Source organism: Poecile atricapillus, chromosome W (assembly GCF_030490865.1).
Source record: "Poecile atricapillus isolate bPoeAtr1 chromosome W, bPoeAtr1.hap1, whole genome shotgun sequence".
Lineage (NCBI taxonomy): Eukaryota > Metazoa > Chordata > Aves > Passeriformes > Paridae > Poecile > Poecile atricapillus.
Window position 1 is genome coordinate 42,005,942 of NC_081288.1, and position 72,089 is coordinate 42,078,030.

Genomic DNA, 72,089 nt, shown 5'->3' on the forward strand with positions numbered 1-72,089 from the left:
AGCGTTCTTAAATAATCTTACCACTGTCAAATGGCAGAGGCTCATCACAGGGCAAAAGTGGAGCCAACAGCACAGAAAATGATACCAGTAATCTAAGCTGCTACAGTGGATAATAGCTCATTTTGTGCCAGAGTGAATGACCTTTGACAAGTATTATGAATTATGGCAGTTCACCACTAGAATGGCACAGTATGGCAACTGTGGCTTTGTGTACGTAACACAGTGATGTGTTCTATGTAACACAATGTTCTGCTTTAGCAGTTGAAACATTTGCCCATGTAACCCCAGTATCAAAAGTAGTTTTAAATCATCAGAGGATGGATACTGTCACTGCTAGCAGACCAATGTTTTGCATGAAGTGACCTGACAGCAGTTCAACCTGCCATACAGCTGTTTTACAGCCACTGCGTTTAACACTCACATGCTTTGCAATGATTAACATTTGCCAGATTTAGTCAAAGCAAGAAACCAGATTAAGAATTTCTATCATCAGTGGTTTAATGCCTCCTATGGAGAAAGCCCACAGCTCCAAACATTACTACACTGTTTGAGTCTGAAAATGTAATTTTAAGAGACTAAAATTGTTTTATGCATATACTTATTTTATTCCCTTTAGTTAACACACTTCATTGGGTCACTGTATTTTACAGAAAAATAAGGTTAGCTTAAAAAAAGAGTCTGCACTTTTCACTGGTTGTAAATGCTGCAAAAAGTCCAGATAAGGACAAGAGCTAGTATAAACTATTTCTAGATGCAGAAGCAATTACAGCACAGAATCTAGATGTAACTATCTTAGAATATCCGCCCTCCAAGTTTTAATGTCCCAAAATTTGAAAAGCCTGGCAATAAGGAGAATTGCAAAGAAATTATACAAGCTGAAATGAAGACAGACGAAAGTATTTTTTAATATAAAAATGGTCTTTATTTCTTCAATACAAGGTAAACTACTATTGCAGTTTAAGACCAACACAAAAGTTGGACAGCAAATTGCTTAACAGTCTCCTAAAGGCTGGAAAAAAAACCTATGAAAGCTAAAAGTTGTGCAATATTTCAAATGTAACATCTAAAAAAATGAAATTATCTCTAAACTTACAGATTATTTAAGTACCTCTGCTGAAAATGTATTGAAATCCACATTTGCTTGGATACCATCTTACCTTGTGGAGAAATATAGGTCTCAAAAAACTCCAGTATTCAACAGACTCTTTGGCCTGCCAGCATCAGGGAACTGTTTACTATGTATATGAAATCCTTTGGAGTCAGGCATTCTGACAGGCATCCATTTCCTTACATTTTGCATTTCAAGTCTGCATTCCAACTTCTACAGCCCCCCTCCTGTATTTCAAACCATTTCTTGAATATTTTACTCATATATCCTTGTGCAAAGCGGGAACCAGAAAATGGAATGGTACAGGAAGACAATACAGCCTTTTGTTTAGAAAGTCAGCAGTGCTGGTAATCATCATAAAAATGTTACAGTTTACCAAATAGGAATGTATTTCACCTTTAAAATACTCGGCTTTTTTTTTTCCTTTCATTATTATTTTAAAAAAGGACAACTGCAGTAGTAAGGAATATGAATTTGCAACCACTTATATTTATAAAAGCACACACATTCCTCATTTTCTTACATCTGAAGATCAAAGGAATGTCTGTTTCATAATGTGATAATAATATGCACAGTTTAAAATATTTTCTATTACAAAATACTGTGTACAAGAGGGTGAGGCTGAAGTCTGTTAGGTGAATATACTCTGAAGTGTTATTTCTGAAATAATGTAAAAATCACATTACATGATGTGAATAGATGAGAATTTTTACAACTTAAATGCTCCATTCTATCAGGATCAACGGTATACTGCTTACTATTTTCAAGAGACTTCTGTAAAATTAATGTATTTAGAAGATTTAAGCACAGGCATAGGCATCATCCCAGAACCCACTGCAATCACTGGGGCTACTGAAAGGGTTCAAGAATTAACAAACATATCATATACAAATGGAATAAGGAGCTTTATCATATTTTGTCCAACATGGGGGAAAACAAATCCCACAAGAACATAAATTCGATGAACTTCTATACCCCAAACAGCTCCTTAGTAAATTTATCCTCTAAAGCTAAATGGAAATGTAAAAATACATGGGATGTCAGACCTTAATGGGATATGGGGAGGAAAGGGGAGGAAGGTGAAGCAACTGCAAAACCAAAAAACACCCACCTCAACACCCCCATCTACCCCAAGCCAATCTGAAGTAATAATTGCAAGGCATCATAATTGCAAGAGACAGTTTTTCTGCATAAACATCATGATTCATCAGCATGCTGCAACCATTATGTTCAAGACCTGTGCAGTGAATTACCAAAATAATTTGAATCTCAACTGAATCCACATTGCTTCTTTTCTATGTTACAACTGTTATTCTGGAAAGAATTCAAATAAATTAATTTTTTAAAATGGACAGTAACCTCCACTTTCCTTCTCTAAAACCTTGAAGGGTTTATATTTCAATGCAGAAGCAATTTAGTGTATCAGATCTCCGAAGAATACCAGTCCTAAACACATATGTTTCAAATTTAAATCTATGTGACTGACAATATCTTAACGAGCACTGTGTTAGGAAATTTAAGGCTGTATCTCAGTTCACACAAGAACCAAAGACAATTTTAACAGGCTACGTATAAAATTCTGTAAGTAAAAATGGGAGCAGTGTCTGTTTAACCTGTACATAAAGAGCAAGTGGATAAGGAAAGAAAATCAGGAATTAAGTATTTCTACAAAGAATGCCATGTATTTTACTAGAAACACAGATGACAAGTATATACAACATTTAAATCTCCAATTATCCACATACAACTAGAAAAAAAAAACATTTACAAGGGTTTAGGTATGCAACTAAACAATCAGGTAAAAAAATACAGTTAGAAAAACTAAGCCTCACCAATTTCAAAGGAACAAAACCAGAACGTACTCAGTTCATAAAGAAAAAAGCTGATGTCTAAATTTAATAAAAATATCTTGTTTAACACAAAAAACAACAGCTATCCAAGCTTATAAGCTATACCGTAAATAAAAATTTGAAGTTCTGACAAACATTTTTCAAAATGTTATCAGAACAAAAATTATTGGCACAGAAAGCAAAAAGGGAATGAGGGAAAAAAAAGACTATATGGTTTCCAAAATGCTATGTTCTCCTTCTTAAGTACTTTGACCTGCCAAAACGTATAGTCCTGTAAAAAATTTACTTTTTAAAAAAACACCCTCTACTTCTAAAAAAACAAACCACTAAAACAAGTTCTGTTGGTAAAGCACCACCACCCCTAAGTCACTACTTGTAAGTTTTGTCTTTCAAGATAAAGGACATAGCCTTAAGATAATATTTTCAATGCTACCCATAAACTCATTATTTTAAAAGAAAATGAAGTATTTCCTCACAGATTATTTCATCCTTTCATCAACAAAAGGAAATGAAATACAACTGAATGAATATTAAACAGCAGTAGCCATCATGGCATCACCACCAATCAGCGAGTTTCCAAACTACCATTTCCTACATATGCACAGGAAATTGCAGGAACCTTTAGTAAACCAAGACTTGGTAAAAATTCTTCTACAAATCCAGTTATACATGATGTACATTAGGCATATTCCTTTTTTGGTGTCTATCAGGGTCTTTGGATTTTTTTCTATACATTTTTTGTTTTATAAAAAAATCTAACAAAGGAAGCTCACAACAAAGAAGGGAGTATTATCTAAATTGCAACACAGTACATTTACCAGTTAAAACTAAGAATTTGGAGAACAGGCAGAAATAATGGGCTTCATACAGGGATCTCATCTCTCAGATCACAATGGTCATTCAGTTTAACTTATGTTATTCACCCCCTGCTATTCTCTCCCTGCTATTTCCATTGCCAGCAATGGAAATACGTGAGAAATTACACTCTATGTAAAAAGAGCAACAATCTCAAATCTATTTCAATGTGGACTAAAATATGAGTTCCTACATTAAATGCTTGTAATGTTACTTTTTTTTATTTTAAAATTTAATATATCTACGCAATGGAGTATTACTTACCTGCTGCTTTTCCAGTATTAGATATTCCCCATTTAACTGCTACAGGCAGGTAATTTCTTCCTTAAACTTATTACACACAGTAGTAAACAATGTTTTTAAGTAAAGAAAAAAAAGTTACAACAGTACTGTTTGTAACCAATACCTATTCACAAAAAAAGCAGGAAATGATTCATGACTTGCTTGATACAACTTTCAGGTTTACAAAATTTTAAAAGGCAGTTTTCATTTTCAAACAGGATTAAACAAACACGTGAAATATCTTCTCAGTAGCAAATAGTTCAATAAACACCAGTGATCCCATGCTTGAGGAACTGAGGTACACAATATAAGGAAAAAAGAAAAAGGGGTAAATCTGAAGCTGTAGCCAAGTCCAACACCATCAACCTGGCTGCAGGAAACCTGGGTGAATAGGTGCCAAAAATATTAGAGCATTTCAGGCTTATGCAAAACTTTTGCAGTTGCATAAGCTACTGGTCCCAACTCAGTAAAGCATAAAAATCACTCATGTATGCAAATACAACACTTAAAGTATATGTTTACATTCCTTGAAATCTATGAAATGTAAACACATGTTTTAGATGCTCTGGAAAACCAAACAGATTTAAATGCTTTCCTGAACAGGGTAACATTTTAAGTCAGCTGTAAAATCTTCAAAATTGGTAAAAAAGAAATCAAGAGACTTCTAAGAGTTGCCTCTTAAAGCCATCTGAGGTCTTGAAACTTAACTTAAAACATTAAGTGCAGCTATTTGAACGAGTGACAACTCCAGGAGCATGTCTGTTACATAACGCTTTACAATAGACTAAAAGTGAGCCTTTGCGCAAGGCTGACGGGAATGAAGCTTTTGCAGCTTTAATGTAATTTCTCTTTTCTTGTGTTTCACACTTGATGAAATTTAAAACAAATTCTTTAATTTGACGCCTAGTTTCACTGAGTGCTCCGTTCATTTGTTTTTAGGTAAATTTACAAAACCTCATCTGACAAATGTAATCAGTGCCATTTTTTGCTAAGACATTTAAATATTGCCCACTGGTGAACAAGGACATACAAATGTACCTTCTCTTTTATATGCATGTGTGAATAAACCCCAAAGTATTAAAAAAATACCAAACCCATGGAGTCATAAAAATGGTAACATCTTATTTCTTCTGGCACATTTCTAATATACAACTATGTACAGACTGCTACGGCCTTGGGGGTGGAGAGGGAAGACACACAAGCACTATTACTATAAAACTGTAAGCAACTGCAGGATTTTGGGTGCTTTAAACCTAACCTTTCTACCCTTTATTATGGGCAGTTTAAGTTCATATGAACTGTTTATATTAACTGTAGTGTCAATCAGGATATCAAGGTTGTATGAGAGACAAAATTTTTAGTGTGCTAAAAATCACAGACCTGGGACTATCTCTCCTCAGAACAACTGACCACAGAGAGCTGCAGTTTTTACAGTTTTATAAGTCAATTAGCAAATTCACAAGCCACCTAGGTAAACACTGCTAAAAAGCAAAACAGAATTAAAGGTTTTTCGCAACCACCTATTTTTGTATCAAAATTGAGTGGGAGAGCGCAACATTAGTACGTTTAACTCGCTGAATGCAAGATTAAGTTGAGGCATATGCAAGAACTATTGCGATGTTTTTGAAGACAGCATCAACGTTTTCATTGTAACATTATCTTTAAATATTGCTCAACACATGACTTTCCCTGAGGTGTAAACATCAAATAACTTGAACAGCTTTACACATCAGCCCCATTAAACAGTTTATTACAACACTACATCTACTGTAATCAGTGGTGCTGTGTACAGACATTATATGAACAGTTTAACATGAACAAACTACTATAAAAAACAAGCATTTACTTGACTTTTTTCAATTGCTTGCACATTATAATTGCCAAATGTATATAACCAGTAATAAAGTTGCAAAAGCTATAAGGTTTAAATCACACAGGTTTCCCTCAAATAAAACAGTTAAGCAACATAAAAAAGTAAAAGAGCTACTGGTTACCATGTATGCAGATTTGCTTTATTCAGATCTATTCCTGTTCATATTATCCATGAATCCTTACAGGCTCAGTTCAATCACATGAAGCAAACTGCTGGACAAGCATCTTTCCTTGAAGAATGTATCTTGTCTTGCACGCTGTTCCTCTTCCTTCAGCTGTAATGTGTCAAAATTTGTGATGTAGATTTTGCTAGTCCCCAAAACACACAGAAAATTGTTGGCTTATCTATACATACACAACTCGTGCATCTACTTCACCATGATGTTAACTAACACAAAACACCCAGAAGCAGTAGCTATTTATTTGTACTCATTGTTTTATAATACAGCAATTAAAAATAAGATTAATGTTGTTGTACAACCAAGATGAAAGAATATAAACTTCACAGTTAAAGAACTGATGGTAAAAAAAGAAATAACTACTGCTTCTATGACTGACTGCAAAATTTATATAGAACACTTCCTAAAGTATGCATTCTGCAAGAGTAACTGAACAAGAATTTGAAGTAGTTTTACCACAATTAGATTTTTACATTTTTACCTGCCCACTTACATAAGTTTTAAGCTAGTTTGACATTTAAATAATTAATTGATAGTATAATGAAGTGGATGGCTCAGAGCTCAGTAACATTTAAAAGTACACAGAATCTGGCACCAGTACTTCAAAAGACTAGTGGCAAGCTGGATGGGGTTCACATCTAAAAAATACACACTTGCAGTTATGCACAAGAACCCACTTTTCAGTTAATACAATGTAGATTTGCAGGTTTCCTCACCTACTTGCCCTTGGAAAAACCCCCAAGCCCTACTTCCTATTCTCATCTATTTTGGCAAATCAGGGAACCACACATTTCAAAGTTAATTACTGTAAGAGTTCACAAAATGCTTGGGATGGTATAATTCCATACACTGGATTTCAGTTGAATTCCATTACAAAACAATTAGCTATCTTAATTTCATTAATAATTCACAATTTCAACATTCAATAATTTCAAAGTAGTTTCAATCAAATTATTTTTAAAACCCAACACATTAAATTATTCATTTGAAAACCAAGACATTTCGAGAAGCAATTTCACAAACGTGCAACAGTACACAGCTGTCAAATATTCTACTAGCACAAAAATTCAAAAGCTGGGAAAACTAAATACGCAATTTTTCTTCTTCATTTCCTCAAAATGACTGTCAACAAGAACTTAAAAAAAAAATCCCAAGTATAACCAAGTAGACCCTATACACTACAGTATGCATATGAACTAATCCAAATCAGGGAGTGGAATTTCTTCTCTTATTCACAGATTTTGTTCCCAGATCTCGAATGCATCCACAAGTAACTACTTTTGGCCTCTGGGGAAGGAGCTTCCCCAATGTTTCCATAGGAGTTATGTTACTTTTGAAATTAATTGGTAGCAAAGTGACTGACAAAGTGCTACTTCCACAAGAAAAATATTGTTTTAAAGTTGTGAGCTAAGTGAGCAAAAACAGACAGGAGAGAATCTCAGTTTTCTAGTGGAAAAAGTCAGTACCTGACAGCTGTGAGACTGCACATCAGAATTTGCTGCTCTCATCACACAATTGCTGCAGCCAGAATTATGGATCTCAATTATGTCTATAGCAACAGTTAACAGATCCAAAGCGCCCTATATAGATTTATAATACTACCATAAGAAAGCTTCAGTTCCTGGGAATAATTTATTATATTTGTAAAGGTACTTAAAGAACTACAGGAACTCTAAAGAATGCACAATAAAGTGAATTTAGGATTAATGCTTTTTGGTATAGGGCTCTTAAGATGGTCAGCACCACACTGAGCCTTCATTTTTAGAAACATGGCCAACTAAAATCCAAAGTGGCGTACATGCTGGTTCCAAATATTCTGCCACTGTATCTTGACAAAACTGGAAATCCTTGTGGTTCCAAAAATAAATAAATCTGTATGGATTATACCTGTGTGCTCAGCCCCTTTTCAGTATTCTACAAGCAAGTAGAATATTGAAGCAACAGAAAACTTTTAAAAAAATTAAATCTCTAGTCAGTATTTCTTGGCATCTTTCCATCTGCCTCAAGCTCATACAAAAGCTATCTGTCTCAAGCACGTGTTAGATTTGTACAATTTAACACCAGACACCAAGGAGTTTCTCAGCATTTCTACCAAAATTTATCAAATCTATCCAAATTTCAGACTTAGGTGTTGAATAGAAATTTTGTGGTTTAAAAGTTCAGGGTTTATGCCAGAACATTTCACGAATGAAATCTCAGTACTTGAGTGATCAAACATTTCTGTATTTATGCAAGAGATGCAACTTGAGCATTTTTTCCCCACAAAGACACACTCTTACAACAAAACCCCAATAGATTTCTTATATATATATATGTATCTCAAAAGCATCTTGCAATAGCACCTCTATTTTTTTCCCTTTAATTCCAATTATCCAAATATTCACATAAAAGCTTTAAACAGCCTTTAAAATTTTGAAAATTCTACAGCAATTTTAAAGCTGTATATACATATACCCATCAAGTTTTGTTATAGTAGTTTATTTTCAGAGATTGAATTTCAATCTCACATGTTCACATTTCAGTAAAATGCACAATATACATTTGTTATTATATCCTAGAAGCTGCTATGAATTACTTCATGTAATTCTCCTTTATTTTATTCTATACATGAAGAAAAACACACAAACCAAAAATCCCACAGAAAGTATCAGCTTAAAAGCCAAAAATTTCTTTTTAGTTTAACCTACATTCCAGAACATCACAAAATACCCCAAATAGTCTGATGCTTTAGCTATAACATAGTGAGAATGAAGGAATTTCAAGCTTAACTTTCTATTTGTTTTTCAGCATCAGAGATCAGCAGAGTTACACATGTGGTTCTGTTCTGTTTAGCATACACGTACAGACTATTTCATCAGCACTAACACCTTCTCACATTTGCTGCCTCTTCCCCCCTGCTATTATGAGTGTACTTACCTGCTGTCTTTGTTCAGTCTTAGTGCATAATTTAAGATCAACACACCAACAATTTCATGACTGTATAAATAATTTTACTTGGGGGAAAATCCTCCTAAACTAATTTCATTTGTCAGGTATCTTTCTTCTATTATCCCAGCCTGTCTATTCACCAAAACTAACTGATGAACAGAGAGGTGCAATCAGAAAATTCAATCTTGAGTTTACAAATTAAAAAGATACTAATTACTGGAAAGTATTCTTCACATTAATATATGAGGAAGAGACAAAAAGGCAGATTGAGCTCCCACAGGAAAACAAAAATGAAGATCTCTCACGTGTCTCCTTTTTTTTGTAAAAAGAAATACTAGTTCTCAAACCACAATGAGCAAAAGTAAAAAAGTGAATTTTGTTCATTCTTTGAAGAACATTGCATCAAACAAACATTTTCACTTCTGTGTTTCATACACCTATAAGTTTCTTGGGGAATTTTCACACAGATCAAATTTGTCAAAACTAATGAATTCACAAATAAAAAAGCCCAGGATATGAGGAAAAAAAAATATAAGTGTGTCTAAGGACACCTCAGAAGTCAATAAAATTACAGAAACATTCATGGGAAAAAGGTAATTAAAGTTATGCATTTGAAAATAAGTAGCAAAAGATATTCTGTTTATTTTTTAAATCCTTGTTTCACCCTCAGGAAAATCAGATTCATCTCTGAACATTAATAGACAAACTATGTTTCTGCAAAGCACCAGAGTAATGGTAGACTTTTTAAGAAGCACATAAACCAGTGGCACTGCTTGCCTCTATCATGATATGCTGGATTTCAAATAATGAGTCAGATGCACAAAGCATCTGGTGAATGCTAAATACAGAAGAATAGTGCCAGCCCCACATAAAGCATAGGGTTTTTTTAAAAAAAAAGAGAGATTAGGTAAACAATATTCATAATAGCTTAAGACTAATACCTAATATAATTCTAGACAGGTATATACCCAGGTCTTGAACAATGTTACCACATGATTTACTTATTAACTAGAAGCTTATTATTAAAATAGCCTATTAAAAATAGGCATTTGCCAATTTATTACAAGGTTTCTTAAAATGCTAATTTCATACCTCACTTGATGTTTAAGTGGTTATTAGCACAGTTACAGGACCGTTCCAACTTAGAAAAGCAAAATATAATGAATACTATGTAAGCCATCAGTACCATTTTCCCTCCTACTGACACAAAAAATTCCAACCATTGAATCACTTGAAAGCTGTAAGTAATTTCAGAGTGATCTGAGAGCAGCTTTTGAAGAATATGAGTCTCAGACTTCAAATTATTTTGCTTACAGTGGTTTGAGAGCAAAAAAAATCAGAGAATAAACATGGAATATGGAATACAAAGTCTACATACATATCAACTGTTACAATGTTGTGGTTTTGTCTTTGCAATTCAATCCAAATCCAGTTTAAATAGGAAATAATCAATTAACCCAGTAACAAAAACAGAAAATGAAAAGCTTAACATTCAGCAGCTATAGAAATTCAGACAGATTAAGATTGGGACAATGTATCAGCTAGAAATACATTATTGATTATCAGTTAAAAAATTTTGCCTAATAAGTCAGGATTCATGCTGATGAAGTTACATTACTATTCTGTTTGTACACATTAATTTTGCTGTTAATTCTTCTAAATGTCATTCATTTGGGTTCTCAGTTTTTTTGAGTAATACAGGTTAGACATTTGTCTTAAATCCATTGTTATCTTTTATATTTACAGGCTTTCTATCAGCAAAGGCAAGATGTTCCAAGGAAGCATTCCGTGAATAGTAATTCAAGAGAATAGACTGTCAATGTACATGAAGTCTTACTCAAGTGAAGGCACAAAAATCTTGCAACAGTTTAATTTTAAATTGTGAAGTGTACAAACAGAAGTGTAAACATCTGATATGGTACAACTAAACTTTTTAGAGTTTTACTGTTATAAACATATTTTGTAAGTTATTCCAATTTAACCCATCTCTATAAATATAATACAGTACAAACCGAATTTCACTGTTTACAAAAGTTTTCACAATGGACCCTTAGAATCCTTCTGAACTAGACGTGTAACACTTTGGAAAAAAGGCCAGTACAGTATCACAGTCATGACTATAGGTACACAATAAGGAGAAATATAGGTGCCATTCACAGGGTGTAGGCACAGAGGCAACTTCATGTTTTCTGGCAAAACACAGTAATATGGGGAATAACTCGTTTCAGCACTGTTGATATTTATTAAATGACTGAGTGTTAAATCAGTTTATGATTATTATTCAGTGTAAAAAATGAAACAAAAAATGTATGGGAACATACATCTTAGTGAAAATGAAACATACAAACCAGGAGATAACTACATTTCTTTTATGTGTGTGTGTATCAATATATAAAAAACGAAACTACAATAAAGCTCTTCTTCATTAAGACAGCAACAAGACACAATGTTTACAACTTAAAAAAATACCAAATGCTTTCATTTACATGTAGTATACTAAAATTTCCATTTAAATCAAGTTCTTAGGACTTATTTTCTTCACACAAGGGAATCTTACCAAGACACCCTTTTGAAAGAAAAGTCCCAGCACACAACAAAGCTGAAGGATCTTGCAAATATAAATCCCACCTGAACTGAGACTGAAATCACAGCCTCAGTGTAAATTGTGCATCAGAAATTATAAAATACAAGCTAATGCTGTTTGATATATGCTCTTGGGGTAAGAGAGTAGGAAATCTGTACTTGGCACAGTAAATCTGTATCTATGTGCACAACACTAAATACACAAAAATTAAAGCTAGATTAGTAAAACTATGTCAGGGTTAAAAAAATTATCTTTCAATCCAGGCTATTAACCATCTTTAGTGTGGTTTGCTCATCTCCACCAGAAGGAAATCACTCTGGAAATGCATCCATTACTCAGTTCAATGGTTACCTCTATTAGTAACAACTATTTGCAAATATCAGAAATATGCATTTATTATAAAAGGTAAAAACCAAGTTCAACAAAAGGAATTACATTTACTTTCATTATATATGTATTTTTATGTTCTCTTTTTTACAATTAAGAACCAGAGTTGATATTTTTACTAAATTCCAGAAATATTTCTTTCAATCCATTTTTAATGGCAAAAAGTGGCATTAACAGAAGTACACTGCCAACTTTATTTCAGCTGCCATGTTTTACTTTCCTATTTAAGCCTTTGACTCCCCTTCTCTAGGTCAGTTACTTCTTTTTGTGTCCCCTGCTGGTATAAGAACCTGAGACAACATCCCACTTAATTCACAACACACTAAAGCATGTACTATCATAATTTGCTCTTTCCCAGAGGTGTGTCAGTGACACAAAAAGCCTGGCTGAAAAACCGACATTTAACACAAACAGAACTGTATTTTCACTTAAGACTATACTACATTTTATTTGACTTCTACAGGTTTTACTCTGTAACATCTATAAATTAACTTCCATGAACAAAAAAACACATGCAAAATCTGGAAACTAAATCTGAGGTTAAATGTAAGAAATGGAAGCTGGGCAGACAGGCACATCTACAAGCTTCAATTTCAGTGTAGATGTAGTGGAAGTTCTTTCAAAAAGGGAAAAGACCACTATTAGGTAGGGTTGGTTTCTCTTCAGTTGTCAAATAAGGAATTATGGGCGGCTTTAATTCCCAACCCTCAAAATGCTACATGATATAATGTAAATATTTCTAGTATTTTAAAGCAGTACATGGAAAAGAATAATTGTTTAGCATGCTACTCTAGCTGTCTAGACATTTGATGCATAGAAGACTTCAGATACATGAAATAAAAGAGCATGTTAGATAGTGAACAACCAGAAAAGAATCAATACTAGTGTCATATATTTGTTTACTAGTCTTCAGAAAAAGACTTTACTACCAGAAGGGGGACAGACTGAAAAATCAGGGTGGTGGGCAACAACTGATAATAAATTTTACTGAAGGTTAATACCTGGATTTAGCTAGAAGGCAGAAGATACTGACAGGTCACATTTCATAAAAAAAAGAAAAAAATCTGGTTATATTTCCTGAATTTGACTAAAACGCACCAGGGGGAAAAAAAAAACCAAAAACCAACAAAACAAAAACAACACAAAACAAAACAACAAAACCCACAAATACCAAAACCCACAAAACCACCATCATACCTGTGCACGGACAATAAGTGTATGGACATTGAAATAATCCAAACACAATCTATGGAGGGCTAAATGCTGTAGTCCTTACAGAAGTATATTTTAAAATACAAAACTAGTATTTTTAAATACAATTAAGAAATAAAACCATAAAACTAATATAATCTTTTAAGATCAAAGAGAACAGTCTGACTTACTGCCTTTTTAAGAAGTGGTCCAATCACATTTCATAAAAACTGGAAACACTATTATCAGCCAAAACAAGAGGTGGCATGCAGAATGTAGAAGATAATTGTACAAATACTTGCGCCCTCCCAAGACCAGTGAATTACCTGTTGTTACTTACCTGTGTTCATGTCAGGTGCTGCAAGAAGAAAGTGATTCAGTACATACTGCAGGATCATTTAAATACAGATATGAATGGTATAAATAATCTCAAACCTAGAATGGTTACTTTTAGTAAGTCAGTAAAGTTGAAGAACATGAGAGAAATGCTCACCTTCTTTAACGGTGACGATATTCTCTCTCTCTGTCTCGTTCTCTGTCACGATCTCTGTCACGATCACGATGCCTCTCTCTCTCACGGCTTCTTTCCCGGTAATAGTCATCATGACGATCTCTACTACGTGATTTGTGGCGCCTACTTTTTTCTCGTGACCTACTGTGGTCCCTCTCTCTGGATCGCTCACGTCTTCTAAAAGAAATTACTTCATTAATTTTTTCTTCAAAATACTTGTCAACCCCATGCCAGTTTTGTAGTCTACTTATGAGTACAAATTTGACCAAAAACATATACGAGGGAACGATCTGTTCATTGTGATGCAGTTATATTTTTGTTTATAGCATTAAAGATACCCGGTACAAACAGTGGTGGCTAAGAACTCAGTTACAGGTAGTAAGGGACACCCACTTTATAATGTAGCAAGGAAAAGCTGAAGCACTCAGAATGAAGGATGTCTGAAATCAGCTGGGAGAAATGCACCACACGTCAAATGATCACTACAACATGGCTGCTATTCTGCATATGGGAAATGTGAGCCAAAACCACCAAATAAAACCAAGAGTTAAAGTGAAGCTAGTCAGATCAATTTTGAAAAGAAGGTTAATTAAAAGGCAGCTTTCCTAGGCTCAGGAAAGACTTAATATTTGGTTCCTTCACATATTTCTTGTGCAACTCAGCAAATCACTAACTTCTTACATGCCTTAGTTTCTTCTGTCTAAATTAGTCCTGCACTACACCTTCTCTTTTTTAAGTAAGAGCAGATGGAAGAGGAAAGTTTTACCTGGATCCAGAACCATAAGACTTGGACTCAATTCCATGAAGGCAGTCCTGAAGAGAGCTAATAAGTACTTTGCAGCGATCATCTGCAGATACTTTGGACTGTTTGATTAAGGAAATTGCAGTTACCAAGGTCTCTATAGCACTTCCATAGTCCCCTGAAAATGATGTAAGATCAGGATCAGAAAATTATGCAAATTAAAACATAGATTTTTATCTGTAACAGTATTACTGTTTTGAGTATCTTCTCTTAAACACCCATCTAGATAATTTACTGTAGCATCAAATATTAAAATACTGTCCAGATCAGTACTCAGAAAGTTTTCCTAGAAACTAACTGGTGCACAGTCCAAAATCAGTCATAAGTTGTACCTAAATTCAGCACCCTATCAGGAAAATGTGGCTTAAGGCCTTTCAGATTCCTAATTTAAAAAAAACAACTATAAATTCTTTTCAGATGGGTAGAATAGCAAACACATTAACTGAGTTTTACTAACCAGCACTGGCATCTGATACAGCTCTTGAAATTGCACTGCTTGAGATCGCTCTATTTCTATTCATGATTTCTTCAAATTCTGCTTCACTTAGAGGTGTCCTCGCAGCATCCATTTCTCTGCAAGCAATAAAACTAGTATTTAGAAGGTTAAGGAAAACCTCAGAAATTATCATTGCATTTTCAACAATCCAAGTTTGCAACTTTAAGCAGTGACAAACAGAAAAGAAAGCAGGATCTGGGTTTGGTTTTGTTAAGGACCATCGTTACAGTATAAAATCCTGAAAGCTTAAAAAAAAAACCACCAAACAGAAAATCCCAACAAACCAACCAAACAAAAAAATCCCAAAAAACCAATTAAGACATTGCTGTATAAGCAGACTTTTTTTTCATCCCATCTATTTCAAACATTCAGCAGCACTTAATATTGTGCTTGACAAATATTTACAATTTTTATAAAATCCTTGAAGGTACATAAATAGATATTCCCAGCTGAATGGATGTGGAAATTCACGTACATAGGCAATGCAGCTTTGAGCAAAATTAGAGAAAATTTTCATAACAGTACTGGAATCAGAACTATATGATCCTGTTTCCCATATCTTAACTAAGACCAGAATGCTGTAACTTTTGAAAAACAAATGTAGTTATCTTTAAAACACTCAATTTTCTGAATGATATGTCATCATTTTACAGCAATTTTGTTTGTTTTTTTTTTAATTTCTGGTCAAGTTCAAGGTACTCCAATTTAATCTCCCTACTAGTCACAGTAAGGAGGAAGCAATAAAGCAGAATCCTCATACTCATTACACTTCAATTATCAGCTACCTATAGAGGGTTTGCAAAGTAACAGAAGTAAACCTAAATTTTCCCAAAAGTTTTGCAGTGTCCTATTAGGCAGTCTCTGTGTCACATAGAAATTTTGGAGAAATGTGTTAAGAGAAAAATGCTGAGACTGTCAAACTGGCCCACTGCTTGATATTTCTAGAACAGTGTTAGTTCTTCTGGTAGAAAGAAAATGCAGAATAATAAGCAATGCTATCCTCTTAATTGCAAGAAGTGGAACAAGATCCTATAGCCAGTTTAGCATAAGAGGAAATGTCTAAAAATTCATACCTCCCTGAGTTTTGAGTATTATTTTTCGTGTGCCTCCCATAGAATGGAATATGTAATTTTTCTCTTATGGACATGTTATTTCCAGTGAAACGCCTATGATATATAATTAATGACAATTTAAATAGTTATGGATGATAGCTTCAACATTATTAATGAAAATACTGGACAGTAAGTTATACTGTCCTATTCCCACTCCTTCCCTCCCCAGACATTCTATAAACTGCAGACAATCTTGATTTTGTCCATCAAAAAACACCCAACATCTTATAGTCTTATATTTCAGGCAATTAAGCCAAATGCTTGAGTTTCTATAGTTATTTTCGTATGAACATCACATGTACAAATGCTTGGGGGCATTAAACTTTGTGGTAAAAAAAGAACCAAAGCACAGCATCTTTGCAGGAAACATTTTAAGCCAGGAAAGTGTGTCTTATGCTAGCAGTACAATTACTACTGAAAAAATTCAAATCTAACTATGTAAAACCGTCTCTCTTAGAATTTATGCCAAAATTTTTGACAAATACAAGTATGGTGAAAATCACGAAACAGCAGCAAGACAGGGATGCTTGAAATCACAGATGAAAAAGATGTTTCAAACAAGATGTGAAAAACTTGACAAGTCAAGTCAGGGACTTAAGAACTCTGTCGCAGAGAGGATTAACCACAGGAAAAGCCACTGCTACAAACACAGCAAGATTGCACCAAATGAGCAGAAACATCTTGATAGGAAAGGAACGTAAAAGTCTTGCAGTAAATTCACATCTGGCTTTTAAGACAAATACTAAGTTTTAATTAAATCCTGAAGAAAAAAGGGACAAGCAATGCTGCTGAAAGATGAATATGGTATGAGCTTGGTATGACCTCAACATATGCACATATTTGAAAAAGAAAACTCCAGAGCATTCTTAAAAGGCAGCCTGCAAAGCACGATGATACAGATAAAAGTCAGAATTTCAAGTTAAGACAGAAGCACAACCAGAAGCTGCTGCATAAGTGATATATAAGTTTACATGTAGAACACATGAAATGATGACACTGCCAAATACAGCAAAGACAAACAGTTCAGAGCTGAAAAGGGAAGTGAGATTACTGGTGTTGCATTTCAGGATTTTCTTCCTGCAGCAAATATGTTTCTCAGATTCATTCCCTTGGAGAAGTTAAAAGGGGCAAGCGACAAGATTGGTGGGATCCCTTCTGGCCCTACTTCTAATTTTTCCTAACATTTTCATTAAAAGGGAAAAATCAAACGCTTCCAACAAGAGGAGTAAAATCTGCTACCCAAACACATTAGACTAAAAGAACTCACCTTCCAGGTGGCCCATAGTCACCTCTGTCATATGGTGGAGGTCGGCCATATGGATCTGTCGGAGGTGGGCCACGGCTGTCTGAAGTGGGTATGCCACTATTGGCAGGTGGGGGGAAGAAAGCTGGATTCACATGTGGTGCTGGTGGTGGAGCACCTGGCGGTGGCCCAGGGAGATGTGGAGGAGGAGCAAGAGTCAGGGGAGGCCCAAGAGGGCCAGGCGGACGAGGGGGAAATGGACCCGGAGGTGGAGGTGGACCCTGCTGAGGTGGTGGTGGACCTGGTGGTGGCCCATAGCCTGGAACTGGTGGTGGAGGGCCTGGAGGAAGTGGCCCAAGTGGAGGCTGACCAAAAGGCTGTCCTGGAAACAGAACTGGTGGTGGTGGACGATCACCACGATTAGGAGGTCCAGCTAATGGAGGTGGGAGGACCTGACCAGGCGGTGGAGGGCCTGGTGGGCCTGGTGGGCCAGGAGGACCTAAGGGTGGACGTGGGGGAGTTTGTCCAGCTAAAATAAAAATAAAAAACAACAAAAACAAAAAAAAAAAAACAAAAAAACCAAAAGAAACAAAAAAAATAAATAAAATTGAGTGAATAAATACAAAGAAATAAAATTATTCAAAATTCTTCTTTTTTTTTTATCCTTAAAAACAATGACAAAAAAGAAACCAACCCTCCCTCCCTGAACACCGTGCAGCATGTACAAGACATGCGTGTTCCTGCTTTGGGTCCAGCAGCCTAGAAAATTTTTAACTTATCTGTATCTATTGACACTAGATATCTAGAGATATCTAAAAAGAGCAACATTATCTTTAACACTGACAACTCCCCTCCTCAAATCACTTAATCACCTGCTGCTGTTTCCAAAACCCACAAGAAGATTACAAAAACCAGAAAACATTGCATCTTACTGCAGCTACTTTTTCATAGGGGCTTAAGATAAAATACATATTAAAAATACGGGAGAAGCTGTATTAGAGAAAGTAATGTAGATGCTGTATTGAAACCTTCTTTTAGGTTCTCAGTACTGTTTTACCAATTTGACTAGGTCCCTTGGGCTGTTGGTAGACAATCTATTACTGAATGACATTTACTAAAAAATATGTCAGCTCTAAAAAGAACTTCACTGCAGTGCAAACCTGTTTAATAGATTTTTTCTATATCAGATACCTAACTAAACATGCAGACCTCCTCTTCAAATTTCTGCTGTTTTAAAGTGCCTACCAACTGACCTGTCAGTGGGCATGAATTAAAGCTGAATTTCTGATCACATGCAAACTTGTACAATAAGGAAATTAGTTACTTTATACTGCAACACAGGCATTCTCATCACATATAGCAAATCAGAAAATCTCAACTACACTAAAGTCAAATTTACCTGCTAACATGATGTATTTTTATTTTTTTCATACTTAAATATGCATTTTGACATAGTATAAGGAATGTATCTAAAAAAGCTCTTGTCTTGCTACCAAATTTACTTAGGTACAACTCCCTGTTGAATATCAACAAAGGAACAGTCAAATCCTACAGTCCAGCTGTGAACACTGATTATGGGTTATTACTGAATTGCCTTGATCTTTATCATTTCCCAAATAAGTATGCCACATTGAAACACAAGATTGGAACTCCATATATGCATAATTTTACCTGGGAAAGGCGGTGGTGGCCCTCCTGGCCCTGCCGGTCCAGGGAATCTGTCTCCACCTGGAATGGCACCTGGAAAACGGCCCCGACCTCTATTACTAGGTGGAAATGCTGCTCGTGAGCTTCCTCCTGGGGGACCAGCTTTACCTTCCCCAGACATCTGGCCAGACTGTGTGGCTGCAAGGGAAAATCAAAAGTGTCATTGCATAGATGAAAACAGGTTAAATTATTTCAACACTTGATCTGAAGTTTTATGCAGTGCTAAAGCATGACCTTATGAGCACCAACTTGCTCCTCTTACCCAAACACAATGCATTTGGGCAGGAAAACATTCTCTGCGAAAATATTATGCCCCATACTAAATTAGAGGATCTGAAGAGACTGCCAGTCCTTCATTCAATGAAGTCCAAGGCCACACTGGGAAATAAAAGACGTGCTAAAATGGAACCTCACAAATGGCTACAACATGGAACCTTCTCTTCCCCATTCTATCGTAAATACAGACCATCCACACATTAGAATTTAGTCCAGTTTGTTTACAAATGTTACATTTCTAAATGCTCTTGTGCTTTTTTTTTTTTAATTACATCCTCAAGAAATCGAGAAAGCATCTCCAACTTGTTAAGACAAGAACTGCATGAAGCTGCAACCTTCTTTCAGAATGCAGCAACTCTTCAGTGTATGAAGTGGTTTAATTAAACAAAGGTAACTTCATTCATCTGGACTCTAAGTGCTTTATGGCTGTTTCAGACTGTGTAGAAATTTTAAGACACTGCACTAAAAACTTGCCACTCTACTTTTTCTGCTTTTCCAAGACAGCATTTAAGTAAAGCTTACTTTTCCTTGACTGCATTTCAAATTGACTCAGAAACTGTTTATTACACGGAGTTACAACAGGATTCTGCCCATGCAATTCTCTTTTAGGCAACAAATCCATCAACTTTTTGGAGGATGCTTCCGATCCCACACCCACAAGGGCAAACCTGAGAGGAAACAAAAAAAGTTACACAATTTGTTCATTTTCTGACATCCTGATGCCTCATGAAAAAGATTACACACAGTATGCAAAAGGATACTTGACAAGCTAGACACAGAAAATGTCTCATAGGTTTTAGTCCAGTTTTCAGAACAGATAAAGTAACTTATCCTAGGATGCCACAAAAGGAAACAAAAGAGCAAGTACAAGACGCATCAAAATTTATCACAACAAAGGCAGCTTTTTGGTGAAGTATCGACAGACTACATAATGAATTCATATGACCAAGTTATTAAGCATACCCTGTATGCTCGTTGCTGCTAAAGAGACTTTCTACCACATTCATGCAGTGAAATTTAGGTTGTCACTGAAAAATGGGCTCAGGCACTTACTTTAAACAGCTAATGGACAATAAAGATATAAAGAAAGATTCACTAATGAAGGATGGGGGAACAGCATTTACACTGAAGAAAAACAAGCATCACCACCACACCAATTAAAAATCTAGGAACAGTCTTAAATGAAAATGACTAATAAGATTTAACTCACAAAATAATGAGACACACAATACCATCACAAAAACTTATATCTGAAATTAAAGTCATTAGTATTAAATTATATGCCAAATCATTTCTGGATCAATAAGCTAAGATGAGCAGTTCAAAGATTGACAATTATGAAAACTGAGAGTTCCTTCCCCTCCGAAACTTCAGTCCGCATATAGAAAAAAAAAAATTACAAGTTCTTACCCTTTAGACTGGCCATTAGCACGATTTTCAAAAAATTTTATCTCCAAAATGTCATTTACCCCCAATGAATGAACTGCTTCAGTTAAGTCTTCATCTGTTGTCCACTGAAAAATATTTTTAATATTCAACTATGAGAGCTTATCTAAAACACCAGGCAAAGGGCAACTAAATTTTCCATGGATTTTTAAGTGTGTGTGTGTGTGTGTGTGTGTGTGAGAAATTGATCCAGAGGAATACTTTACTCAGGTTGTCAATACATTCTGGCTTTTGGAGTAGTCGTTTTTATTTTACAATTCAACAATTAGTTCAGCTAATTCATGCACATTTTACTGATTCCATTCACGTACTTCAAAATGGGACAACTTAAGAGTCAGGTCCTTTACTTACCTATTAGCTCCTGAAATACTGTAATAACTAATAAAAAAAACCACCTACAGTAAATTATCAGAAATGAAAACTCATATTCTTATTTATATTTTAAAACAGAATTTTGCATATGTGGGCCCTGAAGGACTTGATTTCATATAAACAGATAAAAGCTCCATTTAATTCAGCTACTGACCAGCTTTTGCACTGTTTGTTTAGCTGCAATTTTAAAATGCTTTAATTCTATAAAGGCAATTGTCCTAAGGGCGACTGCAGTTCAGTGAGTTATCATAAACCTGTTCTTCTTGGATGGAGAAATAAGCCTCAAGACAAATACCTGAAAAGAGTTATGCTGAAAGAGTCACTGCCGATGGAAAAGGCCCTGGAAAAATGTGAGAAGTAATTTCAAGAAAATCCCAGAGAACCTTCAACCTCCTTTTAAACTAAAACCTTCAGCAAGAGTTGACTAAAAATTCCATTTGTAACCTTGAAGTATTTACAGGTATGAAGTATTTAATAATTTAAACTTGTTCTCCTTTCATTTGGTTCTCTGAAAACCTTAAGAACATAATAGCACAAATATTATTTCATAACACTTAAAACATGACAGAAACTCTAAAGTTTATATTTACTGAAGACTTCCTTGCTTTTTAAGACATCATGACAGGCTCTCCAAATTTCAGACAAAAAGAAAAACGACCCCACAATCACAAATAAAAATTAAAGAAAATCAAACCAACAACAAAAAACCACTAATTTTTATCAAAATCAATGGGTTTTGATACTCATAATACTTCATATAAAACATTTTAAAGCAAAAAAAATTTACAAATAATTAGGTTTATAATTAAAATTCCCTTCTACAACTGAACAGCAGTTAAGATACTTACCCAAGTGAGATTTCCAATGTACAAGGCAATTCTCTTTCCAGTATACGTATAGACAACATTTGGTGCAGCTCCTTTACCTACATCATCCCCAACAGATGGTGGAAGAGAATCCATGTAATCACGATCCTCTGGAGCATCTCCATTATTTGCAGATGGAGAAATTACATCATCATACAAATCAATCTGATCATGCCCACCATATTCAGCCTCCTAAAATAAGAAAGATATCTTGATTATAATTAATATTATGCTTAAAACTTATTGAAGCAAAAGTTGTGATAATTGCCATGTTCCACAGTAAGTCTGATCGACCACCTACACAACATCCTCCCTGAAAAGCTAAGTGCCAGTTTCATCTATATCAAAACATTGTAAAAGTCTTATGACTCCTATTATATTCTAAACTTAGGCGGAAAAAAATACTTCTGGCCACTGTTTTCCATTCCAATACTTTTGCCCTTGCAATATAAGAAGAAATCAAAAAAATCCACAAACCTTACTCCCAGAATTGAATACTTTAGAATGTAGAAGTATCATGGTTTAATCCCAGATTGCAACTAAGTACCACAAAGTTGCTCACTCACTTCTCCCTCCTCAACCACTCCATGGGATGTGTGAGAAAAATCAGAAAAAGTAAAACCTGTGGGATAAGTATAGTTAAAACACTGCAATCAACTGCCAGTCCCTGAGCAGTGATCAGCCCCTTCCATCCAACTTCCACAAGTTCATGTATTGGGCATGATGCTCTTCCATCTGATGCTTTCCTATAACACAGCAGGACCCATCAATAAACTAGGTATATTGCATCTCATTTTCTGGTAGTTTATTATACGAGGCCCCATTAGCATGTGTTATCTCCTCCTCTGGTGATATTCTGAAATCTCTGTGTTCCAGATAGTCCATGATCATTTCTAAGATTCTTGGGCAACCAGGACTTCCTGTTTGAGGTCACAGCAACCCACTTATTTCATGTAGCACCAGCTGCATGATGTGTAGAGAAGATCCTCCATTTGAACATCCAGCCTAGCACTGGCAGTCGCTAGGGAGCTGGAGGAGCTGTGCTTCAGCACCAATCCCTTCCAAAGCAGCTCAAGTCCCTTGATTAGACTCCATTATCTCTTTCAGCTGGAGTATAGGAGGCCTCAGATACTCTGTGTCCCCAGTTCCAAAAGAGAGGACCAGAGTCTCCCCTGATGCTTTGTGCCATGCACTGCATGTAGGGCTATTTGTCCTGGCTGTAGTATAGAGCATATTTTTACATCTCACCCTACCCAGACTGGCCTGGGGGCTGTTGCATGAACTAGGTTCCATTTAATTTGTTCAAAAGCTTGCTGTTGCTCAAGGCCTCATTTGAAATCATTCTTCTTCCAGGTCATTTGACAAAGAAAACTTTCAATTAGACTGCAATCTGGAATATGTGTGTTCTCCAAAAACCCACATCACCTAAGAAAGCTCATTAGTTGGTGGAGACATTGCTGCTGTTTTGTTGATCACATCCATTGGCATCTGACAACATCCATATTGCCATTTTACTCCTAAAAATTCAATCTCCCATGCAGGTCCCTGATCTCACTATGTTTTATGGCAAAATCAGCTTTTGGAATAATTAGAACTATTTTCTTCCCTTTCTCTAAGACTTCTGCTGCTGTATGGCCCCACACAATGTTATTATCAATGCATTGCAGGTGTTCCAGAGCTTCATCCCGTTCCAATGCAGTCTGGATCAGTCCATAGAATTGGTAGTGCTATGTTTTCAACCCTGGGGCACTGGATTCCAGATCTACTGGACATTCCTTTAAATGAAAGAAAATTATGGGCTGTCAAAGGTATTGAAACACATTAGCAATGTCAATTGTGGCCAACCACTTGGCAACTCTGGACTGCAGCTCATATCAATGAGTCCAGTACGGCCGCACTCAGCCACAGTGTAACTTCATTCAGGCCACCATAGTTCACTGTCAGACTCCACTCTCCATTATACTTCCACACTGGCCATATGATCCTGCTGATCGCTGCTTGACTCTCCAGTTGATAAATCAGCTTGTGAATGGGAACCATGGAGTCTCAGTGCAACACCATTGTAGCGACCAGCACCTGTTCTCTGACCTTCAGCAAGCCCAACAGAAGAGTCCTCTGAGAGAACAGGCAAGGCAGGCTTCCTCCGCCTCCAAGGCAGTGGTACTGAACTCCCACCAGTACCCTTTTGGGTCCTTGAAATACCTTCTCCTAAGATACTCTATGCCAGGGATGCACAGAGACTCTGGGCCAGACATGGGAGGTGTTTTTGCCACACTTTATCAGTCAGGCTCACTTCAGCCACCAGTTCAATCAGCTGCTGGGTTCCCCTTTTCTTTCTCCAGAAACAGAAATAGGTTCTGCTCCTGCAGAGCTGGATGGCACTGGGGTACCCTGAGCACCAGAGCCTTCCACTCCTGTGGGCCTGACGTGCCAGGCCACAGGATCCATACACTCCTGCAAACCCAGCACATGGAAATGGCATACTCTGGACAAGTTTCTGCCACAAGGATCACATGCACTAGAATTCTTCTGGGTCTGTGGGTGACTGTGCACTGTCTGGGTCATAACAAAGGCACTAGATACCTCTGTGGTGGCCCTGGGTGACATGGAAAATCTTCCTTGAAGGGATGTCTTTCCTTCACACTCCATAGGAGTCAGCTCCCAAAGGCTGAGGACTTGTGGCCCTTTGCCAATCGCCTTGTCACTGCCTCCTTCCTTAGAAGCTGATCCCAGCTGCTTGCTTTCCCTACCCCCTCATTTCAGGCTCACAGCCCTGTCACCCAGCATCTAAGCAGTCAGGTGATCACCTGGGTGATGGCTGAAATCTTTTTGCATATCCCACAGCTCTCTCAGGGATAGGGATTGAGTGGTTCCCTCTTGTTCTGCCTCTTCCTTCTATTCTTGTGATGGCCCTGCTTTGTTCTCCTTCACTAAGCAATCTCTTGTGTCCATTTCTTCTGGTGGAAAGGGGTGACTGACACTGGCAGGGGTTGGTACTCTGGTTCAGGTGCATCATCCATTCCAAGGGTCTGAGCAACTCCAGCACCTGCCACCAGGGTCTGAATAGCCACAGTGCCTGTCACAAGGTTTGAGTAGCTGCAAATAGTTGTCTAACCCTAAACAAGACTTGACATACAATCATGGTTCCTGGCAATAGGGTCATGCTTGCTTCAACATCCCAAGGATATAAAAAAATTTCAAGAGCTACTGTCATTAGCCAAGCAGAGAAGGCAAAGATGTGGGATCATGTCTCCTCCATAGGTTAACTCAGAGGATGAAAGGCAAAAGGTTTAATCATTGATAGTTTCCAGCAGATCACTTACAAAGTACAAAGACAAAAGCAGAGCTGAGTACAAGTAACAGATTACTTGCACAACCTGCAATTGTGTTGTTACACGCCAGTGCTCACAGGTTCATGGGTTGATGCACAGAATGCCTTGGGTTAGAAGAAACCTTAAAGTTCCAAGCCCTCTGCTGTGGGCAGGAATATCTTCCACTAGACCAGATTGCTTATGTTAAAACACAACACAATAACCTCAGTCCAGTTCCCACAGGTGATAAACAGCACAAGAGGGAGGACACACTGGAAGTAAGGAGTTAAATGACAGAGCTCTGAGAACATGGAGAACAACTGAGAGCATGAAAACAACATTGTGTCCAATGACTATTAACAAATAACAAATATGTATAACAAATGCTTGTAACAATTTTGTTCTAGCATGTTCTAGTCAGAGTTGTTGTTTTCTAGACCTATCAAGCCCCAGGATGGGTGACAAAAAAAGAGCTGTTGTGGCTTAACTCCAGCTGGTAACTAAGTACCACACAGGTATTTGCTCACTCCACCCCCCAAACCCTGTGGAACAGAGGAAGAGAATTGGTGAAAAGGTAAAACCTGTGGGTTGAGACTAGAACAGTTTAATAACTGAAACAGCGTAAAATATAAAAATAATAATGGTGATAATGAAAAAGAAGACAACAAAAAGAGATGAAATAATGCACAAGTGAGTCAAGTGATGCATAACCACTGATGCTCACCACCTGCTGACCAATGCCCAGTCCATCCACAAGCAGCAATCATCCCTCTGAGCCAACTTTCCCCACTTTACTGGACTCTCACACCCTGCTCCAGAACAGAAACTGCTTTGCCAGGTTTTGGTATCAGAGATATTTCAGCATCCACTATGAATCTGTATCCAGAAACTCACAGAAGCATCCCAGACAGAATAGTTCAAGGTACCATATATGGCAGCTAGAGAGAACCAAGCTGGACTCCACAAAACAGGCTGCAAAGCTGGCAGTGTTTACTGTTAACCCAAGATAGCCACAATCATGATCAAAAGATCCACTGTCTTGGAAATATAAAAATATTATCAACTACTGCTCATACAGCGAAAGTGTAACTAAAATAATTTTTAAAAAACCACAAAACAACAAACAGGTAAATGAGTTTTGGCATTGTCAATCAAGTACATTTAATCCCTAGTAAACTGAATTGTCACAAAAAAGTTCAATAGAAAAATCTCTCTCCAAAGGCAAGATTATCACAATTAAATTAAGGGTTTCATATTTCACCTCATCTACCCCGTTCTCAGTTTGATTCCTCCTATCACCATAGCTAATGAAACCAGGCACACAGAACTGCCCGAGACAGGCCTAAACATGAAATCTTACAGCTGGATTAAGGTTGATGCCACAAGACAATTAAGGAAGTCCTCTGCTAAATGTGCAGTAACTCTAGTCATCCGTGTATATGAATGATGACTTCAGGGAAGTAGAATTTAGTCTTGGTAGACAGATGCAAAAACACAGTCACCAAACTTACAGCAGATGTATGTACACTAACATATCTCTCTGAGGCCAGCATTGCCAAAACACCAGAGTGGGCAGCAGTCCACAGCTCTGCTGTGCTCCTGTAGCGACAAGAAACTCCTTTGAAATAGATCGTTTGTATCATACAGGCTTTCAGATCTCCATCAGTGGAGAGAATTATTAAGGCAGCAGAGTCTGCAAGTAATTGAGAGGGGGCAGGGCAGGCCCAATAGCATCAGTGTTTTAATTTAAATAAATAAAGATACAAGAGAAAACCTGATGTTGTTTACTAGAATTTCTTCTCCCATTGTGCTGGTTTTGCATCCAGCATGAAATTCATTCAGTTACCGATCTGTCAGCAAGGTGTGTGCTTAGATGATTAAGAATGATCTGAACCAGCAACTCCAAGTGTAGACAGAAGAGAGGTGTCCTGGTAGATGTTGCACAAGATCCAACAACCCTTTCTCCTTCATACGTGTTCTGTGGAAACTTACCTAAACACACCCTTCCTTCCTAGATGCAGAAGAGTAAAAAAAGTACAGGAACTATTACTTCTCTAGTCTCAGCTAGTTAAACAAATGCTCTGCTGGTATCAAGAACCAGCTTTGACCTCTTCCAGCTTCCTTAGTTACAGGAAGGACATCAAGCATGAAGAGAAATTTTTTCTTCTCAATTACTGTAACTCCCAATCTTCCAGATAAATGTGCTAAGCAATAAAGTGAGCGCTGCTGTTCTGGCCCCCTCCAAAACCAAATCAGACAGCAATGCATTTCCAAAGTCTACATTTTAACTAGACCTGAAAATACTGAATAAATGCTGATAAAGTCTGAAATATTTTTATCATAAAATCAGGACTGAAATTCCACATTCTGTGCTAAAAGGTGGAATTGGTTGAAACATTCCTATATGTAAGCTATGAACTTAAGGAACTTCATGTCCAGAAGGGACAAGCTTAACATGTTATTTCTTTTTTTCGAACTTAATGGACATACTCCTCTGAGCTGCAGAGAACCACTTACTTCCTTTACAAGTGCTGTTTTGAAAATGGCTTTTGTTGTTGTTAAGCAAAATTTCTTAAAGCTTTTCACATATCTGTTAGACTTGCTTTTTCTGCAAAACTTTGTCCAATTTAAGAGTTAAACACTAACTTAGACCTCCAAAAACACATTTTAAAAAATCAGTAAGGTAAATAAAGTTTCATGAAAAACATTTACTGTTGCTTCTGGGGGAAAAAAAAACAAAACAAAAAACTGAACTATCCAGCTTCCCTCTTAGTGTTTTTTTTTTCACTCAAGTTATCATATTTGTGGCCAAAAAACTCTAAGCACATTTTAGTATCCTCACTTAATAAATTTGTAGAATTGAAGAATAACAAACAAGAATCTTTCTGGTCTTGATTAACTGTCTGAACATACAAACATTAACAAAAAAGGCAGCCTTTGATACTTCTAAGATAGCAAACTGCCTATGGCAGAATTGGACAAGTTTCTTTGACCACAGGATTCACATTTACTCTACAGGCCCAAATGCTATTGGCACTACAACTGGCACAGTGCTAAAATTTAAGCAACATGATCCCTTGTAACTAAAAATTACAGAGTAATTACAGAGTTAGTAAAAAAATACAAACAAAAATAAACATACACAGTATCACTGTTCACATTAAAGAGAAGTGAGATAAGAAGGCCTGAAGTTTTTTCTGGAGTTTGATATTTACCAATATACACAAGTTATGTTTCCCCAGGACCCCTTGAAGCAGAACTGGCAAAATGCTGTCAGGTATTATGGACATATTTTATAATAGATGCAGGTTATGTTTCTTCTGACCAGGACAGCCCTACTGAGCAGAAATTTATTATACCACAATGTGTCCATCCCCTCCCATGATAAGACACGCGTCTTTTCAATATAAAGGCTGTTTTTAATAACTGGCCTTAAGTGGCCACCACTAAACGCTAGATTTTATTATTTATCACATACAAAAAAAAAAATTTCCTTTGTGTTACAGATCTGAAGTCAAGACAGTAACTAACACATTCCTAAGATACTGTAGTTTTCAGATAATTAGTCTCTTAACTGTTTTTTCCATCTAAATCAGCTTTATTATCCAGCTACAAAATGCAAAGTTAAAAGTCTTTCATCTCTAATTTGTTAGCATTTAAATACCAAAACAGAACACTACAGGCAAGTTTAGACATATCCACAATGCAACTATCCAAGTTTACTCATTAAGAGTATAAACAAAGCAAGCATCTTTTCCACAGCATTAAAATATGATATCCTTAAATTCTTTTGCATCCTCTTTCTGACCAGAAAAATTTTTATATGTATACATGTGTATAAGAAAAGTTTTTACTGTTTAACTACATGCATGAGCACATGTGGGAAAAAACTCCCAAGTCTGAAAAGGCAAAGCTGATCAGAGCATCAGGGAATTTGACAACACATAGTCAAATCTTCATGACCATAAAAAAGCAACCCAGTTTGCTGGCCCAACTGGCAGGAAGCCTCAAGTCAGACCCAAACTGGCCTCCTGCACAAGCTCCTCATTATCCCTGTAGCACATAACAATATTCTAGGGTTTTGTTTATAAAACCACACTTTACTATCTGCTAAAGCACTCCAGCCTTACTGAGGGTCTTCTGCCCTTGAGAGTATGCCATCCTCAGCTATTTTTACACAGGTAACAGCTCTAACAAGCACCACAAACTTCCCTCTCTTCAAGAGCAAGATATTTAACATGGAGGGAAATCCTCAACATAAAATATTCCATGCAATACCTATTTCTAATGGGGCACAAGCAATGCATGCAGGAAGTACTACATTTATGAGGCTATCATCTCAAAATGAGACTTTAAATAAAAAGACTGCTGGAAGTCTGCTTAGGAAAAAAAAAAACAAAACAACTCAACCAAGTCGTACAAGAGAAAAAAAAACAAAACCACAATTTAAACAAAATTGTTCAGAGCCAAATTGACTAAAGCTGTTAGCCCAAAGACAAAAAATACTATTATGAAGAACAATAAGTTAATAAAAGAGTAAGAGGCAACACTGACAGATGATGAGCTTTAGATGGAATAGGAAATATGCATTTTCACTCAAAAGATCTGTTATCAAGTTAGTCAGTTCATTGCAACCAACACTAAATACAGCCCAAGACAGTTTGTGGCTGTCATCCATCTTAGCCAGCTTGTAAACCCATGGCTGTGGTCTTTATTTCACCTTTATAACCTATGGTTCATTTAGCACTAATCAAGCAGAACATCCCTACCCTCCTCCTACTTGGAAAAAAAGCATTAAAAAACCCCCAATTACCCTCAAAGATGAGTACCTTGAGGTGCAGAACCAGACAAAACAACCAAGGGAAGTTTATCCAGTCACAAGGCCTAAATGAAGGGTTAACTCCAGATGCAAATAAAAGTTTTGGCCCAGATTGTGTACAAATAGAGTTATGTACTAAATCCAGAAGAACAGCAAGCTCCACAGTGTATTTTTCAGTCCCTGTTACTGCCAAAACCAGTGGAAAGGGTTTCCATAGTCAAATTCAAAAAATATTAGTATGTCACAAAAATGTAGAGCAACAAAACAAAAAAAAAGTTCAGTTAACAGATGAAGACAATTTATTTTTAAAATACAATATTCTGTAAAATGCTCTCTACATAAATAAATTAATAATGCCAACCACTTTCTTCCTAAAGCATTTTCTTAATTGTCATCTTCACACATCCAAATAACTATGTTCCATCTTATCTATTTAAGCTGTCAGCTTCAAATCAGGAACAGCAATTTATGAATAAAAGCTTCTAGACAAATTTTCTCAATTATGAGAAATTATGAGAATTAAGAGGTAGTAACTAATACAACTTGCCTTCTTTCATATGTGTCAGAAGGAAATGGGTAAGTACAGAGGCATCAATCTCTCACAGTAAAACTTTTATATTGTCTCAATACTTGCTCAGTTCAACAATATTACGTTAAATAGAAAGTCACAGAAATGAAATTTGGAAAAGAACAAACAGGAACTTTTTGGGATGTGTTACAGACAAAAACACAGAAGAAAACCCCCTAAAACAAACAAACCAAACCCCCAGATTCAAGCTCATGGAAAAAGGGCACTAGCCTCTTCTCACCTTTCTGCCCTATATTTTGCAAGATTTATGAACTGAAGCAACAGACTGCATAAATTCAGACTCAACAGAAAAGCAACTGGGGTGAATACAGTGAAAAAAGCAAAAGGGTTCCCTGCCTGCTGGATTAATCTGAACTAAATTATCACAAGACTCCCTTAATTTCTACCACCACAGTTATAGAGTATATCAACAGTAATGATGACCTGAGTAGACCAGGACCATGTGAGTGAAACAGATCACCCACATCACCTTTGTTCTGGCACTGTCTTTAAACTATATTTACAGCACATAACTATTCTACTCCGAGGGCTGCTGCAAACATGAATTTACACAAACACTACCTGACACAAGAAAGGGTTTTTTTTACCTGAAAAATCTGATTTATTATCAGTTATATCTTGAATTGATTAAACCAAATTCAAATTATCGTAGAATTTCAAAAAAAGTACTCTTCCACTGAATGGTGTCTGTCCTAGGGTTCTTTCCTGTTTAAGTCCAAATAGTGGGTCTTCAGCTGTAAGGAGGAAACCCTCACATGCAGACAAACTAAGAGCAAATCAGTGCTTTTCATCATCTCCTTTTAGGATGGCATTCTTTCATAGTATACCTTTATGAGATTATTAATACTTAGAATGACTGTATTAATCGATATCTGAAATAATAAGTCTTTTGAGAAAGCTACAAGTTGCTGAGAAAGTTACAAATTACTTGTGAATTCCAAAGCCATTACCTATTTCCCAGTTCTCTGCAGGGCAAGCTGGCATACAGCTGGGCCCCGTAAGTGCGTGAAAGTGAAGTTGTTCCCGGTTATTTATGCTCTAGGGCAGGAACAAAGCAATCTAGGGCAACTCAACCTGGAGAAGTGCAGGACTTGCTAACAGGGCAGATGGAATGCAAAACTGATACAACAATCGGAAAAAAAAAAAAAAAAAAAAAAAAAAAAAAAAAAAAAGGACTAGAAAAGTGGACTACTTCTAATCCATAGAAGTTGTTTATTTCATCCAAATTTCCTCAACAAAATATGAACTAGTCCTCTTAAAAACGCTTGCGCCACTTTTTAAAGTGGAAGATAAAAACAAACAAGAAAAACAAAAATAGAAAATATAAAAAGCTGGATACTTTCTCCAGTGCTGCAGAATAAAGCCGCACTAGTTCCGCCTCCCCCGCAAAGTGCGGCCGAGAAACAGCCACCGCTCGGCGGCTTTTTGATTCATCTGCGAACAATGGTAGCGCTTCCCCTCCGCCGCAGGCGGGAAGGGGCCGCTCTCCCCGCCGCATCCGGGAGGGTCCCGTCCGCCGAGCCGGCGCGGGAGAGCCCTCTGGAGAGGCCCCTGAGAAGGCAAGGCAGAGAAGGAGGAAGGCTGGTAAGAAGGGAAAAAGCGAGGGAAGGAAGGAAGGAAGGCGCTCGGCCCCGGCGCGCAGCAGCCGCCTCTCAGTGCCGGGCGCGCTCTCCGCCCAGCCGGGCCCGCCGCCGGCACCCGCGGTCCGGGCGTGAGGCCGCGCCCGCCCCGGCCCCGCGCAGCCCCGCGCTCGGCGGCGGCGGGAGCGCCCGAACAATGGCGGCGGCGCGGCCGCCGCGCTGAGGGCCCTGCAGGCGGCGCGGCTACGAAGGCGGGCGAGGGAGGGGAGGGGAGCGAAGCGGAGAAGCCGCGCCCGCGGGCCGCGCGTACCTGATTGAACTCCTCGCCCACATCGGCATAGATGTCGATGTGGTCCACGCCGTCCGCCATGGTCCCACCCGGGGCCGCCGCCAGCCGCGCCCGGCTCCCGAGCCGCCGCCGGGAGGGGGAGGGAGCGGGGAGGTGGAGCGCGGCGTCACTTCCGCGGCGGCGCGGCGGAGCTTCCGCCGGCGGCGGGCAGCGGCCCGCTCCTCCAGCCCCGCCCCGCCCCGCCCCGGCCCGGGCGCTGCCCGCTCCTGCCCGCCCGGCACGGCCCGGCACGGCCCGGCACAGCACGGCACGGCACAGCACGGCACGGCACAGCACGGCACGGCCCGGCACAGCACGGCCGGGCTGTGGCGTGCCGGGCCGTCAGGTCCGTGTCGGGGTGCAGGCTCGTGTGCCGCGCTGCCTCCTCCGAGGAAAGGGGCTCCAGCACAGCCAGAGCGCGGCTCAATAGCCAAGGCCCGTAATTTTCGGCCGAAAAATGAGCGCCGTGCTGCGTCTTCAAAGCAGGGGCGCGTTGGGCTCAGGAGCGCAGTAAAGTGTGCGGAAAGGACACAAAACAGGGCCACGCCGAACTGCATCTAGCCAGAGCTCTCTACTGTGCTGCTGCAGAGCTCTTTGTAACATCACATAGCGAAGATAATTAGTGTCGAATCAAGCGTTGGTCTTTTTTTCGGTGTTAGGTTTTTTGTTTGTTTGTTTGCTTGCTTTTGTTGTGTATTCGGAACTGTTGGGGTTGCAAGACGGCTTCAAATTAATTTTGAATGAATGTTCTGTTACCCAGATCCATGTATAAGCTCCAGGTGATTTTTAGAAACATCATCTCCTGGAACATGAAGTGCAGTGCACATAATGCTCTACATAATAGATTATGTTTTGCTTTGTACATTATGTTCCACATCCAAAAATAAACCTGCTTTTTTTACTTTGTCGCAAGCTGACAATAAGAAGCCTGTGCTTCTCAGACTGAATTAAAATAATGTAAAAACATGACTGCAATAAATAAAAATGTTCTTTTTAGTTTGACTCAAAATTTCTTGGTTCATGACTGGGACTACTTCACAGTGTGTGGATCAGCATCCAAAGTGTCCTGACTTCGTCTTGGGTCCTGGACTTGTGTGCAGATCATCCCTGTCTATCTTGCTGTCCCACACTGAAGTGCCCATGGAAAAGAAATAAGAATAGACCAAAAAACAGCTAAAAAATCTGAGATCCAAAACAAGGGTTATGTTTAAAGCACACCTGCTGACAGTCTAGACATATTTCAGGTATGGAAATGCTTGGGTTATTCCTGGTGCTTTTATCCAACTTGTGACATGATAAATTTATCAGCTGCAGATCTTGTGTCATTCCTGCTATTAATTATGGAAGACAGAAATACTATATTTAAGGATTTTTTTTTTGAGTTTCCAGGTTAGACAAACTAGCAGATTGTGAGCCCTTTGGTACAGTTCAGAGTATCACCTGAAAAAAATTTTAGAGGTGGTAGCTAGAAACAAGTAAACGACATCTTAATTGAACTTCTAGTGTTGGTTGCAATTATGATTACTACATTTGATCACAGGTTAAGGGTACGTGTTCATGTCTATGAATGCACAAGCTGCTGGTGAATGAAATGATTGGTTGCTTTTGCAAGGAGAATTCACTCTACTGGATTTCTCACAGCCCATATAGGTACTGTTAAAGTATTAAGATCTAATTGGGTTCACATACTTGCCTAATGTTGGACTGATTTAGTAGCTAGTCTTCCAGAGAAAAAAGTGAAGCAGATTAAAAAATAACAACAGATAGTAGGTCATGTGCAACTGAATGTTTTATATGCATCTGAGTCTTATCCACAGATAGTTTTAAAGGGCAAGGAAATTGAATATGAATGAAAAGGTCCTCGTCATCATCATCATCACCTCCAAACCACCTCAGAGATTACCACTAGCATATGAACCATCTCATGCAGGGCCTTTGAAGAGGCAGGAAAAGACATCAGTCTCTGCTTTGCTCTTTGCAATAATGAAGGATGACCAGTGAAGCCCTGGGACCCCCATATGCTGTGTTTCATGCTAGGGGCTCTTCCACTTTGGAGCCTTTTTTAATAGTTGGACTTGCTAGATTTATTGTCCACAGTCATTTACAGAATAGATCATGATAATTTTTATTCTTGTATGTGTATTACTAAGCAAATTCTGTAGGCAGTGTAGGAGACTAAATATTATGCAAGCTGTTCTATTTATTTTCTGTTGTGTTTTCATCCTTTCCATGAGTAGACTTACTAAATATGTCTTCCGCTTTCTTGTGGTCATCAATAGCTTCTTTGTGAATTACTGTGCCTCAGGGGAGCAACTTCAGAGTTGATCCACTCCAGTGAAAATGTTAATGCTTTATGTATTAAAAATTAAAATCATTATTAAAATATTTTAAAAACTATTAAAATATATAGCAATTACAAATTATAATTATGTATTAAACATTAAAATTATTTCAACAAAATGTTGCTGTCCTTCACCCAGTAAAATTCAGGAGGCTGAGGTGAAGCAGGGCTTGAAACAGTAATGTGATCATGAGAGAAAGATTCTTAGCAGTACAACATGGTCTTGGAGAAGTGTCCTCATAAGTTTTGTTGGGGACAGCACGGGTCACTACTCATGAAGTAATCACACACCTTCCAAACCCTTAGCCCACCATGGGAACAAATGGCAACATATGAACTGGTGTCTTCCTTCAGTTCTTCTTTCACACCGTGGGATGTTCTGTCATTTGATGGTGACAGCTGGAGCTCCCTTAATAGCAAAAGAAGGGGGAAAAGGCACTGTAGCAGTTCCACATAAGAAGGTAGCCTACACATCCCTGTTTCTCATGGATACACAAAAGTCTATTTATTTGTATATTGTTCCTTTGGTCTCTTGTGCTGTTAATGATGCAAATTCAGATATAATCCTGATTTTGAACATAAAAGCAGCAGCTTGTTTTCTGAGGATCTTGTGACACACCTCTTGTTAGCCAACAGAACTCTTTATACCTTTCTCTTCAAAGCATTTCAGACCGTTTTCTATTAGGACGTTCCTGCTGGAAGACAAAGGGGAGGAGAGCTATTTTCCCACCCCTTTTTATTGTATGTGATTATCTCAAAAATATTTAAATATATTACTTTAGTGAAGAGTGACAGAACCAGTTTCGATATAATAGTGTTTTAAATATTAACCTATTTTTGCCAATATCAAAATGACAAAAAATATATATTTATATTTTAAAAAATAAATTTATGTAGAATTTTCTTGACGAATCAAGACTGAGAAAGGTGCAGGAATTTTCAAATACACTTTTATTTCAATATCAGCATAAGCTGTTCATGCAGTAATGTTATAAGCAACGAAGTGAAAATATAAGCTATGAAAAAGTGCTGTGTTAATCAGGATAGCACTCAAAATCAGAGGAGACCTCAGCTTAGTTGAGAAGCGCAGGGTATGTTTTGTCATATAAACTTATGCCCTAGTATGTCAGTCCAACTGCAATGAATGTGTTTTGTTCCTTTACTTGTAGTCCTGAAGGCTTTTATCTTTCCAAATCCTCTTGGAGCCACTCCGCAGGCCCTTTTATTGTTTTTCTCCCAGTAAAATAATCCAAATGGTAAGTCTGTACACTCTAAGCTGTAAGAAATTGTCTTTTCCACTGAAATGCCTTAGTTTATAAAATTCCACAGACAAAAAGTGAGAATAAAATGTTATATTCAAAATGAGATGGCAAATAAGCACAAATCTGTATATTTGCTTTCAGAGACCAAAATTTCAGGTTTTGTTAACTCTTGTGTAACTGCAGGCTGACACGAAAAGAGACAAAAAGAGACTCCCAACAAAGGTAGCAACAGCCTGTGCTAGGAAAGCGGGAATATTGCCTCATCTTTTGGTTGCGGCTCAGTTAGATTGGATTAAGTGTAATATAAAACCGCATCCAAAGGGCATCTACGAGAACTCCTACTGACATAGCTATTGTAGGAGAATAGCTGGCATTATTCATCGCTTGCTCAGAGTTGTCTTTTTATAGGTATTCAATTGTTTTGGGATCATACATGCGAGCATTGCGTTCCATCTTTTTTCCCCTCTATAAGTGCCTGTCAGTCTGCTGATTGTCTTGGTTCAGCTGCTCACTCTCTGGTTCAGAGACAGGTTGAAAATTATGGTTAATCAGGATATGATTTGCAAATGGTATGCATATTCTAATCCTCAAGGCAGAAAAGTGTATTAGAGAAGGTAAGTATAGTGCAAAAGGTGGTAATAAATTCAATTCCCTCATTTGAATCCACTTTCATATGAGCTGCTAATCAGAGAGCTCAGTTACCTTCAGAAAAGGTATGAAATTGAATTTCCAGCTTAATGTCACATCCTATTTTTTGATAGCTTCCCTTTCCCTTGTTTAAAAACTTGTCTCAAGAATTTCATTTTTACCCTTAAGATTGTCACTAATCTATTTTTTGCAATACCTTTCTGCAGTTCAACTCCTCTTCTAAATTGATTGAAAGCTCCTAAACTTCTTAACTGCATGAAACACATCTTTCTTTCTCTGAATTGGCTATATGCATATACAAATAAAAGAACAGCACCACAAAGACCACTTTAAGATGTTATTTGATATTTTGATATTTTAAAGAATTTAAGCTCAAGAATAAATTTGTTACATAGTTTCTGTTTACTTCTGATACCGGGAGTGACTCTGAATTTGGATAAAATCTTCACTGCTCACTCACACATTGTATGTGCTTTGAGCACAGGCTGGCACAAGTTTGTTCTCCAGGCTTCCTCTTTGTCAAGCTCAGCTATTTAGAGATAGAGTTTCAGAGAAGAGAAACCTCCTCCATAATATTCAGGTTTGTTTTTTTTTTAAACTTGAACACTTCCAGATTTCAGGAAGGGCAGTATCTATCAGTACTGTGTTATAAATATGCAGTATTAGTCTGGAACTGGAAAGCAATAGATCTTATTCCAAGAGCTGGCCAACCTTCTCACTCTGGCCCTGATCCACGTCTCTGCAGCTCTGCTGAGCAATGTTCACGTGAGCACTTAGCAAGGGTCGGAGAGGACATGTGCCTGTGCCCTCTGTGAGCTCATTGCTCCTGCTGTAGTGATTGTACAGCAGGTGCCAGCCTCTATCCCACTGCTGGGATTCCACCAGAAAAGCTGAGTGTCACCAAGGTTTTGAGGAGAGTCTGTCCCATTTGTACCACTGGCATTTTCAGGAGTGGCTGTGCTGTACGGCCGGCAGGTGTTGGGGATGGGCTGTGCCAGGTACAGAAATGCTATAGCGAACAGGGATCGCTCTCATCTGCAGCTTGCATAGGGCCCATCCAGCCTGCAGAGACACCAGAGGAGAACAAAGGATCAGGTTTTCCTTCCAACAATCCCTAAGAGTGCCAGGGACATGAGGCTGCCCAGATAGCCAGGGGGTTTGGTCTTGAGGAGACCGCAGAATAAATAATGACTTTAAGTCCCACAGCAGCTTCTTGCTGCCCTACAAGTCAGGGACTCACCCCAGAGGAGGAGCCATCAGCTGCTACCCACACCATAAAACAATTATGTGTGCACTGATTGCAGCTGTTACAGGACCCAGGTGTTGCTCTGAAAAATAAGCCTTCTGATTGTTTAAAATATTAGTTATTTTCATTGTTATTTTCCTTTTGATTATTTAGAATATTGTTAATTTTCTTTTTCTTTTTTGTTTTTTAAAGAAGAAAGGGTGAGATGTCACCCTGAAAAAGAAACCTTCTGATTTTGTTTTCATAGTTTTTAGACACTTTCCCAGGAAAGTAACTATAAACATAGTTTATACATTCTTTCTAAGAAACATATTTTGATGGACGTTTTGCATGACCAGTGTGATTGGGAAGGTGGTAACTGAATTATCCAATCCCTGGTCATTGTCAAGAATCTATAAATACTAGAGTCAAGAAAATAAAAGCTCTCTTTTTTTCTGTTACCCACTGAAACATGTTTGTGTGAATCATTCTATGTCCTTTCGTGACACACAGGTTTAGATTTAAACACCACAAAGGGAAGCAAATAAGCAGAATATGAATTGATGAAAGCCTGTTGAATCAGCACTGTTGAGCTGATTCCACCAGGCTTACTGTCAGAATACTTGTGTTTCATACAGCAAAGTTATGGTTTCCCAGACCACTCTCAAGGACTGCTTCAGCATTGTTTTCATGGATCTGAATAGAACATCCTTTGGCTATTAACAGCTTAGTGTCAGAAAAGTATTCCTTATTCTCAACAAGGTTATTTTTTTAGGAGTTGTAAAGGTATCTTAGGAATAAAAAATTTGTATATGTAGTAATTAACTTCTGGCATAAAAGGTCTCATTCTGATTTAGCCCAAATTAATTTTGAGTTACAGAAAGTACACAAAATACTCATAAATATTTAGCATTTTCCCACCCCTTTAAATCCGAATTCATTATTTAATTTACAAGTTTTATCTTTTATTCATTAACTCTCTCTCTGTAAGTTAGGTAAGAGTACCATGATATTTATTTTAATCAAAAGGATACATTTGAGCTCAAATTTCCAAAAGTACCTATTGAATTTGTGAGAATCGGACACCTAGAATGTCAGTCATTGCAGTATCATTGTCAGTATCAGCAGTAGTCAGGAAACACTGTTGAAATTTAGCATCTTTGTATACCTGAGTTGCTCAAAATGAGTGAACATTTTTAAAAATACTGATTTTCTCTTCCTGCAGGTGCAAGGTCACAAGATATCATTACTAAAGGGAAAAAAACCTAGAAAATTTCAGAATTACTGGAAAAATTCAATCAATGAAAACAATCATAAAAAAACGTAATTTGACTAATTTAAAATGCAAGTAACTAAATAGAAACTCTTGGTTTGTGCCTGGAATACATTTGGGATAACTGTAGAGGTACAAACTCGGAGAACAGTTGGAAATCTATTAGAAGAAAGATGTCATCCTAATATTAATCTGATACTTTACTTCAAAAGAAAAAACCCAGTACCTATAATTGTAATTTGTTTTATATGTGTGTCTTTATTCCTTTTCTTTATATTCAAGTAGAAATATATAATTTTATAATGAACTGAGCACATATCTATTAGAAGCAATGGAGAATTTCACAGACAAAAATAAAAGAAATTCTATCTGTGTTTCAGGTAGGAGTTATGTCTTTGTCAGACATTTTGCATTGAATTAAAAATCAGACATGAAAGAATAAAAAAAAAAAAAGGAGGAAAAAAAGCAAAACATATCAGAAAAATGTGGGGTTTGTCAGCCAGATATAAAATGGCTCTAATGGCTGTTTCTATGGCAACTAAAAATGAATGGCTCTGAAGATAAACTCTGTGGGGTTTTTTTTAACAGAGGCAGTAAGGTTGCTGTCTACTGCCACACACTCCAAATAATATTGTCTGTCCGAAGGTTGAACATTTAAAGATTCAGTATCACCACCATATAATTTCACACAGATGAACTGCAGCAGCTTTTAGTTGACAGGGCTGCATCCATGATAGAGACTCAATTGCTCTGCCCTGGGCAGTAAAACAGAGCCCCGGTTTGCTAAAGTGACTTATTTTCTGAACTGACGCCCACCAGTGCTCACCCATCTTTTACATTTGCCAAAGCCAACTCAGCAGTTTTTAACTCCTTGGAATTACATACCCTTTCTTCAAGGTAAATTTATTACACATCATTGCTACGAGATTCACAGCACCCTTCCAAGAGCAGCTGAAGTCCTCCAAGCGCTCAAGTGGAGACTGCCACTGGAGGAAGGGAAGCTGGCCTTCTGCAACCCCTCCTCCTCTGCCTTCACCTTCCCTGTGTGCATTGTCTGGCTCACGATACAATTTAATCCTGAATACCCCTGACTGTAAAGGACAGATAAGACTTTGTTAATTCTAGGTCCCTCTATCCTATTATCAATGCTCTCCCTGCCCAAGTTATCACAGAGCGTGCAACACATGCTCACTGTTTCATGCAATAAACAACCTCTCCCAGTAAGCTGCAACATGGCTATCCCATTCTTTCAGACTCTTTGAACTGAGAGAAAGCAGACAAAAGAGCAGTTACGACTTGGGGCCACAATGGTACTGTGTGTGAACAGTTCAAGACCAAGGGCCAGGGATTTATGGAGAGGAAGGAGACATTCTCCAGAGGGGACCAGCTGTAAATAAAGTAGCTGCAAGTCCCTCTGCACTGCTTGGCACAGTTCTGGTGCTACAGACAGTGAAAAACTGTTTTTCTCTTTTCTTCAGGTATATGTGCTATAAACATGTTGAACAGAGGACTTTCAAACAGGAGTGCCTTCAAGCAATAACATTTTTCACACCAGCTTACTAAAAAGCCCAGCATCAAACCAGCTGATACAGAATTAAATCCTTAGGAGGCCCCATCTGAGGCACAACCAGCTTCCATCAGTCTTTATATGAGATGACCTCTCAGTGAACTAGAGTATCGTGTGTTTTATTAAGGTCTGTTTTCCATTGCTCAGTAAAATTTCCAACAGGGGAATCATTCACAATACAAGTGAGAAGGAGCAGGGTGCACAATGCAGTTCACTGGAAAGAGGGAATTACCCAGTTGTAAATCTCTGCAGCCTTTGCAGTGCAACTGTCAGATGCCAAAAGGTCTGAGGAATCAGCAGGAAGGGCAGGCTGGTTTGAAGAAGTAGACAGCAAAAAGAAGGGAACCCCATCACTCTAAGACACAAAACAGTATAGTCTTGTATTAAATGATGCAACCAGGTGCATTTTGGATGTGAATTCTCCTGACTTTACTTGGAAGCAAAGATGTTGAGAAAATATGAAATACCATTTGGCAGGTTCAGTAAATTAGTGGATGTGGTCTAAACAGAAATTATATCCTACAAAACCTCACTTTTCAGGGTCATGGTTTCTTTCTTTGCATCAAGAAAACTAAAGCCTGATATAGAAATAGTGCTAGCACTTTTTACTTCATTCTGGTATGTGATGTATTTATACATTTTCATGAGAGTCTCTGAAACATAATTTCCTCTGATTTAGCAAACATGTAGAAAAATAAGATTATTGCACATCACTGATTACTCTGCAGGGCTGTCCAGACTACAGCAGCACAATGGGCAGTAAAATCGTGAGCTGTGTATCAACTGCACCTGTCCTAAGAGCAGGTTATGTCCCAGTCATGATACCAGCATGCCTGAAAGATCTCTGAAGACTACTCTCTATCTGCCTTTACCTTGCTTGAATCTGTCCTTTCAGTGTGTTACAGTTACCTACAAAATGACAGGGTTTTGATGCCTAGTTCTGTCTTTGAGATATGCTCATTGTACTGGAACATTGGGATTTCTGCATATGGAAGTCTACAACTTTGCATCCCTGCCCTGGCAGATGGACACAAAATTCAATTCTGTGGCATCTCTTTTGGTAGGGAGGTATTTAAGATTAGGAGAAAGTACATTCAATAGAGCAGAGTACAGAAAAAAGCCTTCTGTTTGGCCATCCTGAATTCTGAAGCAAGATTTATACACCCTCAAAAAGTCTTTATTGTAGTTTATATGTCTGTTTGGTTTCCTAAAACTGTATTCTAACTTTGCTGGTTTAACTCTGAATGTCCTTCCATTTATGTTCATATATGATATGATTTTGAGTGCTTGTAAACTCATAGATTGATTTGATTACAATTGCAGTGGAATATAAATGAAAAATAAGCTCGGCAGATGGAAATCTTAAAATAGATCCAGACTCTCTGTGTCTATTACTACAGTAGATGGCACTGTAACTTAAGTCAAATGACTAAGTCATCTGGACTGGGGATCTCACAAACCTCTAAATAGTAATCTTTGAGCAATTTTAAGGAACACTCCAACAAGGAGTAAGAATCAGGTTTTGGCATGCATCTGTGTTGTGGTCGAATTCCAGTTTTAGATATTTCAGGTGAAATTGTTTCCTTAAGAAAACTCTGAATCATGCATTTATATAATAGCTTTTCCATCTCCTTGCATTTCTCAACTCAGAGAGTTTCTTTGTTACTTTTAATACTTCACCTGAAAACACATGCATCTTGTTTTCTTTATTAATTTATGTTACAATTTTGGGCTGTTATCAGCAACATACAACATAATGATCTAAACTTGCTATCTTGTTATTTCTAACTGAAACAGTCATGTCTTGCTGTAAATTGGGAGGATCACATTCTGGAAAGATACTGGGAGCACTTGGTATTTACACACTAATGGGACTTATCTGAGCTTGAATTGTATAATTGACTATATCCCTAATGTTGGAGTATCCCAAAATTGTTTACTGTTTGGACTCTCATAATATTCCAGGAGGTAGGATAGCAATGTTATTTATATTTCTAAATAGAAAATCAAAGAGGAGAGAGACCAAATAACTTCACCTCATTCGCCTAGGGACTGTGTTAGAATGGAGACTTGCATTATATATGGAATATATTTTCATCTCAAATATACATAGAGCATATTTGAATTCTGCATATCCCATTTGAAGAAAACAGTGCACTTTCTTCTACACTATTATTTAGATTATTCAGGTGTTTTACAGAATGAAGTCTCAGACTAAAATGATTGCCGTTGTTAAGCCATATATACTTTGGAAATGTCCTTAATGTTGGATATCCAAAATAAAGATGGTTAGACCAGCTTAAGGCATTTGTAGCTGTTACTAAACCTTTTTATTGTTATTAAACTTCTTTCTGGTGTATTGAGAAAAATCATAGATATGTAAATAAATCAATTCTCTAGCTTGATAATATATTTAAAAGACAAGCTCAATCTCTCCAAGGAGCAGAGGAAGAATTCCACAAGAACACATAAGAAATGTAAATCTTCCCATAATGTATCATTTTATTGTCTAGTGTATACTGAAATACAGCTGTGGTAGCTACTGCATTCCATCAGGGTCATCACTTTGTTCAAGATAATTTTAGTTATGTATGGACCTTTGTTTCTTCACTAATTCATAGCCAAGATAAAACTAGATCTTGAGGTGTAAGGATTTTTCCTAGCGTTAAGAAAGAAATGCAGAAAGAGCTCTAGTATTTTATACCATATTTTGTTGGTGTCTGTATGTCTGCATCCATCAAACCAATTATGTTGCTGGTTTACTCTCTATAATGCAAGGAGATGTTTTTTTCTAGTATAACAAAAAGAATTTTAAGACAACAACAGCTAAATCTGAAAGTCAGGGAGAAGAAGATATTGCTGTCTTAGGAATACTGTTAATTTGGCAAAGACTTCACAGAGCCTTTCCAAAAGCTAAATCTTCTGTGATTCATTTGCACTGAGGTACACTAGATTGCCAGAATGAAAGCAGTGAGCACATTTCCATGCGAAGAAGGAAAATCCTCAGAACTGTTATTCACAATGTATTTTTTTCTTAAGACTGATTTATTTTTTCTTACCTTGATGCATAAACAATCATGTAGGAAACCTTGAATAAGCAACTATTCAAGACATAATTTGACACAGTAAACAACTGGGCCTGGATAAGATAAATAGTTGAAACAGTAAAAGAGTGAATCTGGTGCAAACTGCAGGCATGGATTTTATTCCAAAAAGAGTAGTTACCAAGGACTATTTTAAAATAAAAAATTTCCATGAAAATCTTGAAGGAAAATATGTCCACTGTAGTTTCACAGGTGTCATATATTTAATATTTAAACTCTTTGCAGAATTATTGATAATAGGCTTCTAAGCAAGATTTCCTGAGTTAACCTCCAGTGGAACCTTACTCTATTAACAGGGGGCTCCTGAAATAGGTGCCTTAATTCAAACAGTGTGAATGTTCTTCTTGGGCTGCTATAATTTTTTTAATATATTTTGCTGAAACATTACATATGTAACTTGTTTATGAGATGATACAGTTACATCATTAAACTACAAATATTAAATAAAAGTACAAAAACCCTTAGATCCAGGGTACTGCTTTAACTGTGAACATTTATAGTGTGTTATAAGCCATTTATATATATCATGAAAAGAATCATCTTGAAAATATGTTTTTATAATAGTGGTTATATTATTTTTATAGTCAGAATTATTCTTTTCATCTGACCGTAACAGATTTACAAGCTAAAGCAAGCTTGCTATGTATGTACTGAATCTGTGTTTGATTCTACTGTGACAGAACCTATATTAAGTTTTTAATTTCTTCCACAAGTCCTGTGAGGTTATGAAACGACTTGGAAAAAAATTCTTCAGTACCAACTCCATATGGGTATGCAGTGTAACTCTCTGCTTTTGACCCCATGAAGATTCTTGGATGACTCAGACTAACAATTCTACTTATGGGAAAAATAATTTTAAATTGGTTATATCACTTTTTAAACACATTATTTGCACGTATCTTTTCTAGCCTCTCAAAACTTGCCTTGCAGTTTACTTCCTAAAAAAGAAATTATTGAAGAGAGTGCCTATCCCTGATCTTTACTTACATCTTCAGCTTTCTCTTCATTTCAGGCTGGAAAAAAATTTTCTTTATACTTCCTCTGTGGGAATGGAACAAGGTCCATGCCCAACTGGTATAAAATTGAATCCTTAGGTTTTAAAATGCTTTCTAAGAGCTAAATTTGTGTACTGAGCTGCTGTACACTCTAGCTCAGTTTTAATCTGACAATAAGTGAAATTTTTTTACCTATATGATCAGGGAAATGTGGCCCACAGATCAAAATGAAAAGTGTTCTGTTTCCTATTATGAGGAACAAACACATTTTCATATACAAAGATGTTTCTTAACATCTTTTTGGGGTTTTTTTGTTTGTTTGTTTGTTTGATTGATTGTAAAGTAAAAGAAATTCTAAATGTCTTATACTGTGTTTAGTACACTTATCATAAATAGTAATTTTATAATAATTATTTGATTTCATGTATTACCTGCTATGGGAAATTCCACATTTAAGTACTCAGTAGCTAACAGTTTTCTTGTAGGCATGTTGATATTACACCTGCTATGACGAATTTAATAACCACTGGCTGAATGAAGCACATTCACTTAACAGAAAACTTAAGACACGAGTATGGAAGCCTTCAATGTAACAGTTTCATTTGGAGATGGCAGTAATGGGCAATCACATGGGGTTTTTGCTTTTGTAATGCTTGGTGCTGTGCCAAAGCTATCAGAGTTTTCAACTGTTTTTTTTTCCCAACTTCACAAGCATCCCCCAAATCCTTAATTGAAAACAACTCACTGCCTGTATTTTCTGAAAGGAGAGAAAATATCAAAATATTTATCTTAGAAACAAAATATTGGATCAAACTGTGTCCTGTAGACAATTTGTTGGGACAACAGGAAACTTGGCTGGAAAAAAGTGGGTGATTATGTAAAAAAGATTTATGAGATACACAGTTCTCTGCATGGAGTCAAATCTCCAAGTAAATGGGCATTTCTTCAGGTTCTATCCTATATTGTGTCATTTTAGTGTCTGTGTGGATGAAGGTAGGAGGAACATCAGGGAGGAATATCCTGAAGAAACAGCAGACCTTTTTGTTTGCTTTCAGATATTTTAGATAAGGCTTTACCAACATAAAAAATATGCATGAGCTTTTAATTGCTAATTGGATCTCAGAATAGGCTAAGCATGAGATAAGCAGAGAGGGAATTAAAAAAAACCCTGGAAACTAATATAACTGTTCTGGTGATTTAGCAGCAGCTTTTGAAATTCATGCAAACCTCAGGATGCAAAAGAGCTTATTGGTGAGATGATAGACACAAATGGTTGATTAAATCTAACAGGGGAATAAAAAGGCCGCTTCTGCAGGAGATAGGTGATACCTCTCCCAGTTACAGCAGACTGCCTGAGTTTCTCAAATGAGCTTTTGTTGTGTTCATGCTCACAAGGGGAATGCTTAATGTGAATAATCTCTCTAATCACTGTGCAATCTGAAAGTTTATTTTTTCTGGAAAGGGCACTGCAAAAGCTCATGAGAGAGAGGATGAAAAGGGTGTGAACTCTGAGTAGTTGTAAACTGAGGGGCTAGAAAAATCCAGTCCTTGTAGGGCAGTGGAAAGGAACAGACGAAGGAAGGAATATTAACCTGAGAACAATGGGTAATACAGCAAACATGTTACAAGAAACATGGAATGCTTTGTAAGGGAATCAGTGGGAGTTGTGTGCTGTGTCTGTGGCCGGCAACAGAGACTCTCAGGACAGCAATGAACAGTATTGAGCTGAGAGAAGATATCACCAGATGGTTTTTCTCCTTTCTTGCATTCATTGTTCTTTTGTCTGTTCTGATTTCCCTTTGTTTTATAGCTTGTACTTCTACCCCTCTACTCTGGAAGCGTTCTTAGTCCTATATACTGGGAGTTTGCAATTATGATAACTGGAGAAACTGAAATGGTTTTCCTTTGCATTCCAAGGTGGCTGGGGAGGAAAGATGACTTTAATGTGTACTTTTAAAGATACTTTGTAAAAATATTTAAACTCTCTGCATCATTAATTGGAGTAGTTAAAATTAATACTGTAACTTCAAGAAAGACAAGGATATTGGATGGATTTCATTGGTTTATACAACCAGGACTTATAATGTTACAGTGTGTAGATTATTCAATATTTATCCCCAAAGCCATTGAAAAAAAAAAAAATTTATATCTCTCTAACAATCCATTGCATAGTCCTAGAATCCCAGGATTACCCAATAACTGAAACTGGAAGACACGTAAGGAAGTTTCAAGGTTTTAGTTTTAAGGTTTCTTCTTTTTTGTTTCTTATTATCCTATGATCTGATAGGTAATAAATTTAATACATTTCCAAAAGTCAAGCCTGTTTTGCCTGTGACAATAATGAGTGAATCTCTACCCACAAGCCTCAGGAGGAGGGTGATGGAGCAGCTTCAGTGGGCACCTGGCATCTAGCCAGGGTTAACCTACCACATGGTGTATGCCAGGGAGCCAGTATTGTTTTCAGGAGGTCTGAAGCATATAAGGCTTCACGTTGATACTTCAAAATATTCATCCCAGAATTCCTGAATTATGTCTTTTAGCTGTTCTGTATGTGTATAAGTATGTATACTTGTGGAAGGATGAAGAGAAGGCATAGGACTGCTGATTAAACAGAGTGCCTCAAAAATGTCTAGCTGGCCAACATCCAAACCAGATTAATGTCTAAAAAAGGCTATAATCTGTACATTCAGGTGAGTATTTTATGATATGTAATACAAGAAACATCTGTGGCTCCAGCCAGCTGCTCATGAAAGGAAGTTCTGATTACAAAGCTGTCACAGCAGTCTAATGCTAATCTTTATGCTTAATGGAAATTTCAAGGAGTGGAGAACACTGAACAGTTCTTACCCTCTGGAACTGGGAACTGATGTGAATCGCAAGCCTTCAAAACCCCAGGGACCCCAGAACGTGATGATTCACGAGAGTAGTTTAAAAATAGGGGGGATTAAAAATAGTAAAAGTTCTTTCTGTTGACATGCTAGTTTAAATCCATATAGTTTGCATTTTCTGGCTACATAGGCTTGAAATCTTTTGAAAAATGCCACTACTTAAAAAGCATATAAATAGCAACTGAGGACATTGTATAATCCTCTAAAACCATGAGCTTGGTCTTATACTGATGACCATGGTTTTGACACTGTAGAAGTGCCCTGTTAAGAGTCAGGATCAGGAGTTTTATTCCACCCAGATCAATGCCTTCTACAGGAGGATGATAATTAAACCCACAAAAGCTAAGGCATGACTTTCTGCTTTTTATTAACAGGAATCTCAGCTGAGAATAAGGCTGATGGTTTCATCTGAAACACTGAATTCCTGATCGAGCTGTACAAATCATCTCTCTTTCCTAAGTCATGTAAAGGGGCCAGCATGAGAAGATGGATGGGTCTGACATGGACAGCCTTCTGCAGGCTACCCTGCACACCCTGAGAGCTTGCCTGACATCAGTGCTGTGTGCTACAACTCCAGTCTGTCCTTGAAATGCCCTTTGCACTGTGATTTGATGGGGTTACTGGAAAATGGTCCTACAGCTGTTTTCCTGAGTGCCTGTCTGTGCTCCAGAAACCGTCTCAGTTACAGAGTGTTTAGGACTCTTCCAAAATACTTTTCTTTCTTTTTCAGGGTGTAAAGGTTTTAGGGTGCCAGTGAAGATCTTGTGACAAGGCAAATCCTAACATCCTTCTTCAGATGTCATTTAGATTTGACTTAGTCAAAACTCCCACTGACTTCACTGAGCCATTTAAGATTTGGCACTAGGACATTAGCACATTGCAATCAGCTATGAAAGCAGCAACAGAACTGAATCCCATAGAGTCACATCAGAGTAACATACTTTATTTCCATCCAAGTAAAAAGGTCTTCCGTGACTTCCTTTTCTGGCCAAATCTAAATCTAAACACATTATTCATCTGTGCACAAGTCTGTTTGCTTTCCAAGCCAAAACTCACTAGAAAAACAGGAAATAAGATATAAAACTAGGTTGCTCTGCTCTGTTAATTTGTCAAAGCCACAAAATGTGTTTTTCATTAGTTTTCAAGCATGGGGTGCTTGTGTTTAGTGCATGTTTAGTGCATCTGTCTACCCATCCATCCATCCATCCATCCATCCATGCATCTTATTTTTTCTGAGCAGAGCAAAAGTTCAGCACAGTTTTCAGCTATATTGCTTAGCATCTTTTGTTTAGAGAAAGCAGCAGACACCAAAATTTTAATTGTGTTTCGATCTTACAAATTAGTTTGTCCTTGTGAAAGGGGAGCAAAACAAAGTCAAGAAACTTGTGCTCATGGATCTGTTGGTGGCAGTCTCAGTGGTTCAGGAGGCATAGTCCTGCCTAAATGCCTTCCTAAGGGCAGCTGAGAGCAAAAGAAAGTCATCAGAAGAATCCCATCAATTTCTAAGTGCACTGCATCACTCCCTAGAAAACAGTGTTCACCATTTCCATACCCCTTAACCTGCAATTCCTTACCCAACCTCCTTGCAGTAACACATCCCTATATCTCTTCATCTACTGACTGGGTTTTCAGAACTGAATGAAATTATTTGGTGACTGATGACTTTTGGTAGACTCTTAGAGTGGTTGTAAAGGTATGTATACTGCATCTAAACCTTGGGAGCTTTGGCAGCTTTGGCAGCCTGCGCTGAAAATGGAATTCCATAAATTCAACATTGTTGTTTAATTCTGTAAACTTTTTGTAAACTTCAAAACTGTATAGATGTGGGAAATGCTCATCACCAAGTCTCAATACACCCAAACACTCCCGTTTTAAACAACTAATTTTACTAGAAATATGTGGGGGTGTTTCACTAAGACATCTATATTCACTGTGTTTGTAAGGACTATATGTGAGAGGTCAGAAAGTCCCATTTACTTGTAGGTATATTAATCTTAACTATAGACCTAGACAACTCAAATAAGAGTTTTCCTCTTAATTTACTCAACTGTGTGTTGCTAAATACCATAAACTCCAAAGAGTACCCAAAAGTCTTAAGCAATTCCACTATTCTTCACAGAAGCAGAGTTTCAAGATAGAGCCCAGGAGCAAAGCCAAAATATATCCCAAATTGTGCCAAATTTCTGTGGCAGGAACATATTCTTTTAATCGCAATTGAGATGAGTTCAAATGTGGTGTTGTACTTTGCCCTGGATTTTTCAAATCTGAACCATTATCTATTGATGATCACATTTGTTCCTAAGGCTGGTAGACCAGAACCTGTGAAGAACTTTGATATTCACAGTGGACCCATTAACACCAGCACCCAAATTGTTTACTTCAGACCAGGGCTCAGATATGACCTGATGGGAGGCCTCTAAAATCCTTGGCTTTTCAAAGGTTTTAAAGGTTCAGCCTCTGTGCATTTTCAGAAACACTTCAGCTTTCACAGGGCTCAGCAATTTTTCTTCTGTCTCATGCATGAACTGCTTGTACCTCACCAGAATTCAGAAACAAGAGTTTCTGTGCTGAGCTGTGTCTGGTGGTCTGCTCTCAAAGCCTCCTCTCTCATGCACCAGGAGGCATAGTCTTGGCTACTATTCCCACTTAAATCATGGTAACACCATCACCCCTTTTTCACAGGACTGTCCCAGAGTTGTACTTCTCTCCTTTGCCTGGGAGCATTAAAAAACTCCTATTTCACATCTCTGCTAGAGACTGTCTAACCACTAATCTGTGACTTACTCCACCTTCCAGTTGTGTCTGTGTCCCTGTGAATATAAAAATTAATCATTTCTGATGCCTAAGATAATACCCAGACAGAGCCTGGCTTTGTGGGTAGGATGCAACTTGTCTGTCTGTTGGCTGTACATGAGCAGTACAGGAGCCATAAGGCCAGTATGGGAAGGAAACCTGCCCTAGAGGCGACTCCTATGATACTGGAGAGAGTCCAGTTCTCACCAGCTGTTGTTTCTCCAGACAGTGGCTGAGACTTGCCACTGGCAGCAGTGGGATAGCTGGAGAAAACTGGGAAGAAGGACACTGACGGGGTGTGGGAGGGTGGGGGGCGGGCACTAGCACTATCTGGAGGCAACTGGAAGGGGCCATAAGGAGACTGAAAGTGTATCAGAGGTATGAGTGTGCCCTCCTTCCTCCCCATCCTTTCTGCTCCTTGCAATCTCTGTGACAAACACAACAGTGTGGCTGAACCTGCTGGCTAGGGAGGAAGGATATCAGAGTTTTGCATGTCAAGTAATGCAGCTTTGGTGAAAGCTACTTGCTGCGGCACTGATTAAACCACAAACAGCTTTCCGAGCAGTTTTTTGGAGCTGAGGTGGATGCTCACCTGGGCAGCATTCCCCCTTTCCACTGGCATTTTTGCTGCCCTTGGATGTTTCCTGCACCACTGGGTGCTGAGCACTTGGGTGGTGAGCACACTGTGCAAATACATCCACACTTGCCAGGCGTGTTCCCTAACTGAGGATGTGTCTGGCCATTATGTTGTCTCTGTGATTTATCATTTTCCAGACTGAATACCCTCATCAACATCCTTGTGTTCTCAGTGAGATGTTATGTGCTGGGGGCGTGGGAGGCTTCATCAGAGTCCTCCTTCCCCATTCTTCATAAGCAGGCAGCCTCTTTCCTTCTGCCATGCAAAGCAAAGGTTCAACTATCAGGGGAAAAATCTAACTTCTGGGGCAAATTGTAAATTTTCGCAGCAAAGAGCACGGACAATTAAGTCCAGTGACTGATTCTTTATTATAGACTTTTCACTCCAGGTTCATGCATGGGAGGTCTGGATTCATGTGGTGCATGAAACTGAGCAAAGGAGCATAGAGAATAAGGGATTAAATTAAAGGGAGGCTGGGGTGGTGGAAACTGTGGGAGGGAAGAGCATATGGGAAGAAAGAAGGGAGGAAGAAAGGAGATATAGGAAGGTACAGGCAGTTGAAGAATAGAAATAGGTTAGTGGGTTATTGTACAGATGGTGTAAATCATCATGTGCTGATCTCTTCTTCCACTCTGCTGACTGCTGGAGCTATCATTTAACATATTTTCATGATGTCTTACTGAAAATAGAAGTAACTCTCCTGTTTCCAGAAGGTGAGCTGTTGAAAGTTAAAAACTAGAAATCAGCAGCTTTTGGAAGCAGCTCCTCATTGATCTGAAAGTAGAGCTGAACTGGAAACTTCCTAATGAAGTTTATGTCCTTGCCACCTAGCAGATTTCCTGCTTTTTAAAGGGGTGATTACAGTCTCATAATGTGTTTTTCTAAATTGCAGGAAATGATTATTTTTAATGTGGCATCCCCAAAAGAATTCTTTTGACCTCGTTGTATGTTTTTGCTCACACAATTTGAGGTGTGTAAATATCAGTACATGGTATTTCCAATTGTAGCCAGATGCAGAGCTTTCCCTGATTTAAATTCACCATCTACTAGGCTTCTGAGCACTTTTGTGGAATAGGAACAGGAACAGGAAGACAAGCTTCAAGGGTTTGTCTTTCCTCATGGGCTGCAGGATTTGGCAAGTTCAGAGGATATATCTGTCTGAAGACTTTTCTGGATCTAGACAGGGATCTCTTGTACTTCATTTTCCACCACAAATATCCCCCTTGAGGTTCATTTGTCTGTCCCACTAGTGTTGCCAAGAAGAACTAATTGAAGTAACATCTAACAGCATTGTTGGATGCTGTGATTTTAATTTCCAAAGTGACTACAGTAATTTTTTTCAGCTGGCCCTTGCTGCTCTTGTTGGCAGCCATCTTGTTTGAAATGATGGCTCTTCATTCTTCTTGTTGATGGTCTTTTTGAGTCTTGAGGCACCAGCTGGTCTAGTTTGGAGGATTTAGATTAAATCTCTGGAGGTAAATGGGTATCCAGAGATATCTGACCCTGGAAGGATATGTCTCTCAGGGCCACACAGCCCACGTGGAGTTCCTCCAGCTGTGCACGGAACAGAAGGTGGCTTTATTTTGCTTCGGCTGCCAAGCATAGCAGCAGCCTAAAGGCAGGTTTTACTATGTGATTGTACAATTTCCTATACATTATCATTTAGAGGAAGTTCTTTTGACCTCAGTTTTGTTGATGAACACCAGAGTCACATCAGGCATTACAAAGGAAAAAAAAACCCAACTAGATCTGTACCTGTAACAAAACCATGTGTTAGAAGGAGCTCTGTATGTATGCTGTATCACCAGGCAAAGCTCCTGTACAAACCAAAACAAGCCAAGCCCACCCAGGTACTGCTGGTAAGGCAGAGCAGAAACAGCCTCCACAGTCTTTGTGTGTCAGATGTACCTCTGCGACTTTGGAATGAAGAGTTCTTGAAACCAAAGAGATGTGTGATCACAGAAGTACAGTTCATGGCAAATTTCCAAATAAAACTAGAAGAATCATCACATTAGACCATTTAAATTATTTATGTCTTCTTCATCAAGTTAGTTTCTCTAAGAATGAATTATCTGTATCTCATAAAAAAGGATAAATAATCGATAGTCATGATTGGATGGATAATGTTGCATGGGCAACATTCTCATGACTCCAACATCAACATGTAGAACTGCTGTAATCCAGACCTGGAACAGCTCAAAAACAGCTTTGTAAACAAAAACAGGCCCTGACTTTGTTCTTGGATTTTAAACCTGATTGCAAATCCTTTTTTTTTTTTTCCTGAATGCTGCTCATCATTCCAGTAAGACTGGAAATCTTAATCAATTTATCAATTGTGAGTATCTCCAGGAAACAGTTTCATGCTGTGAAATTGATTTCCAGGGAACAGTTTCACAGTTATGCCTGCTGTCAGAAACTTTCAAACTGGAGATGTATCCACTGAAATGATATCATATGTTCCTCATAACTGTGTGTGTTGTGACAAAAAGATAGAAGAGGAAGATTTATTGGAAGAAGATTGCCAGATGCTGTCCAGAGAGTAGAGAAAGCCATTAGCTCAAACTGGGTGAGTCCCTGTTCTTTACCAAGCCAGTAAAGTCCAGGCATTGTAACAAATGCTGCATGTGTATTTGAAAGTTTGAGTGGGAGACAATGAATAAGAAAATATCTTAATTGGATGGGGATAGAATTAGCTGTAAAAGTCAAAACATAAGGATTTGGGGGTTTTTGTTAAATTAAGGCACATCTCATTTTATATATATATATACACACACAAAAATATCTTCAGCATTCCAATTATATTAAAAATATGTCTTTTGTAATTTATGGAGGCTGTGAGTTTTAGAAATCTGTTTCCCATTTATCCCCTTGCTGCTGCTGGAATAAACTAGAAACTTCGAGTTCCCAGGTAACAGCTAGGGAGCAATCAGGTAGTGATCAGTACAAGTAGTTCACATGAAAGATCAGGCTTGTTCCTGAGCTGACCAGGCTGCTCTCATCCACTAAATACACAGACCTTTCAGGACAAGAACATAAATTTTATACTCCCTGTTCTAGGAGTAAAATGCTCAAGAGAGAAACCATGTGAGAAACTACCAACAGGAATATGGAAAGCTATATCAGCCTGGAGAAATATGAGCATGTAAAAGAAAACCTCCAGAGAAGGGAATTATCTAGTATTTGTAGAAAGAGTCTGCCTGAGGCATTCACAGTAAAAATTTAGTCACTGTTAGGTGTTCACCATTCTAGTGGAACTTTGGGGTAAAAAGTGAACAAGAAATTCTTGGAAACTGCTAAACTGCTGCATATTAGGATATTTTTTTATTGGCTTCCAGATATTGACTTATCTAGCAGCATGATGAAGAAATCTGGATACAATACATCTATTCTGATCTAAAAAAAAAAAATAAAAAATAGTGGTAGATGAAAGAAAGAGAACCATTTACTTTTATTGGGTCTTTTTTTCATCTTTTCATTTGCTGATTTATTTTTGCACTCACAGAATCTGTAACATGGCTTCCAAAAAGTTTTGGAAGAAAAAGAGAGCAAAAAGTTCCCAGTTGTCAGCAAATTTTAGGCAATTGAAAGGAGGGGTTCCAAGTAATCAAATCTGAAAGCTATCACAATAAAAAAAATGTTCAGGCTTAATGACAGTAGCATTATGAAAATCAGTAATATGTTTTCTATTAAATATGTGAATACATGCATAAATGAGGTCTGAGAGGAGTGTGTACATCAGCTGCACAATAGCCGGTGGAAAGAAAAGGAAAGAGAGATATTTAAAATGAGAACCCAAATAAGTTCTGATACTAAAGTGATTAAGAGCTGAGAGAACTGTGGAGATAGCACTATGAAAAAGAAAAGGTGAATCAGTTAATTATAGAAATGCTTATTATGGTAAAATGTACTTGGTGTAGCATGTGTAGTTTGGTAGTATAGAGGTTAGAAAAGAAAGTCACTTTGTGCAGGGCTATATTGGGGATATTTTAAAACTGTTATGGGAGAAAACTGATGGAAAGAAAATATATGATCAAAACCAGAGACTGTGTTTTTGGGAGGGTTTTTGAGGGTTTTGGTTGGTTGATTGTTTAGGTTTGGTTTCTTGGTGTTTTTTTTCTCTTTTTTTTATTTCTTTGTTTTGTTGTTTGTTTGGCTAAAAGCCTAACTGTTGTTAGAAATGTACAATAATATTAAAAGACAAGTATGTTGCCATTGGGGTCATACAACTGAGAACTGACCTGCTTGCTCAGTGTGGTAACCCAAAATATGTACAATTTTAACCTTGTAGTTTATCTGTCAAGATAGATTAGAGCAAGAGAAAACTTTCTGGATGGTTTAATACCCAGATATTGCTGTCTTAAATTGCAAATCAGTATAGAATATCTGTCAGGTCCTGTACCTACAGCTGTGAGATGATTGCCTGTATTTAACTTAATCATATATGGCTTTATAGATTGTTTAGAAATGGATAAGTAGTGTATGCCAATCTTTACAATGCAAAAAGTGACAAGAATTTCTGTATTTGTAGTATGATCTCCATGAATATCATGATTACAGTTACAATAAGCATAGAAATTACCATCAGACTCCATCAGGTAAAGGCAGTTGTTTGTTAACTTTAAACTAATGCCTTTAGGTACCTGCTAAACTACTGAGGTACATGCTAAAACACCCTACCTTTACTGGATTCATCAGCTAGGGAGCTTTCCAAAAATGACAAATTGCTCATATTGCAGCCATGGTGGGAATCCCTGGAATCTCTCCTAATGGTGGCTTCCCACAGCTGCAGCCATTTTCAAATGGAGCTTTTTCTTTTGCAGTTGTAATTTTAATTGTAATAATGACTTTGTTAGCTATGCAAGTTGTTTTGATGATAAAAACGAAATGCTTAGCAAAATGAGTAGTTAATTTCAATACAGAGAGGCTCTGTCTTTACAAGACAGGACCAAGTAGGAAGCAGCAGATAACTCCTAGGAGATCCTTTGCTCAGTCCTGATCAGAAGCTTTTAGCTAAAATGATTTTTGCAATATCCTTTCTGTTCTTGTGACAAAGCTTACAGTTTGCAGACTACCAGAAGGGGAAGCTTTGGTTGCCCTTACTGAGTATGCAATGTTAGAAATAATGGAGGGGGGACAGTGAACCACGTGTCATGGGCTGTCCCTGCAGTGGTTTCTCTTGGAGTCACAGACTTCTCTGATCACCCTTGCTTTTCAGAGCAGCAAGTTTGTGACGCAACAGGACAGATTTTGTAGAAAATTCCCTTCAACTGAAAAAAAAGATTCTAAGGCCAAATTCATGTGTACCAGAATGGAAAGGCAGTGATGGTGGGAAACAGTATCACAAAGCATATAGTCAGATAAATGGAAACAAAACTGCAGTGTCCCAGACCTCAGAGCAGTCCAGATAGCATCAGTGAAAGGACAAGACTGGCTTGGAGTGATGTGCATCCCAGAAAGACAGGACAAAAGCCCTACTGTAGCTTATTTCTGTGAGTACAGAGGACTAACGCAGTAACAACCCGTACCAGAAGGCAATACTGATGTGTTAGTGGCTTACAGACAATATTAAATCTTTCAGAACATAGATAAATACTCCTGCAAAGCAGGGTGATTTTTAAAAGGCTGCTAGTGAAGGGTAAGGCAGCCTGATGTGTCAGTCTTCTCAGTAAATATGTTCAAAATGCTGTTTCGAAAGACAGTTTTTTAGAGAATCCTCATCATTACAAAGATATGTAATACCTAGGATCAGCTTGAGGCAGCCCACAAACCACCAGAGACAGAGATGATTACTTTTTGATGAAGGACAACTGTTGTGTGACTCTTCACTCAATGTGTTCATTATTCAGAATTATTTGCACCATAGTTTGCAAGAGCCTGGTGTTCCCAAGCTATCTTCAGCAGTCTTAGCATGACATAACAGTGAATTTAACAATCTGTTTCACAGGGAAATTGAAGGGCCATCTTAAACTTCAGTGTCAGGGCCTTATCCTGTACTACGGGGCAAATAGCCTTCTCAATTGTAACAACAGTTTTTGGCGGTTGTAACAATATTTTAAAACTAGTAAATCCTCCTGAATAATATGTTCATACATTTTAAATTCCCTGTCTGCATTTTTCTTTCTTTGCCTTACCTTACCATTTGTGGAGCTACAGCAGCATCAACAGAGCTACAGCATTTACTACAGAATAAAGTGCAGAGTAAGTCTGTAAGAAAAGACCAAATTGAATACACAGGAGTTTAGGCAAACAGCAGCATTTTCAGCACTCCATGCAGGGCTATAGCAAACTTACTCTATTTTTCTGTGTTTGTTTGCAAGCTGTAACCACAGTCACTATACGCTTCTTGTGTATTATAATTTAGTGTCTCATTTTCCCAAAGCATTGGGCAGATCATTTTGAAATGTTTGTAAAAGATGCCTTTTAAGCAAACAGAACAATTAAATGAGCCAAAGGTGAAACAAGGCTGCTTCAAACTCTCTTCTGTGCCCTGGAGCAATCTTACACTAGTGGGATAAGCAGTTTATTTGATAATTCAATTTAAAGTCTTTTCTGAGTGTAATGAAGTGACAATATTATTCTGTGATAGGAAAGTTTGTTATAGGAAATTTTCATGAAAGGCTCTTTTGTTATGCCTTTACTATTTGTAAAATCTGTCAATTTACCTCATGCACAACCAGTGTTTTAACTAGAGATGAACCTAAGGTTCTGTTTTTTTAATCTTTTTGAAGTAGGATGTATTGAGTTTGTCCATTTTACAGAGAAAAGGATGAGTCAAGATAGCTATTTCCAGGAATGCATTAAGTCTCAAGGTCTGAATTCCATGACTTACCAAAAAAATTAAGTCTATTTGCCTTTGGTTTTAATATTCTAAAATTTTTGCTTCATTAATAATTAAGTATTTTTACTTTAATGTCCTGATAATATGATTTTTCCACATACATCCAGTCATTCTTTATATTCTAGTATTTAGTATAAATACTTTCTACTCCAAGTATCTCCATCTTTTTGAAATTTTGCCTAATCTGTTTCAATTTACTTCAGGCCTTACATAAGTGTATGTATGCCTCAGGAATTGAGGGTTATTGCTTTCATTTATGGAAATTTGAATTTGACCAACTGCTTTCTTTGTAAACAAGGAATAAATGAAAACAAGGAGTTTAGGCCATTATTCATGAACCATGTCATCACAGAGTGACACTTACCAGAACAAAACTCTTGTTCCTTGTTTTAGATTCTTCATGTGGAAACTTAGATTAAAAGTCCCTTCACTAAAAGAGTATCATTGAAAACTATAGTGTCTATGCAGCCTTTTCCTGGATTTTCCTTCACACTCCACAGGAGTCAGCTCCCAAAGGCTGAGGACTTGTGGCCCTTTGCCAATCGCCTTGTCACTGCCTCCTTCCTTAGAAGCTGATCCCAGCTGCTTGCTTTCCCTACCCCCTCATTCCAGGCTCACAGCCCTGTCACCCAGCATCCAAGCAGTCAGGTGATCACCTGGGTGATGGCTGAAATCTTTTTGCATATCCCACAGCTCTCTCAGGGATAGGGATTGAGTGGTTCCCTCTTGTTCTGCCTCTTCCTCCTATTCTTGTGATGGCCCTGCTTTGTTCTCCTTCACTAAGCAATCTCTTGTGTCCATTTCTTCTGGTGGAAAGGGGTGACTGACACTGGCAGGGGTTGGTGCTCTGGTTCAGGTGCAGGGCCTGGGGCCAGGTGGAGCAGCTGCAGTGCCTGTCACTTTGTCATCAAATCCAGGGAGATTCTTTTCCCTTGAGGATCCTGAATAGTGCACGTTGCAGTGATTTGTGTCTCTCTGGAATTGCCAGGCCGATTGCATCCTTTTTCCAATTATTTTCTTAGTTTTTCTGGATCCTGCACCTCTTCAGGGCTAAGTTCCAAAATGCTGGAGGTACCCACTGTCCTAGGCACTTGCCCACACTATCCCACACACCCATCCACTCAGAGCTGTCCAAGCTCAGCTCAGGTCTCTGGGTGGTTTTCTTAAGTAGTTGTTCAACAAGACCTGGAACACAGTCAGAGGACATAGCAATAAAACTCTTCTGGTTTGAGGATCCCAGGGATATCTGAAATTTGCAAGAGCTGTAGTAACTAGCCTGGAGGAGAAAGGAGGTATCTACTCCATGGATTATGTCCCCCACAGTGGGAAGAAGAGGAGAATCAGTAAAAAGGTAAGACTTGTGCATTGAGGGAACAGTTTAGTAATTGCCATGAAGTAAAAGACAATGATGATGAAAAGGAAGATAAGAAGAGAGAGAGGAATAAATCCCAAGAAAGACAAGTGATGAACAATGCAATTTCTCCCCACCCACTGACCAGTGCCCAGCCAGTCCCCCAGCAGTGATCAGCCCCACCTGTCCAATTTCCCCCCACCTTATATATACTGAACAGGACATTCTGTGGTATGGGATTTCCCTTTGACCAGTTCAGGTCAGCTGTCCTGGCCATGCCCCCTCCAGCTCCTTGTGCACCTCTTCACTGGTAGAGCACAAAAAGCTGAAAAGTCCTTGAATTAAAGTAGGAATTACTCAGAAACAGCTAAAACATCTTTGTGGAATCAACAACATTCTCACACTAAATCCAAACCACAACACTGTACCAGCTACTACTTGGCCACGGTCTTTGCAGAACATCAAATGATAGTAGAAATATTCTCTGCAGCCCAATCAGTAAACCACTGCCAAATGTATGGGAAATGCTGATTTATCACTTTTGCACACACTTCAATTACTCTATATGCATAAATGACAACATAGGACAATGCAAAACTGAGTCTAGAGAATCTTGAATGGAGCAAAAGAAAAATCATTCCCAGTTCTTTAATTCTCAAAAGAGATTGGACCAAGATTTTTTTCCATGTCAATCAGTTCTGAATAGAATATAAACAGAGAAAGGAAAAAAATGGTAAAACAAGAGTAAACTATGATATAATATTTTAATCAGATAAAATGTTCCTTTGAGACAGCAAAAGTTCGTAAATCTCTACTGGCCTAGCAATTCACTACAATTTTGTTCCAAAAGAGTATGGGAGAAAATAATGGTGACCAAAATTATGAGCCCAAATCATTGAAAGAAAACACAACAGAAATTACAGATGCTTACATCCAAGAATCATCTCTCTTTTTATATAAAGCTATGTAAACTCTACAGAAGGCAAACATTTCCAGAACAGTAGAAGCCCTAATTGTGAAAGCTCCCAATCCTATTCCATCTCCTCCAAGATAATACATATCAACTGTGACTGAAATAAAGACAGCCTTGGCATAAGTTTAAAGTTTTTAAACATATGGTTGTGTGATTTACTTGCTCAGATTCTCTATTTAGAGCTGGGTAAAGGCTGGACAACACATTGAGATAGAGATCTTTTTTTGTAATTCTAGATCTAGACAAAAGTACCAAAATTACCGAGGGTAATCAGAACAAGAGTGGCTGGAGAGGAAGAAATAAATTTTGTTCCTCTTATAAGGAATCACGTCCTAGATATAAACTTACACAAAGGATAATATATTTTGTGTTTTCACATGCAATGAAAAGGAAGAATTCTTTGTTTAAAGACAAAGACAGAAGTGACCGCACATTTTGGTTACATTTAGACTACAAGGCAAAATGTAGAGGTCCAATCTCATAAATTATGAATCTAAGGGAACCAAGAAAATAAAAAACCCTGAGTTTACCTTAATATAACTTACATCATAGGATCAGGGGAAGATGTAAATTCTGTCGACTCAGATTCTCCTTTCAGTCTAGTTTTAAAAATTGCTATAGTTAAAATTAAAGCAAGAGCTCACTTCAGTTCACATAAGAACTGGCTAGCATTCCAGTCCTATAAAACATCTATCTGCCACCACGAATCTAAGATCTGTACCATGACTCTGTAAAACAGCAATCACATTAGGCTTATATTTGTAATTGTGATAGTTACTTTGCAATAATGCCAATTCTGGAGCACAACAGATCTATGAATATTAGAACAACGTGAAATAATTAATGTTTAAAGAAGGCAAATATGGAAAATGTAAATTTTTTAATGATCAAATATCTATGTCCATTGCAATCTATGGAAATGTTTGTAGCATACAATGGAATTTGAAGTATCAGCTCACAACAAGGTAGTTTTAACGACCAAGTACTTCCCTCAACAGTTCAGTCATTGATCAAAGACACTCACCCATGAAGTCAGGCTTGCATGGGAGCAGTCATGCAAAGGAGAGGCTCAAAAAAGCTAATTTGTGTATAATGAAAACAGCAGATTGAGGCTCCATAAATATCCATTAAAAACCCTGTAGGATGAACAACAATTAAAGTTATACTAAAAACAATCAACTACCAAAAAGGTTTTGTCAGTTCATGCAATATTCAGCCTTGCTATCTGTTAGGGGGATTTGAATACGTGCCTTGAAATGAGGATATCTTTCAAGTTACCGTAATTTAGAGATCTCCTTACCAGAGGCTCTCTGGGACATTGAAGTTTTTCTTGTGTATTTTCAGGCTTCCTGTGCGTGAGACTGCCAACAAGGAATACTTATGCAAATGAGATGAGGCTACTCTTTCTTAAACACTTGAAATCCTCATGCCCAGGGGAGAATCTTATCTTATGTTTACACAGCCATTTATTAGCAAAATAAAAATGAAGACATTGATACCCACTGAAAATTTGTCTTCTTCTGCAGCTGGTACAGGAAATTGTTCCAATCTGGGGTTTGCTCAGATGTCAGTTTGGTGCCTGATGACTCTGGTTAAGCCTGCTGTAATGTATGTTGTTCTGAAACATCCATACCAGAGATGTGCCAAGAATGTTAAAGCATCCCTTATCCTATATATCTTCTCTTTGTGTGGATTTGACAGGAAAAATTGCTGAGGAGTTACTTTTAGGAAAGCATTGTTGTAAAAAAAAAACATTTATATTTTTTGTGATCTAGTTTAAGTACGAAGCATTCTAAAGCTAGAAAGCACTTTAAAGTATTTGTAAACAAATTACATTGGAATTTTAATTGTTTACAAATTCAGTGAACCAAGAAAAAAGTAAAGCTTACCTTGTCCTTTTTGCTCCATATCAAATCTTATCTACTTTTATAGTTTCTAATAATTCTGTAAAAAAATGAACTAGTGGGGAAAAAATTCTCTGCTGTCAGCAAAGTAACTTTTTTTTATCCTGATTTTGGATTTTCTCATTAGGATATTCATGACCTCAAATAAACTACCTTCGAATCCTGAGTATTGAAGGATCCTTGCTGTATAGATTGTGTCTTGATAAGGGCTGCTCTTCAGGTAGCCTCCACAGCCACCACAGGAGCAGCTTTTCTCTTACTTTTAAGCATTTGTGAATTAAAGTTATTATTTCCAGTGCTATTCATGCAGGGTGTTGTGTTTATAAATACTGCCTGTATCAAGATAACCTTAATAAGGTTTCTGTCATGACAGTTGTCTTGGAAGGCTCACGTGGACGGAGCAGCTGTTCATATATTATCATCATTTTATAGCCAAACAGGCAACAGTATCAGACTAAGGGTAGCAGAAGTTTCCAGATCTGTAAGAGGGTTCTCTTTCTCAAATTTCTGTTTAATTGGTGTTACAAGACTGCTTGACAACACTAATTAATCTATAGTTAAATTCAGCATTAATATTCCCATATCATCAGTGGGGGAGGAGAGTAACAGCACTTCATGTATCTCTAGGGAACAAGCCATTGCCAGAAGAGAGGCAGAGCACAACATCTCTCTTTTACATGCTCAGCTTATTTCTCCAAAGAGACTCTCTTCTGACCTGTGGCATCCCATACATGCCTCCCCTTAGCCAGCAGTTCACTCTCCCTCTCCAGAAGCTATCTGGTTCTTCTGCTCCCCCAGCAAAGGCCAGTGCCTGTGTGGATTAGGGAGCTGAGCCAGGTGAAAACAGAGATTCTTTTGATCGTGTGTGCCTGTGTTTGGGTTAGCTTCCTGATGCAGCAGATCCTCAGTCCAACTGGCCACACATCTGCTCGAGTGCTCACACTGGCAAAAGGGAGGCAGCAGGGTGGCCTCTCTCAGGGACAGCTCAGTTTTAGTTTACTTTAAGCTGGTTACAAACCCATACCCGTGTCTTCAGAGGAATGGAGCCTACACAGAGACATATGGTTTAATAAAGGACAATCTAACCAGTCTAACCACAGCCAGTACAAATTAATCCAAGTTTTGTCATCTGCTTTCACTGCGGTCAAACAAGTGGCATCTTTGCACCACTAAACATTCACTTCTAAACTGCCAGTCAGGAAATTCATAGCTATTGTCTATCTGGAAAGCTCCCTTTTCATTTCTTTCCCAAAAAAAAAGGTTAGTGCAAAGCATCATAATATATACTTTTCACTTATAGGAGAGTCCAGTGCACACTGTTTACTCGGTTGTCTGTGTAGAGGCCCATTATGCATAAATCAGTGCAGAGAAACAAAGGATTGTTTTATTACACAATGAAATTTTCCAAAAAGGATCTTAATTTCCTGTTCAAGAAATGGCACCATTGTTTACTTGAAACAGATATGTTAAGAGGCCTGGAGGAATTTTGTTTTTAGGAGACAGACTTGCTATCATGGTGAGTAAGAGTGTTGCATAGTTCTTGACAATGTCAATTAAAATGTATTTTGATTTGAAGGTAATTGGCAAAATGCTATTTCAAAGCTTGACAAATTTTCCAAATGGCTAAATCTGAAATTAGTCCAGTTCTTGGGATAATTTTCAGATTGCTCAAAAGTATTGCTTAATATCAACAAGAAACCAGCTATGAAGGAGCTCTGTAAATTCCATGCTATTAACAGCAATGCATTTCATATACATTAGCAGACCTGACAAGATGTGTCAACATCTTAAATCCCTCAAATTTTGTTACCCTGATTAGCAAGATATTAGTGAGCAAAAAGACTGCTCTTAGTCTTTTTCTATATGAGCTCACCTGCCAAATCTTCTCAATTGCTTTTTCTCAACCACAGTATCTATGACCCTTCCACCTTCCAGGCCACTCTCACCTCCTAAAGACCTCTATGGACATTCATAACCTTCCTCCTTTTTGTTTAGTTCCCTGAGATGCATCTGTCCACAGGCCACTGAACTTCCCACCAAACCTTTCTGGCTTTCCCTGTTCTTAGTCTCATGCTCTTACCTGCCCAGGGACATGCAATGCCTCAGGTGCAAAATTAGGTTCTGCCATTCCAAGGATAATTTATTTTGAAATTACCTCTAATTCTGTGTGGATTGTTGAAGGGGCAAGTTTAAGCCAATTTAAGAGGAGAAAGATAAAGCTGAAAAATGTTGCAATTGTATTACAATACCCAAGATGCAACACTCAAGACCTTTGTCTTGAATGAGATCACATTTCCATTTTTTGACCCTGTGTGGAGCAGAACTGACCTGTTCCACCATAGCACATGACAACACCTTGTCATCCAGTAGCTCAAATTCTCTGCTGTATGCAGATTTTGCTGTTTGCAAGATGGGATGAGTGAGAGGATTGTCAAGCAGCTGGTTGCGGTTCCAGATTCTCCAGTTGAATCAGTGCTTGTCTGGACAGCTCTAAGCAGTACCAGCTGCTAATAGTTCCCCTTGGGATCATTTTCTAATTGCAGATTACCAGACACAGCAGGGCATCCCTTTCTTCTCCAGGGGTAATTCTTATGCTGGGATGGAGGGGAGGAGATTTATGAACCAAATAAACTGTGAACTGTCAGTGTGGCAGAGACAACTAATCAGTTTGTGAAGGTCTGAGAGATTTCTGATGCTTCAGTGCTCTTTCTTGCAGGGAATCTATCTTTTGCCGTAGTAATATCAGCCTGTTAACTCATCGGTGCAGATATTATACACCAGAATGACTTCACTGATGTTTTTCAGGTGATTTGTATCTGGGTTTATGCTAACCCAGGACTGTGCTGTCCTATCAAGTTCATGTGTCTGTGTCATCAGTTGTACTGAACTCACTTGCCTGGTCCATCTCACTTGAGAAAGCCTTTATCTTATGATTTTCCCCTAGAGAAATCTGGTTGTCAGGTCCTTAATGTTACATCAATGTAAAGAACGTGTAGCTGTATTGATGAGTTCAGCAGGAGACAAGCAGCACTCAATATGAATGATCAGCAAGTCTAATTTATTGGCAACTCCAAACTCCCTATATAACATCAATAATTAGGCTCATACATAGTGCAAAAGCAAGCTCATTATTGGGTATTTCGTTTAAGGTCAGCTCCACCTAGTTCCACATTCTTGTGGTCGTTCATTTGTGCTGAATTCACATTCGTCTGATCACAGTGTCCTGTTCTCTGTTAACAGTTATCACTAAGGTCTTTCTGGCTTTGCAACATCTCATATCAGCTACGCTCTACTGTTGTTTAATTCTTTCTCAGCTAATTGCTGCATGGGAGCATGACCTTTGTTAGCTAGCCACTCTTCCACACTGTTTGCCTAGGATGTGATTTCAGATGAGAGTTTCAATAGCAGTGGTGATTCTTAAAAACTTAATCTTTGTTAGTGACCTCTTTTTTAATTCCTAGCCAAAAAGATCTTGACACTTCAGTTATAACGTGGTGCACCTATTTTTCCTTACTGATCTTTGGAAAGTGCAGGAATCCTGCATGAAAGGTGACAAAATACTGATTAGGATTTCAAATTCCAAGGCTCTCCAAAGCCACAAAATTTTCCAGAAGATCCTTTTGCTGCCGTTGCCTATCTCAACTGTGTCTGTGAAGTGTCAGCCTCAGGATGGCACCTAATATTGCATGAAGAGCTGTTCGTACCTGTTGCTTGTGGCAGGAATTTCTGTGGCTGGCACTAGAGGGCAACGCCGCTGCTCTCAGCATCGCGCCGCTGAGCCCCTGCCAGCTCCCTGCTGACATCCCGGCTGCTGAGCTTACATAGAGACCTTCGGGCTTTTCTCCACAGATGCCACGCTCAAGTGCTAACCTAAATAATTACCAGTTGAATACTTTTGAATGGCCGATCCGGAATGTCATGGAGAGGAGAATAATGCTTCTTACAGCAAGAGGAGCTGGCTTCTCTGTGTATGCCACTTCTTCATAAGGGTCACTGCCCACTGAAGTGTGAGAACCACTGCAATCGGGTTTTGATTTTGACCTACTGATGCTAACGGGAGATTTACTGCTAGTTTAGTTTCATTCAGGATTTGATATTTGGTACTGACTTTTACCCACAACTTTAGTGTTATACAGAATATTACTAGCCCAGGCTGGCTTAAAGTGACCTTGTGAAAAGCAATTCAAGTTTATCTCTGAATTTTGTGCAGGCTGGGGGGGGAGGAATGTTTTTTAATTCTGTCACATGTAACTCAAATATTGCCAAACAGTCTGGCTTGTCTTAACTTGCACAGAAACAATCTATCATTTTGAAGACTTCTATATGCAGTAATACTCTCATTTAACCATGACTGTGCTGGCTATATTAGAGGGTGGTGTAATTTCCAAATGAGATAACGCTGTGTGATTACCCAGTATCAAAGGTGACTTTAGTTATTTCATTAAGTTTTTACACCCCTTGCGATTTTTACCGTGTTGCCAGCATCCTACTCTGTCTTGAAATCAGAGTTCTCTGATTTCATGTGATTACCTTGGGAAGGTTTCCAGGTATGTTTATGTGGGATTACCACCTGAGTGTATTTTCTTCCCTGCTTACTCAAGTGGTGTGTCCAGATCATCTTTCAAGGAGCCTATAAATATGTATATTGTACCCAAATAAATTCAGATATGAAGCTCACATACTTGGCTTCTCCCCTCTGCTTCTCTGGTGACATGTTTACAGTGTAACCCCACCGTTTCTCTCCCATTTGACATAGAAGGTAACTATAACCAAAATCAACTATCAACTTTTAATTTTTTTTTTTAACAGAATGTAAAAGACATTCATACATAAGTCTCACAATAATTTTGTTTTGTGACTAAGGGAGAGAAGGTCTTGTTAAATTATAAGAGTTCAAATGAGGTGGAGTCAGTGTATTGGAGAAAGGCTCTGGATCTGTCCCCTCCCCCAGAATACCATAGTGGAAGGAATCCTGTTCAATAGAAATATAATATTACATATCTCTTTTAATCAAGTAGCCTCATAATTTGCATACACTCCTTGTTGTATGCCATATATGATACAGAAGTGTGGTCTGGATGTGGACATCATGCATTTTTAGATATATATGCCTCTGGTACATTGGGATACTACAGATAGTTGCATTAAAATATTGTTTCAACATTTTTTTTCTTAAAAAAAAGGCATTTTTAAATTTAACAGTTTTTGTTCAACAAGAACTTTTGTTAAATATAGTGTCTTCTATTTGGAGCACAGGACTTGTTATTTAGGATCAGCTTATAGGTTCATTTGCTTTAACGTCCTTTTCTGACATTAACCAGCATAGTAAATTTCAGAAGAAAGCAGATGAAATCCCACTGGTGGTTATGACTTTTTTCTCAGTAAAATTATACAGAATTTACAAGCAGCTGTTTTCTAATACTCAGCTGTATCCACATTCATATTCTAAAATAAATGCGGACACTATCTTAGTTTTTGTGGCTGGAAGCCAGCTTAACTTTCTTTCTCTTAGTTCTTTTCAATCTTCAAGACAACAAAAGGTGATGAAAAAGTCTTTGTGGTGAATCCCAAGACCAAGATATCCCCAAGGCAATGTGGTTAGTGCAGAACCAAGGAAAGCACTTAATTGTGTAGATAGAATCCTTTTAGTAAGCAAATACAAGCCTATTAAAAATTAATCTTTAAACAAAACAAGCCAAAGCAAAAAATAGCACTAGATTTTGTTGGATTTGCAGATAAATTCTCTCACTGCCCATGCAGCAGGCTTTGTCTCCGTGCCCCAGGTGCTGCCGTCCTGATCACACGCCAGGACCACACAGGTGCTGAGGAGGAGCTCGGGTTTATTTAACAACCCTTCTCGTGAATCGAAATAACACCGAAAGTCAAAACGTGAGCGTTTGCACCCCTCCCCGGTTTGTTGTTTGGGGTTTTTTAATCCCTACAGACACCTCTGCCCCGCTCCTGTAAGAAAACCGAGGGGAAACCAGCCGTGGCAATGAGAAGAAGGCAGCGCGGAGGGCCGGGCCGCTCGGGAGCCGCGCCCCGCAGGTGAGAACCTCCGGCGGGGCGGGAGGAGGAGGGGACAAGGGACAAGGGGAGGGGTGTCCCCGCGGGGCCCCGACCCCTGGGCGGGCCGGGGGAGCTGAGTGGCCGCAGGCCGCGTCAGTCAGGGGCAGGGCGAGGCGGGCGGGGGATGGCGGCCCCCGCCCGGCCCGGGGCGGCAGTGGCGGGGCGGCCGCGGCAGCATCAGCAGGAGCAGCAGCAGCAGCAGCAGGAGCAGGAGCAGCAGCAGCATGCGGGCGGCGGCCGGGGTAGGGCGGCGGCACCTGCTCCCGGCAGGGCGGGAGGCGGCCAGCGGGACAGGGAGGGAGCGAGGGAGGGAGCGAGGGAGGGAGCTCCGCGGGCTGGCCGCTGCCAGCAGCACGGCGAGGAGCCCGCGGATGGAGCTTCATCTGTTTCTTTCTAGGACGTGGTGGGCATCCTCATCCTCTGCCTGGTTCCTGCGGCGGCCGCGCTGGACTTCAAGTACCACCACACGGAGGAGCTGGAGGCGTACCTGAAGGGGGTTCATGCCGCCAACCCCTCCCTCACCCACTTGCACAGCATCGGGCGATCGGTGGAAGGTAAGGGCGGTGGGACGAGGGGAGAGAAGGCTTTTTGTTCTAATTTAATCGTGGCAGGTGTAGGTAAAGGTGGCGTTTCGTGGGCGCTTGCTGGCGGCGGGGCTGCTCTAACAAACCTCTGTGAAGTTTCGTCTTCCTCTTGCTTAAGCGTGAATAACACACTCTGGCTGAAGCATCGTACGTGTCATCAGGGTAAAAGTTCTCCCAACACTTGGGCTTCTGAGAGTTGGAAACGTCCTGAGTGGCAATTTCAGAAAGAGGCCCGTCTCTATGGAGCGTAGAATATGTGGGACCCCTTTGCCAAGTGTCCGTTCTGGGTGGGACTGTAATTAAAGACGTGTGTTTTCTGTCTTGTGGTTGTGTTAAAAATACCTTCTGATACAAGGTCCTGTGCTGTAGATGAAGAATAGGATTTCAGTCTCGATCCTCACAGGAAAATGTACTGAAATCAATAATCACCTTTCTGACCTTATATAAATGTTTTAATTCATCTCTCTATGATACTATGGTACTTTTTTACTATAAATTTGGGGGGGGAGTGGCTAAGTTTTTAGAAGAGATTTAAAAGATTAGTGCTTATTAGCATATAGACTTTATTGTACACCTGTTTAAACAAAAACAAAACAAAAAAACCCCAAAACAAACAAAAAACCCACAAGAAAACCCAAAAAACCCACTAAAAAGCCCCCCAAAACTGCTTTATTAAACTTGAATTTGAGAAACTAAATCACTCTGAGAAGAGCTATAAAACTAGATAGAAAATCCACTCTTTAGAAAAATCATCTGTTCCTCTAATCCCATTTTGTACCACTGGAAGCATTTGTAGCATCTATTATCAAATCCATGCTTGTGTTTCAAAAAATAAAAATCTGTATTCTTGGTAAATGATCATGAAGACATTTTCGTGCCTTCTCTTCTTCTTTTCATCTATCTCAAAGTAGACAAGGAATCTTAAAGTTATTTATACTGTGTTGGTTTTGGTTTCATCAAAGGCAGAATTAGATTGGATTATATTATTCATCCATTCAAGAGGCTAGTTCCTGTAAGGACAGTTCCCTCCAGTACAAACTAGCAATTATCCACATCCTCATTTTCATACCTTTAGAGAACTGAGCTAGTATTCTGATGATAGGACTAGATTATGACTTTTATGCCAGGAACTCACTGGCTTATCTTTGTGCAGGTAGGCAAAAACCTTTCATCCAACCTGAGAGATTGAAACTTTGGCTTTTACATATCTAGATACCTGAAAGCTGATAACATGAGGTGTTCAACTTGTCTGAGTTCCATCAGCATGAAAACCGGAAAAGCATCATCTCTTGATGGTGATTGAGCAATGCGCATCATTCAGATTTTGATATATTGCCTTTTGCTTTGCCAAACTCTAAGAGAACTGTGTGGGCTCTCCTTGCTGTTATTCTCAGTGTCACATAAAGCAGAATGGCAGTGAAAAATGTTTAGTACTCCTCTATTCTTTCAGTTTTCTCTAAATGTTAGGAGATTCCTATCTTTGTTGAGAAATGAGCATTCAGAGTCACCTGGAATATGGTAGGGAACAGTACTGAATTAGGGTCTAATTTGGTTTTTTTCCTTATACTAATATAAAGTTTTATGACAGAAGTGGTTATATAATTTTGGTGAAAATTAAGTTTCAGTTCTGATCCATGGGTTGAAGTTCTGTTCCTCTATTCTCAGCTAAGCTGACGTGAGCAGGACTGAGCGTGCCGATGCTTGTATGGGTTTCCTAGTGTTGTCTTCCTGCCAATTAGCTAAACCACGATAGCAACATGTACTTCTTGATAGTGAGAAACAGAAATTAATTTAAGTACTATAAAACTGAGATCAATATTATATAGTGAGTTGATATTCCTGATATGAAAATTCTTGATGATGAATACAATATCCCATGGATCAAAGTAACACCTCTAAAGCCAACAGACATTATTTTGTTATTATCATGAATGGCTATTGTTCCCATGTTATTTGTTAGCCTATGTTTTACTCCAATTTTATGTAATAATTGAATATTTTATACTGCCATCTAGACTTCAATTATGAAGAATGTGAAATAAAGGCCTGACTTTTGGTCAGTGCGTGTAGACCCAGAGCTCTGCAAGGATATAAAAATCCACTCTTAAAAGCCCAGATGTGGAGAGTGATAGGATCCTATGTATTACCACTTCAGAAAGTGATTGCATGTATTCAAGAGAAGTCTCTAAACCCTCTTCATGTCAGAAACCTCGCCTGCTTCAGGCAGATCATAAAGTCATTTAGGTCTGGAGGCTATCTAGTCTGAGCTCCTGTTCAAAGCCAGGCTCACTTGAAAGTTAATTATGATTCTCAGGGCCCTCTCCACTCTACTTCTGAATATCTGCAAGGGTGGAGGTTCTGCAGACTCTCTGGGTACCTGAGCCACCTTGCAGCCCATAGGCTACGCAGCTGCAGCCCAGCCAGTCTGCAGTCTATACCTGCATGAGGTTCTTTTCTTGAGTTGGTAACCCAAACATGGGGTTCTTTTGTTCCAGGTGCAGGATTCTGCATTTACCTTGGTCAAACTCCATGAGTTTGCTGTCAAGAAATTCCTTCAGCTTACCAGGGCCCCCCTGAATGGCAGCCCTGGCCCTGATGAAGATAAGAAACAGCATCAGCCCCAGTAGTGACCCTTGAGGAATGCTGCTAATAATTTGCTGTCTCTTGAACCACCAGTTGCTCAGTCCAGTCAGCTTCTGATCTTACTGTAGTCTATTCCTCTAATCCATATTCCCATCTTGTTTGCAAAGACACCATTAGGTTGACTAGACACTGGGACAGGCTGCTCAGGGAGCATCCTTGGAGGCACTCAAAAGCTGTCTGAACACAGTCCTGGGCAGCTGGTTGTAGGTGGCCCTGCTTAAGGAGAGGGGTTGGACAAGGTGACCTCCAGAGGTCCCATGCAATTCCTGAATCTGTGATTCCACTGAAAGTCTTGCTAAG

General features: G+C 38.4%; 2 protein-coding genes across 5 annotated transcripts in view; one reads left to right on the plus strand and one right to left on the minus strand.

Annotated features, from left to right (window-relative positions):
* Positions 1-899: 899 nt before the first annotated feature.
* On the minus strand, positions 900-32,775 carry LOC131592337 (cleavage and polyadenylation specificity factor subunit 6). 4 transcript variants are annotated; one of them, XM_058863766.1, is made up of 11 exons: positions 32,677-32,775; positions 22,050-22,259; positions 20,794-20,897; positions 19,906-20,051; positions 19,072-19,245; positions 17,425-17,929; positions 16,119-16,211; positions 15,007-15,122; positions 14,514-14,667; positions 13,730-13,921; positions 900-6,242 (listed from the first exon to the last, which is right to left on the minus strand). In XM_058863766.1, the coding sequence occupies exons 1-10, from the start codon at positions 32,734-32,736 to the stop codon at positions 13,735-13,737; spliced, it is 1,749 nt and encodes a 582-aa protein (XP_058719749.1). In that variant the 5' UTR covers positions 32,737-32,775; the 3' UTR covers positions 900-6,242; positions 13,730-13,734. The 4 variants fall into 4 exon arrangements, with proteins under 4 accessions (XP_058719749.1, XP_058719748.1, XP_058719752.1 ...); XM_058863765.1 differs by having other exon boundaries at positions 13,730-13,924; XM_058863769.1 differs by lacking the exon at positions 16,119-16,211.
* Positions 32,776-68,677: 35,902 nt separating this feature from the next.
* LOC131592339 (carboxypeptidase M-like) overlaps positions 68,678-72,089 on the plus strand; it is a 30,218-nt gene continuing 26,806 nt past the window's right edge. The window contains exons 1-2 of the mRNA XM_058863774.1: positions 68,678-68,804; positions 68,960-69,116. Of these exons, the coding sequence (XP_058719757.1) occupies positions 68,787-68,804; positions 68,960-69,116 (175 nt within the window). The 5' untranslated portion in view covers positions 68,678-68,786. The remainder of the gene's footprint in view (positions 68,805-68,959; positions 69,117-72,089) is intronic.

What these genes read in the sequence shown, in the direction of transcription:
- LOC131592337 (XM_058863765.1), bottom strand. Translation starts at nt 32,736, where the DNA reads ATGGCGGACGGCGTGGACCACATCGACATCTATGCCGATGTGGGCGAG. An exon ending in GCTAATGGCCAGTCTAAAGG is followed by an intron (nt 20,052 to 20,793) that starts GTAAGAACTTGT and finishes GTTTCCTCTCAG; the next exon opens with GTTTGCCCTTGTGGGTGTGG. An exon ending in TGAAATGCAGTCAAGGAAAA is followed by an intron (nt 19,246 to 19,905) that starts GTAAGCTTTACT and finishes TTTCCCTTGCAG; the next exon opens with CCACACAGTCTGGCCAGATG.